This window comes from Ambystoma mexicanum, chromosome 6q (assembly GCF_040938575.1).
Source record: "Ambystoma mexicanum isolate Mex_15411 chromosome 6q, UKY_AmexF1_1, whole genome shotgun sequence".
Taxonomy (NCBI): Eukaryota; Metazoa; Chordata; class Amphibia; order Caudata; family Ambystomatidae; genus Ambystoma; species Ambystoma mexicanum.
In genome coordinates, this window is record NC_090937.1 from 1,677,257,533 (window position 1) to 1,677,329,012 (window position 71,480).

General features: G+C 49.8%; 1 protein-coding gene across 2 annotated transcripts; it reads left to right on the forward strand.

The window, feature by feature from the left end:
• The first annotated feature begins 14,072 nt into the window (after positions 1 to 14,072).
• LOC138517042 (zinc finger protein 84-like) lies at positions 14,073 to 58,460 on the forward strand. Of its 2 annotated transcripts, none has more exons than XM_069632560.1 (3): positions 14,073 to 14,263; positions 14,437 to 14,486; positions 54,294 to 58,460. In XM_069632560.1, exon 3 carries the CDS (start codon positions 54,826 to 54,828, stop codon positions 56,452 to 56,454), a length of 1,629 nt encoding a protein of 542 aa, XP_069488661.1. In that variant the 5' UTR covers positions 14,073 to 14,263; positions 14,437 to 14,486; positions 54,294 to 54,825; the 3' UTR covers positions 56,455 to 58,460. The 2 variants fall into 2 exon arrangements, with proteins under 2 accessions (XP_069488661.1, XP_069488662.1); XM_069632561.1 differs by having other exon boundaries at positions 14,073 to 14,237.
• The last annotated feature ends 13,020 nt before the right edge of the window (positions 58,461 to 71,480 follow it).

A 71,480-nucleotide genomic window follows, 5' to 3' on the forward strand; every position in this document is an offset into this window, starting at 1 on the left:
CTTCCCTGTGCATGCCTTGCAGATATGGGTCTCCTCTCTGATATGCCTTGCTGATAGGGGTCTCTTCCCTGCACGCGCCTTGCAGATAGTTGTCTCCTGTCTGACATGCCTCACTGATAGGGGTCTCTTCACTGCGCGTGCCTTGCTGATAGGGGTCTACTCTCTGACATGCCTTGCTGATAGGGGTCTCTTCCCTGCGCGTGCCTTGCAAATAGGGGTCTCCTCTCTGATGATATGCCTTGCAGATAGGGGTCTCCTCTCTGACATGCCTTGCTGATAGGGGTCTCTTCCCTGCGCATGCCTTGCAGATATGGGTCTCCTCTCTGACATGCCTTGCTGATAGGGGTCTCTTCCCTGTGCGCGCTTTGCAGATAGTTGTCTCCTGTCTGACATGCCTCGCTGATAGGGGTCTCTTCACTGCGCGTGTCTTGCTGATAGGGGTCTCCTCTCTGACATGCCTTGCAGATAGGGGTCTCCTCTCTGACAAGCCTTGCTGATAGGGGTCTCTTCCCTGTGCCTGCCTTGCAGATAGGGGTCTCCTCTATGACATGCCTTGCAGATAGGGGTCTCCTCTCTGACAAGCCTTGCTTATAGGGGTCTCTTCCCTGCGCGCACCTTGCAGATAGTTGTCTCCTGTCTGACATGCCTCACTGATAGGGGTCTCTTCACTGCGCGTGCCTTGCTGATAGGGGTCTACTCTCTGACATGTATTGCTGATAGGGGTCTCTTCCCTGCGCGTGCCTTGCAGATAGGGGTCTCCTCTCTGATATGCCTTGCAGATAGGGGTCTCCTCTCTGACATGCCTTGCTGATAGGGGTCTCTTCCCTGCGCATGCCTTGCAGATATGGGTCTCCTCTCTGACATGCCTTGCTGATAGGGGTCTCTTCCCTGTGCGCGCTTTGCAGATAGTTGTCTCCTGTCTGACATGCCTCGCTGATAGGAGTCTCTTCACTGCGTGTGCCTTGCTGATAGCGGTCTCCTCTCTGACATGCCTTGCAGATAGGGGTCTCCTCTCTGACAAGCCTTGCTGATAGGGGTCTCTTCCCTGTGCGTGCCTTGCAGATAGGGGTCTCCTCTCTGACATGCCTTGCAGATAGGGGTCTCCTCTCTGACAAGCCTTGCTTATAGGTGTCTCTTCCCTGTGCGTGCCTTGCAGATAGGGGTCTCCTCTCTGACATGCCGTGCAGATAGGGGTCTCCTCTCTGACATGCCTTGCAGATAGGGGTTTCTTCTCTATCTGCAAGGCAGATAGGGAAGAAACCCTATCTGCACATGCCTTGCAGATATGGGTCTCCTCTCTGACATGCCTTGCTGATAGGGGTCTCTTCCCTGTGCGCGCCTTTCAGATAGTTGTCTCCTGTCTGACATGCCTCACTGATAGGGGTCTCTTCACTGCGCGTGTCTTGCTGATAGGGGTCTCCTCTCTGACATGTCTTGCTGATAGGAGTCTCTTCCCTGCGTGTGCCTTGCAGATAGGGGTCTCCTCTTTGACATGCCTCGCTGATAGGGGCCTCTTCCATGCGTGTGCCTTGCAGATAGGGGTCTCCTCTCTGACATGCCTTTCTGATAGGAGTCTCTTCCCTGCGCGTGCCTTTCTGGTAGGGGTCTCCTCTCTGACATGCCTTGCAGATAGGGTTCTCATCCCTGTGTGTGCCTTGCAGATAGGGGTCTCCTCTCTGACATGCCTTGCAGATAGGGGTCTGCTCTCTGACATGCCTTGCAGATAGGGGTCTCTTCCCTGCGTGTGCCTTGCAGATAGGGGTCTCCTCTCTGATATGCCTTGCAGATAGGGGTCTCCACTCTGACTTGCCTTGCAGATAGGTGTCTCCTCTCTGCGCGTGCCTTGCAGATAGGGGTCTCTTCCCAGCACGTGCCTTGCTGATCGGGGTCTCCTCTCTGACATGCCTTGCTCACAGGGGTCTCTTCCCTGTACATGCCTTGCAGATATGGGTCTCCTCTCTGATACGCCTTGCTGATAGGGGTCTCTTCCCTGCGCACGCCTTGCAGATAGTTGTCTCCTGTCTGACATGCCTCACTGATAGGGGTCTCTTCACCTGACATGCCTTGCAGATAGGGGTCTCCTCTCTGACAAGACTTACTGATAGGGGTCTCTTCCCTGTGCATGCCTTGCAGATAGGGGTCTCCTCTCTGACATGCCTTGCAGATAGGGGTCTCCTCTCTGACATGCCTTGCAGATAGGGGTTTCTTCCCTGCACATGCCTTGCAGATATGGGTCTCCTCTCTGACATGCCTTGCTCAGAGGGGTCTCTTCCCTGTGTGCGTCTTGCAGATAGTTGTCTCCTTTCTGACATGCCTTGCTGATAGGGGTCTCCTCTCTGACATGCCTTGCTTATAGGAGTCTCTTCCCTGCGTGTGCCTTGCAGATAGGGGTCTCCTCTCTGACATGCCTCGCTGATAGGGGTCTCTTCCCTGCGCGTGCCTTGCAGATAAGGGTCTGCTCTCTGACATGCCTTGCTGATAGGAGTCTCTTCCCTGCGCGTGCCTTTCTGATAGGGGTCTCCTCTCTGACAGGCCTTGCAGATAGGGTTCTCTTCCCTGTGCGTGCCTTGCAGAAAGGGGTCGCCTCTCCGACATGCCTTGCAGATAGGGGTCTCTTCCCTGCACGTGCCTTGCTGATAGGGGTCTGCTCTCTGCACGTGCCTTGCTCATAGGGGTCTCCTCTCTGACATGCCTCGCTGATAGGGGTCTCTTCCCTGTGCGTTCCTTGCAGATAGGGGTCTCCTCTCTGACAGGCCTTGCAGATAGGGGTCTCATTCCTGCGCGTGCCTTGCAGATAGGGGTCTCCTCTCTGACATGCCTTGCAGATAGGGGTCTGCTCTCTGACATGCCTTGCAGATAGGGGTCTCTTCCCTGCGTGTGCCTTGCAGATAGGGGTCTCCTCTCTGACTTGCCTTGCAGATAGGTGTCTCCTCTCTGCGCGTGCCTTGCAGATAGGGGTCTCTTCCCAGCATGTGCCTTGCTGATCGGGGTCTCCTCTCTGATTTGCCTTGCTGACAGGGGTCTCTTCCCTGTCCATGACTTGCAGATATGGGTCTCCTCTCTGATATGCCTTGCTGATAGAGGTCTCTTCCATGCGTGCGCCTTGCAGATAGTTGTCTCCTGTCTGACATGCCTCACTGATAGGGGTCTCTTCCCTGCGTATGCCTTGCTGATAGGGGTCTACTCTCTGACATGCCTTGCTGATAGGGGTCTCTTCCCTGCGTGTGCCTTGCAGATAGGGGTCTACTCTCTGATATGCCTTGCAGATAGGGGTCTCCTCTATGACATGCCTTGCTGATAGGGGTCTCTTCCCTGTGCATGCTTTGCAGATATGGGTCTCCTCTCTGATATGCCTTGCTGATAGGGGTCTCTTCCATGCGCGCGCCTTGCAGATAGTTGTCTCCTGTCTGACATGCCTCACTGATAGGGGTCTCTTCCCTGCGTATGCCTTGCTGATAGGGGTCTACTCTCTGACATGCCTTGCTGATAGGGGTCTCTTCCCTGCGCGTGCCTTGCAGATAGGGGTCTACTCTTTGAAATGCCTTGCAGATAGGGGTCTCCTCTCTGACATGCCTTGCAGATAGGGGTCTCCTCTCTGACAAGCCTTGCTGATAGGGGTCTCTTCCCTGTGCGTGCCTTGCAGATAGGGGCCTCCTCTCTGACATGCCTTGCAGATAGGGGTCTCCTCTCTGTCAAGTCTTGCTGATAGGGGTCTCTTCCCTGTGCGTGCCTTGCAGATAGGGGTCTCCTCTCTGACATGCCTTGCAGATAGGGGTCTCCTCTCTGACATACCTTGCTGATAGGGGTCACTTCTCTGCACATGCCTTGCAGATATGGGTCTCCTCTCTGACATACCTTGCTGATAGGGGTTTCTTCCCTGCACATGCCTTGCAGATATGGGTCTCCTCTCTGACATGCCTTGCAGATAGGGGTCTCCTCTCTGTGCGTGCGTTACTGCGTGATGTTTTCTGCACATGCCTTTTCTTTGCCGGTGCCCCGATGTTGGGTTTCAGTGGTTAATGCAGTTCTCTGCACATGCGCGCGTTCCGTCTCTCAGCCCTTCGCACGCTGTTTTAGCCTTCTCGCAGCGCTGCGCATGCGTGCTTCGTTAGTCCCTGTTGTGATGTTATTACGTATATACGTGAACCATGATGTACATAGTTCTGTATCCATGACAGCATGTTCGTGTATGGTTCCAGAATGTTGATGGAACCATACACGAAGATGCGTCTGATATGAAGGCTGGCCTACATGGGGGCTCCTCCCAATAAAGCCTAAACACATACAAATCAATCACTCTGTGTATGGCTATCATTCATGAACAAATCTTAACAATTGGCGACGAGGAGTTCGTGGGAGGGAGCCCCCGAGAGCAGTGGAAAGCGCGTTGCTAACTTCACGAGTACATCCAGAGGACCGTGAAGAGACAGAACCCACAGAAAAGCTGTCCAGTTAAGGCAGGTGCAGTTAAAAGCAAGCGGCACACCGAATTCCCTAAAAGTCCATGTTGCCAAAGCATGGGCAACTCAAAATGCTGAAATGCCTCAAAGATTGTGGTAACCATTAATGAACAACATCACTCTTATTGTGCTTTAAGATCACAAATATCACACCACACACACACACAAGCAAAACATAGTGTTAGAATGATCAGAACGTTGAAACATAGTACATCCAAGTCACATTTTCTAAAAGTCCATGTCGCCATTAAACAGGCAACCTAATATGCTAAAATGCCTCAAAACGTTATGCTAAGCATAATAGGATCAACACCATTTGATTGTCCACCTCAATCAACCTCATATATGCCACTCACACACAACCCCTGTCACAACACAAATGTGGAAACCGACTTTAAATGAGACCTAAACGTCCATGTTGCCAACTCTAAAACCAACCTGCAATGCCTAAAAATGGTAACATCTAAAATAAAATGCATCTCCTATTCTCAGTGCAACATCATTCTCACTAATAATTCTCATGTTAATTCACTACTAATGCACAACAGTACTCTTCAGTCACAACCTGTCACATTGTTGCTCTATCCATTATGACATTTTACTTTTTAAATGAAACTCCAAAATTTCTTCTGCAAGCGTAAACTAATCATCCACAAAAACTACTATCATACCCAAACCCATACCTAAATGTGTTAAACATGGACAAAAATGATCTCCAAGTACCTAATATCGAGGCGACAGGATATGGCAAGACACCCATTGATATTGTAGGGTATACCTGGGTGCAATTGTACTTTGAGGGAAGGAAGACGTATTGTAAACTGTTTGTGGCGAAGGATGGCTTCTCGATAGTTGGTTGGTGGGAGCAGGCAACGCTGAGAATCAGAATACACCCTGGTGAGGATGTACCGATAATGAGCATAACGAGCAACAGTTGCGACTCTGCTGAGAATTTGGCGAAGAGCTTTCCCAAAGTGTTCAATGACAATATAGGAGCTCTGAAGGGTTTCAAGCATCGCATAATACTGAGAAGAGGTGCAAGGCCGGTAGTGCACAGAGTGAGGAATATTCCAATTGGTACAAGAGAAGCTCTACAGAAATAGTTGGAAAAGCTATGTTCTCAAGACATTATTGAGCCAATCGAGAGCTCTGAGTGGCTTTCTCCAATTGTTATTGTGAGGAAACCTGAAGGGACGATCAGAATGTGTGTAGACTTAAGAGACCTCAACAGCAATATATTGATTGATCGCCATCCACTACCCAACATTGGAGAAATGCTAACTACAATGGAACCGGCAAAGTTTTTCTCCACACTAGATTTATCGTCTGCCTATCATCAGGTTGTGTTAGAAAAGGAGTCCAGACATCTTACATCTTTTATAACACCCCTGGGGGCTTTCCGATATAAGAAGATGCCATTCGGTTTGGCATCGGCGGCCGCCGTATTTCAGAGACTTATGCAACATCTTTTCTGTTGTCTAAAAGGGGTACATTATTTACAGGATGACATTTTAGTGTCTGCCATGACTGAAGAAGACCATGATACCAAACTGTTGGGTGTATTGCAAGTAATACAACAGAAAGGTCTAACTCTCAAGATTGGGAAATGCAAGATAAAAAGTTACATATTTGGGCCACTGCATCAATGAGGATGGTATAAGACCGAAAGAGGCTCTGATAAACACCATCCTTAAAATTCCTGATCCTACAAATAAAGACCAACTTCGGAGCTTATTGGGCCTCACGGAATATTACTCTAAATTCATTGACCATTACGGAGATAGAACCAGTCATATGAGAAATCTGATGACCAAAGGCACGAAATTTGAATGGTCGGCAGAATGTAAAGAAGAATTGGACAAAATCAAGAGTTTAATTAATAAAGCACCTACTCTTAAGATGTTCAATTGTGGTGCCAAGACTCTACTATCAGTGGATGCAAGTAATGTGGGCTTAGGAGGTGTCCTAGAGCAGATCCATGATGGTTCCGTTGTTCCAATCGCCTTTGTCTCTAGGACTCTAAAGGGAGCAGAGAGAAACTACTCGACCATTGAGAAGGAGGCACTAGCTGTTAAGTGGATTTTAGAACACTTCATAGGACTGATATGGGGAATTCCTATTGAACTCAAAACGGACCACAAACCACTTGTTCATGTATTGAACCCAAAGAATTCTCACTTAACATCTCCCCGCATTAGAAGATGGACATTAATCATTATGCAGTACAATGTGGTCATAAAGTATACACCAGGCAGAACAAATAAGGTTGCTGACTGCTTTTCCCGCCTGCCATGTTCTGATGAGAATATCGAACAATTAAGTGGTGAAAGGGTAATGGAAGATCAAGATTTGGATTCCATTATTGCACAAATACGTGAGTCCTCAAGTGGGGCCATGTACATAGTTCTGTATCCATGACAGCATGTTTGTGTATGGTTCCAGAATGTTGATGGAACCATACACGAAGATGCGTCTGATATGAAGGCTGGCCTACATGGGGGCTCCTCCCAATAAAGCCTAAACACATACAAATCAATCACTCTGGGCCTCATTACGACCCAGGCGGTAATGGGTTAACGGCAGCGTTAACAGCGCCGACCCTTACCGCCTGAGTACGAGGTCCCTTAGCGCCATGGCGCTTTTAACACCTGCTTTTAGCAGGTGTTAAAATCCATGGCGCTAAGGGACCATGGAGTTAATTACGCCACCGTAATTTACGGTGGCGTAATTAACGCCTTCCCCACTCCCATTATGCCCTATGGGGCAAAAATGGGAATGGGGAATGGGGACTTACCGCCCCGCCAAGGTCGGAATGGGGCGGTAAGTCCGCCAACCACCATGGCGTAAACGTAGTTTACGCCATGGTGGTAAAGTCACGGCCCAGGCGGTAACTTACCGCCTGGGTCGTAATGAGGCCCTCTGTGTATGGCTATCATTCATGAACAAATCTTAACAATTGGCGACGAGGAGTTCGTAAGAGGGAGCCCCCCTCCTTTAATCTGTGTACAAAACTTGGGTGTGCATCACATTCTTCCTTATTTCAAAGCACGTTCCCGCAGAATGAACGTTCTTCTTGACTGAACAGCTGGGGCCGCAACTCACGTAAATCAATACACACAGTTCAGCGTACACATTATCTCCAATGATACGCGTAACGTACTCCACTAGCGTAGCTTCGCCGGTGTGATGAAGATTGCTGTATCCCCCAAAATGGCGGCACGCAACTCACGTACGTGGGTGCTAGAGCTCTTGGACAGATAAATATGCAAAACATAGCCGCTCCAGTGAAGTTTTTGGCACTACCAGGAGATCCTATGTGTCCTTGAGAATGACATTTATGGAATGATATGATATTATTTAAAGAAATGGATGTTTGTGGCAGCCCCACGATTTGCCCGTGGCAGGGGTCGAAAAAAAGGAGTCAAGAGTTCTTTGAGGGTTTGTAGATTGTGAATGGTGTGTATGCCCATGGTGGGGCCGGTTTGTGCTCGTAGTTGGCAGCTTCGAGGTTCCCTGGTGGCGGTGGGGAATGGAAGGTGATCAGTGTTTTCTGTTGGGTTGTGAGAGTACTTGAGGCGGCTGGGTCTTGTTCTCGTTTGGTTTGTCATGTTGGAGACACTTCCCCGGGTGCCCGGAACTGGACATGGTGTGCATGTTTGTGTTGCGCTTTGCCCTGTGAGTGTTGTGCATTTTAAGGAGGAGAGGTGTTGGTGTCGGTTGAAGGAAGGGAGGTGTTAGGATTGTTAGGATTTGAAGGAAGGGAGGTGTTAAGGGTGACTCTCTGTCCTCTTGGAGTATGTATGATGACATTGAACCCATCGAAAGCTCTGAGTGGTTGTCCCCCATTGTCATTGTCAAAAAACCTGATGGGTCAATCAGAATGTGTGTGCACTTGAGAGATTTGAATGCCAATATCTGGGTAGACCGTCACCCACTGCCAAACATAGGAGAAATGTTGACGATGAGGAGTGGCGGAAGAATACTTGAGAGATCAACTGGTTTTGCGTATGGCAGACCCTCGCATACAACAGCGTTTGTGGCAAGCGAAGAATCCCACGTTAGATCAAGCAATTGAAATAGCTAGGTAGATTGAACTTGGTGAAAAATGCATGAAAGAAGTTCAGAGCAAGATGGAAAATGCAGAGATAAAGTCAGTTAGAGAAACGACAGATGGACAATATGGCTGTGATGAGGATTTGATTGCCATTGTCAAGAGAATAGTTAAATCCGACGTCGATGCAGGATCTAGGCAAGAAAGAGACGGGCCATTAGACATAAAATAACAGCCTTGTATCATCCCATGGGTAACGGATTGGTGGAGAGGATGAATCGTTTTATAAAAGGTATCATTCAATTAGCTATTGTCAATAACATACCATGGAGAGAATCATTAAAGGAAGCACTCAACACGTATAAGGTTACTCCTCATTCGACAACTGAAGAAGAACCATTCACTTTGATGAGAGGAAGGATAGCTACCAACAGATTTAGACCTGCATGGCTAGTAAAAAAAAAAACAAAGAGATAAATCTGGAAGAAATAGTCAACAGAGTGAGAAGGAAACAGGAAGAATATAAAAGAGGTTTGTTGGCTACATGTAGCTTCACAGGAGTGGCGGAAGAATACTTGAGAGATCAACTGGTTTTGCGTGTGGCAGACCCTCGCACACAACAGCGTTTGTGGCAAGCGAAGAATCCCACGTTAGATCAAGCAATTGAAATAGCTAGGTCCATTGAACTTGGTGAAAAATGCATGAAAGAAGTTCAGAGCAAGATGGAAAATGCAGAGATAAAGTCAGTTAGAGAAACGACAGATGGACAATATGGCTGTGATGAGGATTTGATTGCCATTTTCAAGAGAATAGTTAAATCTGATGTCGATGCAGGATCTAGGCAAGAAAGACACGGTGCATTCAGAACGACCAACAAGTGTTTCAAATGTGGTCGGTTTAGACATGTCAATCCAGAAAAGGATTGTCCTGCTACATCAGCTGAGTGATACAAGTGTGGACTAATAGGTCATTTTGGTAATGTATGTCGCAACAACAGAGGCAATAACAGAGGCAGAGGCAGATTCAATACCCGATATACAAGGAATTATGGTTGATATGGCAGAAGTAGAGGTGCTGTCACGACGAGCATAAAAGCTTTAGAAGAAATTGGTGGTCCAAGTAGTCTGTTGGCGATCACTGATAGATTTGAAGAGGAAGTACAGATACTTGCTCTCACACCTAATGAAAGTGGTTTAGGTCCATGGGTACCAATGGAAATAAATGGGATAACTTTGCAAGTTATGGTGGACACAGGTTCGCCATACACCATGGTAGATGTGGACACATATGTGAACATACTGAAAAAGAAGAAAGAAAATTTGCAATTAACAATAATTAAAGCAACTGGATATGGCAAAACCCCTATAAAAATAATTGGGTATGACTGGGTACATTTGAACTTTGAAGGCAGGAAGACATACTGCAGACTATGGGCCTCATTACAACTCAGGCGTTAAGGGTTAACGCCGTCGTTAACCCTTAACGCCTGATTCCGATTTTAACAGCTGCTTTTAGCAGCCGTTAAAATCCATGGCGCTAACCCGCCATGATGCTAATTACGCCACCCTAATTTACGGTGGCGTAATTAGCGCCTTCCCCACTCCCATTATGCCCTATGGGGCAAAAATGGGAATGGGGAAGGGAAAATGGGGATTTACCGCCCCACTCACCTTGGAATGGGGCGGTAAATCCTCCATCCACCATGGTGTAAACGTAGTTTACACCATGGTGGTAAAGTTGGCGTAATTACCGCCTGGGTCGTAATGACCCCCAATATGTTGCTGAAAATGGATTTTCTATCGTAGGATGGTGGGAACAAGCCTCATTGAAGATTCGGATACATCCGGGCGAGAATGTGCCCATCTTGAGTATAAATCAAGATAGCTGCAGTACATCTGAAAACGTAGCCAAAAGCTTTCCCAAAGTTTTCAATGATAATATTGGACTTCTTAAAGGCTTCAAGCATCGAATCATACTCAAAAGAGGGGCGAATCCTGTTGTTCATAAAGTTAGAAATATACCCATTGGCACCAGAGAAGCGTTGAAAAGTGAACTAGAGAAATTAAGCATGCAAGACATCATTGAACCCATCGAAAGCTCTGAGTGGTTGTCCCCCATTGTCATTGTCAAAAAACCTGATGGGTCAATCAGAATGTGTGTGGACTTGAGAGATTTGAATGCCAATATCTGGGTAGACCGTCACCCACTGCCAAACATAGGAGAAATGTTGACCACGATGAAGCCAGCGAAATTCTTCACGACACTCATCCTGTCATCGGAATATCACCAAGTAGTGTTAGATGAAGGATCTAGGCATTTAACATCATTCATAACACCATTGGGTGCGTTCAGATATAAGAGGATGCCGTTTGGTTTGGCTTCTGCGGCTGCAGTATTTCAGAGATTAATGCATCATTTGTTTGATGGTTTGCAAGGAGTTCACTATTTCCAAGATGATATTTTGATATCTGCGATGTCGGAAGAAGAACATGATGCTAAATTGCTAGGTGTTCTTCAAGTAATACAGCAGAAAGGTATGACACTAAAAATTGAAAAATGTAAGATAAAGAAGAATGAGGTAACCTATTTGGGTCATCGAATAAACGCAGATGGCATAAAACCCAAAGAATCATTGGTTGACACCATTCTTAAGATACCTGATCCAGTCAATAAAGATCAACTCCATACTCCGACAGAACAGAGCAAATGAGAAGTTTGATGTGCAAGGGAGTGAGATTTGACTGGTCTGAAGGCTGCAAGAAGGAGTTTGAGACAATTAAGTCATTAATTAATAAGGCGCCTGCGCTTAAGATGTTCGATTCAAGTGCAAAAACCAGAATATCGGTGGATGCCAGCAACATGGGGCTAGGGGTGTGTTGGAGCAGATTCAAGATAGTGAAGTAGTTCCCATTGCTTTTGCATCCAGGACATTAAGAGGAGCTGAGAAGAATTACTCGACCATTGAGAAGGAGGCTTTGGGAGTAAAGTGGATTTTAGAACATTTCAAAGGCCTCATTTGGGGTATACCTGTTGAAATCAGGACTGATCACAAGCCGTTAATACATGTTTTGAATTCAAAGAATCCCCACATGACTTCTCCACGCATAAGGAGGTGGACACTAATTATCATGCAATATAATGTCCATATAAAATACACCCCTGGAAAAACTAATGTAGTGGCAGATTGTTTTTCGCGTCTATCATGTGCCAGCGACATGATTGATTGTGATGACAAAGGGGAATTGACAGATGATCAAATGTATAATAGCACATATACATCCCAGCTTTTCAAAAGAAGAATGGATAAAGGCGAGAGAACAAGACAGTGAACAGAAGTCGCTGAAAAATGCCATTGGAAATGGTTGGACAGATATTGAGGAGAACATCAGATCTTGGGAGAAGCTAAAAGATGAATTAACAAGTGACAACACATGCGTGTGTTGAGGGGACTGGATAATACCTCATGTGCAGATGAGAGAGAAAATTATGAAGATAGCACATGAAGGCCATGTAGGAAGAAATTTAACAAAAAGAGAAGTAAGAGAAGCTTACTGGTGGCCCAATATGTGGGTGAATTGGAAAATCTTGTGAGAGACTGCACAGCATGTGCAGTAAGTGATAAAAGCAAGACAACACATATCACGCCATTGCAACCTGTAGAGATTCCAAATACTGTATGGACAAAACTGGCAATTGATATAGCGGGTCCATATGAAACCTTAGGACCACAAAATGTTTATTTTATTGTACTGATAGATTAAACATCCAAATGGGTGGAATGTGGAATAGTTGAAGAATCGATTTCAGCAATGAAAGTTAAGAAGTTTTTGGAAGAAATTTTTAACAGAGAAGGAGAGCCTTTAGAAATAATATCTGACAACGGTGCTCAATTCATGTTGCAAGAAATTCAAGATTTTCTTAAAGATAGGGCCATTAGACATAAAACAACAGCTTTGTATCATCCCATGGGTAACGGATTGGTGGAGAGGATGAATCGTTTTATAAAAGGTATCATTCAATTAGCTATTGTCAATAACATACCATTAAGAGAAACATTAAAGGAAGCACTCAACACGTATAAGGTTACTCCTCATTCGACAACTGAAGAAGAACCATTCACTTTGATGAGAGGAAGGATAGCTTCCAACAGATTTAGACCTGCATGGCTAGTAAAAACATTTTAAAAAAAAAAAATACATTTGGAAGAAATAGTCAACAGAGTGAGAAGGAAACATGTGCCAGCGACATGATTGATTGTGATGACAAAGGGGAATTGACAGATGATCAAAACATGGAGTGTATAATAGCACATATACATCCCAGCTTTTCAAAAGAAGAATGGATAAAGGCGAGAGAACAAGACAGTGAACAGAAGTCGCTGAAAAAGGCCATTGAAAATGGTTGGACAGATATTGAGGAGAACATCAGATCTTGGGAGAAGCTAAAAGATGAATTAACAAGTGACAACACATGCGTGTATTGAGGGGACCGGATAATACCTCCTGTGCAGATGAGAGAGAAAATTATGGAGTTTAACTTGTTCTCTAACATCGCTAAGAAGCCAGTGTATCAAATTATGCATCTATTTCACAAGAGTATCCTTTTTCAGTAATCATCTGATAGCAATGTTTTTTTTATATATATATTTATGCTTTTTAGCTCATAACTTCCTAATGTTAAAAATGCAAAATGTATATGGTTAAGTTGTTATAGAAGGGAAGATGCTGTGATGTTATTAAGTATATGTACATAGTTCTGTATCCATGACAGCATGTTCGTGTTTTGTTCCAGAATGTTGATGGAACCATACACGAAGATGCGTCTGATATGAAGGCTGGCCTACATGGGGGCTCCTCCCAATAAAGCCTAAACACATACAAATCATTCACTCTGTGTATGGCTGTCATTCATGAACAAATCCTAACAGTCCCGCTGCACATGCGCTTTTATGTGTCTCCCAGTGCTACGCATGCGCGTATAAATTCGCTCAGCCTTGCGCATGCGTACTTTATCCGTCTCTCAGCGCTATGAATGCCTGGGTTATTAATCTCGTAGTGCTGCGCATGCGTACTCTGGTTACCTCTCGCTCTCTCTCAGTGCTGCGCATGCGTGCTCTGGTTAGTGTGCTCTCACTGATGCGCATGCGTGCTGTGGTTCCCTTCTCAGTGCTGCGCATGCGTGATCTGGTTAGCAGAATGTCAGTGCTGCGCATGCGTGCTCTGGTTTTTGCCTTGTCACTGCTGCGCATGCGTGCTCTGGTTAGTAGGGTCTCACTAAGGCGCATGCGTGCCTTGGTTCACGCTCTCAGTACTGCGCATGCGTGTTCTGGTTCGCACGATCGCAGTGCTGCACATGCGTGCTTTGGTTTGCCAACTCTCAGTGCTGCGCATGCGTGCCCCGGTTAGCACCCTGTCAGTATTGCGCATGCGTGCTATGGTTTGCCCACTCAGTGCTGCGCATGCGTATCCCGGAAAGCACTCTGTCAGTGCTGCGCATGCGTGCTCTGGTTATCAGATTGTCAGTGCTGCGCATGCGTGCTCTGGTTAGCCCCCCCCCCCCTGTCAGTGCTGCGCATACGTGCTCTGGTTACCGGGCTCTCGGTGCTGCGCATGCGTGCTCATCGGCAAGGTCCCCTGGCCCCCGAGGTTCTGCATCGCGGGGCCCCCTGGAAGGCGGGACACACGGCACTCGGGAAGCAGCAGTGATGGCGGCATAAGGCTCTGCGGGTGCGTCTCACTGGCCTCTTCTTAGGGTGCGTGGGAAATTGTTTCTGGATTTACTTTATAGTCCTCCCCCCTGAGCACCTGATGGGGGGGGGGTCCCTTCCACGTGCAGTTATTAAGCTCATCAGGAGGGCTTCTAAGCGCTTGGGGAATAGACATGATGTCATCTAATGAATGATGTCGTCACTTTTTCTGTTTACAGGCCTGAATGAAGTGTTCCTGTCTCCCAGTGAGAAGCCCAGGCTCCCAAAGGTAAGGGATGGCCGGGTCCTCTCTGGGGTGTCCTGCCCTCCCTGTCCCTCCCCGTCCCTTTCTGCCTTTCCTCTCCTCGTCCCTCTTCCTGGGAGTGGTGTACTTGCTCTCCCTGGCCTTTGTGCCTGCGTGCTTCTGTGCTGTATGCCCATGTGTGCCTGTGCCATGCGTGCTCTTGCCCTCCCTGTCCCTCCCTGTCCCTTTCTGCATTTCCTCTCCTCGTCCCTCTTCCTGGAAGTGGTGTACTTTCCCTCCCTGGCCTATGTGCCCATGTGTGCCTGTGCCATGCATGCTCTTGCCCTCCCCGTCCCTTTCTGCCTTTCCTCTCCTCGTCCCTCTTCCTGGGAGTGGTGTACTTGCCCTCCCTGGCCTATGTGCCCATGTGTGCCTGTGCCATGCGTGCTCTTGCCCTCCCTGTCCCTTTCTGCCTTTCCTCTCCTCGTCCCTCTTCCTGGGAGTGGTGTACTTGCCCTCCCTGGCCTATGTGCCCATGTGTGCCTGTGCCATGCGTGCTCTTGCCCTCCCTGTCCCTCCCTGTCCCTTTCTGCATTTCCTCTCCTCGTCCCTCTTCCTGGGAGTGGTGTACTTGCCCTCCCTGGCCTTTGTGCCTGCGTGCTTCTGTGCTGTATGCCCATGTGTGCCTGTGCCATGCATGCTCTTGCCCTCCCTGTCCCTTTCTGCCTTTCCTCTCCTCGTCCCTCTTCCTGGGAGTGGTGTACTTGCCCTCCCTGGCCTATGTGCCCATGTGTGCCTGTGCCATGCGTGCTCTTGCCCTCCCTGTCCCTTTCTGCCTTTCCTCTCCTCGTCCCTCTTCCTGGGAGTGGTGTACTTGCCCTCCCTGGCCTATTTGCCCATGTGTGCCTGTGCCATGCATGCTCTTGCCCTCCCCGTCCCTTTCTGCATTTCCTCTCCTCGTCCCTCTTCCTGGGAGTGGTGTACTTGCCCTCCCTGGCCTATGTGCCCATGTGTGCCTGTGCCATGTGTGTTCTTGCCCTCCCCGTCCCTTTCTGCATTTCCCCTCCTCGTCCCTCTTCCTGGGAGTGGTGTACTTGCCTTCCCTGGCCTATGTGCCCATGTGTGCCTGTGCCATGCGTGCTCTTGCCCTCCCTGTCCCTTTCTGCCTCTCCTCGTCCCTCCTCCTGGGAGTGGTGTACTTGCCCTCCCTGGCCTATGTGCCCATGTGTGCCTGTGCCATGCGTGCTCTTGCCCTCCCCGTCCCTTTCTGCATTTCCCCTCCTCGTCCCTCTTCCTGGGAGTGGTGTACTTGCTCTCCCTGGCCTTTGTGCCTGTGTGCTTCTGTGCTGTATGCCCATGTGTGCCTGCGCCATGCGTGTTCTTGCCCTCCCTGTCCCTTTCTGCATTTCCTCTCCTCGTCCCTCCTCCTGGGAGTGGTGTACTTGCCCTCCCTGGCCTATGTGCCCATGTGTGCCTGTGCCATGCGTGTTCTTGCCCTCCCTGTCCCTTTCTGCATTTCCTCTCCTCGTCCCTCCTCCTGGGAGTGGTGTACTTGCCCTCCCTGGCCTATGTGCCCATGTGTGCCTGTGCCATGCGTGCTCTTGCCCTCCCTGTCCCTTTCTGCATTTCCTCTCCTCGTCCCTCTTCCTGGGAGTGGTGTACTTGCCCTCCCTGGCCTATGTGCTCATGTGTGCCTGTGCCATGCGTGCTCTTGCCCTCCCCGTCCCTTTCTGCATTTCCTCTCCTCGTCCCTCTTCCTGGGAGTGGTGTACTTGCCCTCCCTGGCCTATGTGCCCATGTGTGCCTGTGCCATGCGTGCTCTTGCCCTCCCTGTCCCTCCCTGTCCCTTTCTGCCTTTCCTCTCCTCGTCCCTCTTCCTGGGAGTGGTGTACTTGCCCTCCCTGGCCTATGTGCCCATGTGTGCCTGTGCCATGCATGCTCTTGCCCTCCCCGTCCCTTTCTGCATTTCCTCTCCTCGTCCCTCTTCCTGGGAGTGGTGTACTTGCCCTCCCTGGCCTATGTGCCCATGTGTGCCTGTGCCATGCGTGCTCTTGCCCTCCCCGTCCCTTTCTGCATTTCCTCTCCTCGTCCCTCTTCCTGGGAGTGGTGTACTTGCCCTCCCTGGCCTATGTGCCCATGTGTGCCTGTGCCATGTGTGTTCTTGCCCTCCCCGTCCCTTTCTGCATTTCCCCTCCTCGTCCCTCTTCCTGGGAGTGGTGTACTTGCTCTCCCTGGCCTTTGTGCCTGTGTGCTTCTGTGCTGTATGCCCATGTGTGCCTGCGCCATGCGTGTTCTTGCCCTCCCTGTCCCTTTCTGCATTTCCTCTCCTCGTCCCTCCTCCTGGGAGTGGTGTACTTGCCCTCCCTGGCCTATGTGCCCATGTGTGCCTGTGCCATGCGTGTTCTTGCCCTCTCTGTCCCTTTCTGCATTTCCTCTCCTCGTCCCTCCTCCTGGGAGTGGTGTACTTGCCCTCCCTGGCCTATGTGCCCATGTGTGCCTGTGCCATGCGTGCTCTTGCCCTCCCTGTCCCTTTCTGCCTTTCCTCTCCTCGTCCCTCTTCCTGGAAGTGGTGTACTTGCCCTCCCTGGCCTATGTGCCCATGTGTGCCTGTGCCATGCGTGCTCTTGCCCTCCCTGTCCCTTTCTGCCTTTCCTCTCCTCGTCCCTCTTCCTGGGAGTGGTGTACTTGCCCTCCCTGGCCTATGTGCCCATGTGTGCCTGTGCCATGCGTGCTCTTGCCCTCCCCGTCCCTTTCTGCATTTCCTCTCCTCGTCCCTCTTCCTGGGAGTGGTGTACTTGCCCTCCCTGGCCTATGTGCCCATGTGTGCCTGTGCCATGCGTGCTCTTGCCCTCCCTGTCCCTCCCTGTCCCTCCCTGCATTTCCTCTCCCCGTCCCTCTTCCTGGGAGTGGTGTACTTGCTCTCCCTGGCCTATGTGCCTGCGTGCTTCTGTGCTGTATGCCCATGTGTGCCTGTGCCATGCGTGCTCCCTGTCCCTCCCTGTCCCTTTCTGCCTTTCCTCTCCTCGTCCCTCCTCCTGGGAGTGGTGTACTTGCCCTCCCTGGCCTATGTGCCCATGTGTGCCTGTGCCATGTGTGCTCTTGCCCTCCCCGTCCCTTTTCTGCATTTCCTCTCCTCGTCCCTCTTCCTGGGAGTGGTGTACTTGCCCTCCTTGGCCTATGTGCCCATGTGTGCCTGTGCCATGCGTGCTCTTGCCCTCCCCGTCCCTTTCTGCCTTTCCTCTCCTCGTCCCTCTTCCTGGGAGTGGTGTACTTGCTCTCCCTGGCCTATGTGCCTGCGTGCTTCTGTGCTGTATGCCCATTTGTGCCTGTGTCATGGGTGCTCTTGCCCTCCCTGTCCCTTTCTGCATTTCCTCTCCTCGTCCCTCTTCCTGGGAGTGGTGTACTTGCCCTCCCTGGCCTATGTGCCCATGTGTGCCTGTGCCATGCGTGCTCTTGCCCTCCCCGTCCCTTTCTGCATTTCCTCTCCTCGTCCCTCTTCCTGGGAGTGGTGTACTTGCCCTCCCTGGCCTATGTGCCCATGTGTGCCTGTGCCATGCGTGCTCTTGCCCTCCCTGTCCCTCCCTGTCCCTTTCTGCATTTCCTCTCCTCGTCCCTCTTCCTGGAAGTGGTGTACTTGCCCTCCCTGGCCTATGTGCCCATGTGTGCCTGTGCCATGCATGCTCTTGCCCTCCCCGTCCCTTTCTGCATTTCCTCTCCTCGTCCCTCTTCCTGGGAGTGGTGTACTTGCTCTCCCTGGCCTATGTGCCTGCGTGCTTCTGTGCTGTATGCCCATGTGTGCCTGTGCCATGCGTGCTCCCTGTCCCTCCCTGTCCCTTTCTGCATTTCCTCTTCTCGTCCCTCTTCCTGGGAGTGGTGTACTTGCCCTCCCTGGCCTATGTGCCCATGTGTGCCTGTGCCATGCGTGCTCTTGCCCTCCCTGTCCCTTTCTGCATTTCCTCTCCTCGTCCCTCCTCCTGGGAGTGGTGTACTTGCCCTCCCTGGCCTATGTGCCCATGTGTGCCTGTGCCATGCGTGCTCTTGCCCTCCCTGTCCCTTTCTGCATTTCCTCTCCTCGTCCCTCTTCCTGGGAGTGGTGTACTTGCCCTCCCTGGCCTATGTGCCCATGTGTGCCTGTGCCATGCGTGCTCTTGCCCTCCCTGTCCCTTTCTGCATTTCCTCTCCTCGTCCCTCTTCCTGGGAGTGGTGTACTTGCCCTCCCTGGCCTATGTGCCCATGTGTGCCTGTGCCATGCGTGCTCTTGCCCTCCCTGTCCCTTTCTGCATTTCCTCTCCTCGTCCCTCCTCCTGGGAGTGGTGTACTTGCCCTCCCTGGCCTATGTGCCCATGTGTGCCTGTGCCATGCGTGCTCTTGCCCTCCCTGTCCATTTCTGCCTTTCCTCTCCTCGTCCCTCTTCCTGGGAGTGGTGTACTTGCCCTCCCTGGCCTATGTGCCTGCGTGCTTCTGTGCTGTATGCCCATGTGCCTGTGCCATGCGTGCTCTTTCCCTCCCTGTCCCTTTCTGCCTTTCCTCTCCTCGTCCCTCTTCCTGGGAGTGGTGTACTTGCTCTCCCTGGCCTATGTGCCCATGTGTGCCTGTGCCATGCGTGCTCTTGCCCTCCCTGTCCCTCCCTGTCCCTTTCTGCCTTTCCTCTCCTCGTCCCTCTTCCTGGGAGTGGTGTACTTGCTCTCCCTGGCCTATGTGCCCATGTGTGCCTGTGCCATCCGTGCTCTTGCCCTCCCTGTCCCTTTCTGCCTTTCCTCTCCTCGTCCCTCTTCCTGGGAGTGGTGTACTTGCTCTCCCTGGCCTATGTGTCCATGTGTGCCTGTGCCATCCGTGCTCTTGCCCCCCTGTCCCTTTCTGCATTTCCTCTCCTCGTCCCTCCTCCTGGGAGTGGTGTACTTGCCCTCCCTGGCCTATGTGCCCATGTGTGTCTGTGCCATGCGTGCTCTTGCCCTCCCTGTCCATTTCTGCCTTTCCTCTCCTCGTCCCTCTTCCTGGGAGTGGTGTACTTGCCCTCCCTGGCCTATGTGCCTGCGTGCTTCTGTGCTGTATGCCCATGTGTGCTTGTGCCATGCGTGCTCTTGCCCTCCCTGTCCCTTTCTGCCTTTCCTCTCCTCGTCCCTCTTCCTGGGAGTGGTGTACTTGCTCTCCCTGGCCTATGTGCCCATGTGTGCCTGTGCCATGCGTGCTCTTGCCCTCCCTGTCCCTTTCTGCCTTTCCTCTCCTCGTCCCTCTTCCTGGGAGTGGTGTACTTGCCCTCCCTGTCCTATGTGCCTGCGTGATTCTGTGCTGTATGCCCATGTGTGCCTGTGCCATGCGTGCTCTTGCCCTCCCTGTCCCTTTCTGCCTTTCCTCTCCTCGTCCCTCTTCCTGGGAGTGGTGTACTTGCCCTCCCTGGCCTATGTGCCCATGTGTGCCTGTGCCATGCGTGCTCTTGCCCTCCCTGTCCCTTTCTGCCTTTCCTCTCCTCGTCCCTCTTCCTGGGAGTGGTGTACTTGCCCTCCCTGGCCTATGTGCCCATGTGTGCCTGTGCCATGCGTGCTCTTGCCCTCCCTGTCCCTTTCTGCCTTTCCTCTCCTCGTCCCTCTTCCTGGGAGTGGTGTACTTGCTCTCCCTGGCCTATGTGCCCATGTGTGCCTGTGCCATGCGTGCTCTTGCCCTCCCTGTCACTTTCTGCCTTTCCTCTCCTCGTCCCTCTTCCTGGGAGTGGTGTACTTCCTCTCACTGGCCTATGTGCCTGCGTGCTTCTGTGCTGTATGCCGATGTGTGCCTATGCCATGGGTGCTCTTGCCCTCCCTGTCCCTTTCTGCCTTTTCTCTCCTCGTCCCTCTTCCTGGGAGTGGTGTACTTGCCTTCCCTGGCCTATGTGCCCATGTGTGCCTGTGCCATGCGTGCTCTTGCCCTCCCTGTCCCTTTCTGCCTTTCCTCGTCCCTCTTCCTGGGAGTGGTGTACTTGCCCTCCCTGGCCTATGTGCCCATGTGTGCCTGTGCCATGCGTGCTCTTGCCCTCCCTGTCCCTTTCTGCCTTTCCTCTCCTCGTCCCTCTTCCTGGGAGTGGTGTACTTGCCCTCCCTGGCCTATGTGCCCATGTGTGCCTGTGCCATGCGTGCTCTTGCCCTCCCTGTCCCTTTCTGCATTTCCTCTCCTCGTCCCTCTTCCTGGGAGTGGTGTACTTGCCCTCCCTGGCCTATGTGCCCATGTGTGTCTGTGCCATGCGTGCTCTTGCCCTCCCTGTCCCTTTCTGCCTTTCCTCTCCTCGTCCCTCTTCCTGGGAGTGGTGTACTTGCCCTCCCTGGCCTATGTGCCCATGTGTGCCTGTGCCATGCGTGCTCTTGCCCTCCCCCTCCCTTTCTGCATTTCCTCTCCTCGTCCCTCCTCCTGGGAGTGGTGTACTTGCCCTCCCTGGCCTATGTGCCCATGTGTGTCTGTGCCATGCGTGCTCTTGCCCTCCCTGTCCCTTTCTGCCTTTCCTCTCCTCGTCCCTCTTCCTGGGAGTGGTGTACTTGCTCTTCCTGGCCTATGTGCCTGCGTGCTTCTGTGCTGTATGCCCATGTGTGCCTGTGCCATGCGTGCTCTTGCCCTCCCTGTCCCTTTCTGCCTTTCCTCTCCTCGTCCCTCTTCCTGGGAGTGGTGTACTTGCCCTCCCTGGCCTATGTGCCCATGTGTGCCTGTGCCATGCGTGCTCTTGCCCTCCCCGTCCCTTTCTGCCTCTCCTCGTCCCTCTTCCTGGGAGTGGTGTACTTGCCCTCCCTGGCCTATGTGCCCATGTGTGCCTGTGCCATGCGTGCTCTTGCCCTCCCTGTCACATTCTGCCTTTCCTCTCCTCGTCCCTCTTCCTGGGAGTGGTGTACTTGCCCTCCCTGTCCTATGTGCCCATGTGTGCCTGTGCCATGCGTGCTCTTGCCCTCCCTGTCCCTTTCTGCCTTTCCTCTCCTCGTCCCTCTTCCTGGGAGTGGTGTACTTGCCCTCCCTGGCCTATGTGCCCATGTGTGCCTGTGCCATGCGTGCTCTTGCCCTCCCTGTCTGCCTTTCCTCTCCTCGTCCCTCTTCCTGGGAGTGGTGTACTTGCCCTCCCTGGCCTATGTGCCCATGTGTGCCTGTGCCATGCGTGCTCTAGCCCTCCCCGTCCCTTTCTGCCTTTCCTCTCCTCGTCCCTCTTCCTGGGAGTGGTGTACTTGCCCTCCCTGGCCTATGTGCCCATGTGTGCCTGTGCCATGCGTGCTCTTGCCCTCCCCGTCCCTTTCTGCCTTTCCTCTCCTCGTCCCTCTTCCTGGGAGTGGTGTACTTGCCCTCCCTGGCCTATGTGCCCATGTGTGCCTGTGCCATGCGTGCTCTTGCCCTCCCTGTCCCTTTCTGCCTTTCCTCTCCTCGTCCCTCTTCCTGGGAGTGGTGTACTTGCCCTCCCTGGCCTATGTGCCCATGTGGGCCTGTGCCATGCGTGCTCTAGCCCTCCCCGTCCCTTTCTGCCTTTCCTCTCCTCGTCCCTCTTCCTGGGAGTGGTGTACTTGCCCTCCCTTGCCTATGTGCCCATGTGTGCCTGTGCCATGCGTGCTCTTGCCCTCCCCGTCCCTTTCTGCCTTTCCTCTCCTCGTCCCTCTTCCTGGGAGTGGTGTACTTGCCCTCCCTGGCCTATGTGCCCATGTGTGCCTGTGCCATGCGTGCTCTTGCCCTCCCTGTCACTTTCTGCCTTTCCTCTCCTCGTCCCTCTTCCTGGGAGTGGTGTACTTGCCCTCCCTGTCCTATGTGCCCATGTGTGCCTGCGCCATGCGTGCTCTTGCCCTCCCTGTCCCTCCCTGTCCCTTTCTGCCTTTCCTCTCCTCGTCCCTCTTCCTGGGAGTGGTGTACTTGCCCTCCCTGGCCTATGTGCCCATGTGTGCCTGTGCCATGCGTGCTCTTGCCCTCCCTGTCCCTCCCTGTCCCTTTCTGCCTTTCCTCTCCTCGTCCCTCTTCCTGGGAGTGGTGTACTTGCCCTCCCTGGCCTATGTGCCCATGTGTGCCTGTGCCATGTGTGCTCTTGCCCTCCCCGTCCCTTTTCTGCATTTCCTCTCCTCGTCCCTCTTCCTGGGAGTGGTGTACTTGCCCTCCTTGGCCTATGTGCCCATGTGTGCCTGTGCCATGCGTGCTCTTGCCCTCCCCGTCCCTTTCTGCATTTCCTCTCCTCGTCCCTCTTCCTGGGAGTGGTGTACTTGCCCTCCCTGGCCTATGTGCCCATGTGTGCCTGCGCCATGCGTGTTCTTGCCCTCCCTGTCCCTTTCTGCATTTCCTCTCCTCGTCCCTCCTCCTGGGAGTGGTGTACTTGCCCTCCCTGGCCTATGTGCCCATGTGTGCCTGTGCCGTGCGTGTTCTTGCCCTCCCTGTCCCTTTCTGCATTTCCTCTCCTCGTCCCTCCTCCTGGGAGTGGTGTACTTGCCCTCCCTGGCCTATGTGCCCATGTGTGCCTGTGCCATGCGTGCTCTTGCCCTCCCTGTCCCTTTCTGCCTTTCCTCTCCTCGTCCCTCTTCCTGGGAGTGGTGTACTTGCCCTCCCTGGCCTATGTGCCCATGTGTGCCTGTGCCATGTGTGCTCTTGCCCTCCCTGTCCGTTTCTGCATTTCCTCTCCTCGTCCCTCTTCCTGGAGTGGTGTACTTGCTCTCCCTGGCCTATGTGCCTGCGTGCTTCTGTGCTGTATGCCCATGTGTGCCTGTGCCATGGGTGCTCTTGCCTTCCCTGTCCCTTTCTGCCTTTCCTCTCCTCGTCCCTCTTCCTGGGAGTGGTGTACTTGCCCTCCCTGGCCTATGTGCCCATGTGTGCCTGTGCCATGCGTGCTCTTGCCCTCCCTGTCACTTTCTGCCTTTCCTCTCCTCGTCCCTCTTCCTGGGAGTGGTGTACTTGCCCTCCCTGTCCTATGTGCCCATGTGTGCCTGTGCCATGTGTGCTCTTGCCCTCCCCGTCCCTTTTCTGCATTTCCTCTCCTCGTCCCTCTTCCTGGGAGTGGTGTACTTGCCCTCCTTGGCCTATGTGCCCATGTGTGCCTGTGCCATGCGTGCTCTTGCCCTCCCTGTCCCTTTCTGCCTTTCCTCTCCTCGTCCCTCTTCCTGGGAGTGGTGTACTTGCCCTCCCTGGCCTATGTGCCCATGTGTGCTCGTGCCATGTGTGCTCTTGCCCTCCCTGTCCGTTTCTGCATTTCCTCTCCTCGTCCCTCTTCCTGGAGTGGTGTACTTGCTCTCCCTGGCCTATGTGCCTGCGTGCTTCTGTGCTGTATGCCCATGTGTGCCTGTGCCATGGGTGCTCTTGCCTTCCCTGTCCCTTTCTGCCTTTCCTCTCCTCGTCCCTCTTCCTGGGAGTGGTGTACTTGCCCTCCCTGGCCTATGTGCCCATGTGTGCCTGTGCCATGCGTGCTCTTGCCCTCCCTGTCACTTTCTGCCTTTCCTCTCCTCGTCCCTCTTCCTGGGAGTGGTGTACTTGCCCTCCCTGTCCTATGTGCCCATGTGTGCCTGTGCCATGTGTGCTCTTGCCCTCCCCGTCCCCTTTCTGCATTTCCTCTCCTCGTCCCTCTTCCTGGGAGTGGTGTACTTGCCCTCCTTGGCCTATGTGCCCATGTGTGCCTGTGCCATGCGTGCTCTTGCCCTCCCCGTCCCTTTCTGCCTTTCCTCTCCTCGTCCCTCTTCCTGGGAGTGGTGTACTTGCTCTCCCTGGCCTATGTGCCTGCGTGCTTCTGTGCTGTATGCCCATTTGTGCCTGTGTCATGGGTGCTCTTGCCCTCCCTGTCCCTTTCTGCATTTCCTCTCCTCGTCCCTCTTCCTGGGAGTGGTGTACTTGCCCTCCCTGGCCTATGTGCCCATGTGTGCCTGTGCCATGCGTGCTCTTGCCCTCCCCGTCCCTTTCTGCATTTCCTCTCCTCGTCCCTCTTCCTGGGAGTGGTGTACTTGCCCTCCCTGGCCTATGTGCCCATGTGTGCCTGTGCCATGCGTGCTCTTGCCCTCCCTGTCCCTCCCTGTCCCTTTCTGCATTTCCTCTCCTCGTCCCTCTTCCTGGAAGTGGTGTACTTGCCCTCCCTGGCCTATGTGCCCATGTGTGCCTGTGCCATGCATGCTCTTGCCCTCCCCGTCCCTTTCTGCATTTCCTCTCCTCGTCCCTCTTCCTGGGAGTGGTGTACTTGCTCTCCCTGGCCTATGTGCCTGCGTGCTTCTGTGCTGTATGCCCATGTGTGCCTGTGCCATGCGTGCTCTTGCCCTCCCTGTCCCTTTCTGCATTTCCTCTCCTCGTCCCTCTTCCTGGGAGTGGTGTACTTGCCCTCCCTGGCCTATGTGGTCATGTGTGCCTGTGCCATGCGTGCTCTTGCCTTCCCCGTCCCTTTCTGCATTTCCTCTCCTCGTCCCTCTTCCTGGGAGTGGTGTACTTGCCCTCCCTGGCCTATGTGCCCATGTGTGCCTGTGCCATGCGTGCTCTTGCCCTCCCTGTCCCTCCCTGTCCCTTTCTGCATTTCCTCTCCTCGTCCCTCTTCCTGGAAGTGGTGTACTTGCCCTCCCTGGCCTATGTGCCCATGTGTGCCTGTGCCATGCATGCTCTTGCCCTCCCCGTCCCTTTCTGCATTTCCTCTCCTCGTCCCTCTTCCTGGGAGTGGTGTACTTGCCCTCCCTGGCCTATGTGCCCATGTGTGCCTGTGCCATGCGTGCTCTTGCCCTCCCCGTCCCTTTCTGCATTTCCTCTCCTCGTCCCTCTTCCTGGGAGTGGTGTACTTGCCCTCCCTAGCCTATGTGCCCATGTGTGCCTGTGCCATGTGTGTTCTTGCCCTCCCCGTCCCTTTCTAAATTTCCTCTCCTCGTCCCTCTTCCTGGGAGTGGTGTACTTGCTCTCCCTGGCCTTTGTGCCTGTGTGCTTCTGTGCTGTATGCCCATGTGTGCCTGCGCCATGCGTGTTCTTGCCCTCCCTGTCCCTTTCTGCATTTCCTCTCCTCGTCCCTCCTCCTGGGAGTGGTGTACTTGCCCTCCCTGGCCTATGTGCCCATGTGTGCCTGTGCCATGCGTGTTCTTGCCCTCCCTGTCCCTTTCTGCATTTCCTCTCCTCGTCCCTCCTCCTGTGAGTGGTGTACTTGCCCTCCCTGGCCTATGTGCCCATGTGTGCCTGTGCCATGCGTGCTCTTGCCCTCCCTGTCCCTTTCTGCCTTTCCTCTCCTCGTCCCTCTTCCTGGGAGTGGTGTACTTGCCCTCCCTGGCCTATGTGCCCATGTGTGCTCGTGCCATGTGTGCTCTTGCCCTCCCTGTCCGTTTCTGCATTTCCTCTCCTCGTCCCACTTCCTGGAGTGGTGTACTTGCTCTCCCTGGCCTATGTGCCTGCGTGCTTCTGTGCTGTATGCCCATGTGTGCCTGTGCCATGGGTGCTCTTGCCCTCCCTGTCCCTTTCTGCCTTTCCTCTCCTCGTCCCTCTTCCTGGGAGTGGTGTACTTGCCCTCCCTGGCCTATGTGCCCATGTGTGCCTGTGCCATGCGTGCTCTTGCCCTCCCTGTCACTTTCTGCCTTTCCTCTCCTCGTCCCTCTTCCTGGGAGTGGTGTACTTGCCCTCCCTGTCCTATGTGCCCATGTGTGCCTGTGCCATGCGTGCTCTTGCCCTCCCTGTCCCTCCCCGTCCCTTTCTGCCTTTCCTCTCCTCGTCCCTCTTCCTGGGAGTGGTGTACTTGCCCTCCCTGGCCTATGTGCCCATGTGTGCCTGTGCCATGCGTGCTCTTGCCCTCCCTGTCCCTCCCTGTCCCTTTCTGCCTTTCCTCTCCTCGTCCCTCTTCCTGGGAGTGGTGTACTTGCCCTCCCTGGCCTATGTGCCCATGTGTGCCTGTGCCATGTGTGCTCTTGCCCTCCCCGTCCCTTTTCTGCATTTCCTCTCCTCGTCCCTCTTCCTGGGAGTGGTGTACTTGCCCTCCTTGGCCTATGTGCCCATGTGTGCCTGTGCCATGCGTGCTCTTGCCCTCCCCGTCCCTTTCTGCCTTTCCCCTCCTCGTCCCTCTTCCTGGGAGTGGTGTACTTGCTCTCCCTGGCCTATGTGCCTGCGTGCTTCTGTGCTGTATGCCCATTTGTGCCTGTGTCATGGGTGCTCTTGCCCTCCCTGTCCCTTTCTGCATTTCCTCTCCTCGTCCCTCTTCCTGGGAGTGGTGTACTTGCCCTCCCTGGCCTATGTGCCCATGTGTGCCTGTGCCATGCGTGCTCTTGCCCTCCCCGTCCCTTTCTGCATTTCCTCTCCTCGTTCCTCTTCCTGGGAGTGGTGTACTTGCCCTCCCTGGCCTATGTGCCCATGTGTGCCTGTGCCATGCGTGCTCTTGCCCTCCCTGTCCCTCCCTGTCCCTTTCTGCATTTCCTCTCCTCGTCCCTCTTCCTGGAAGTGGTGTACTTGCCCTCCCTGGCCTATGTGCCCATGTGTGCCTGTGCCATGCATGCTCTTGCCCTCCCCGTCCCTTTCTGCATTTCCTCTCCTCGTCCCTCTTCCTGGGAGTGGTGTACTTGCTCTCCCTGGCCTATGTGCCTGCGTGCTTCTGTGCTGTATGCCCATGTGTGCCTGTGCCATGCGTGCTCTTGCCCTCCCTGTCCCTTTCTGCCTTTCCTCTCCTCGTCCCTCTTCCTGGGAGTGGTGTACTTGCCCTCCCTGGCCTATGTGCCCATGTGTGCTCGTGCCATGTGTGCTCTTGCCCTCCCTGTCCGTTTCTGCATTTCCTCTCCTCGTCCCACTTCCTGGAGTGGTGTACTTGCTCTCCCTGGCCTATGTGCCTGCGTGCTTCTGTGCTGTATGCCCATGTGTGCCTGTGCCATGGGTGCTCTTGCCCTCCCTGTCCCTTTCTGCCTTTCCTCTCCTCGTCCCTCTTCCTGGGAGTGGTGTACTTGCCCTCCCTGGCCTATGTGCCCATGTGTGCCTGTGCCATGCGTGCTCTTGCCCTCCCTGTCACTTTCTGCCTTTCCTCTCCTCGTCCCTCTTCCTGGGAGTGGTGTACTTGCCCTCCCTGTCCTATGTGCCCATGTGTGCCTGTGCCATGCGTGCTCTTGCCCTCCCTGTCCCTCCCCGTCCCTTTCTGCCTTTCCTCTCCTCGTCCCTCTTCCTGGGAGTGGTGTACTTGCCCTCCCTGGCCTATGTGCCCATGTGTGCCTGTGCCATGCGTGCTCTTGCCCTCCCTGTCCCTCCCTGTCCCTTTCTGCCTTTCCTCTCCTCGTCCCTCTTCCTGGGAGTGGTGTACTTGCCCTCCCTGGCCTATGTGCCCATGTGTGCCTGTGCCATGTGTGCTCTTGCCCTCCCCGTCCCTTTTCTGCATTTCCTCTCCTCGTCCCTCTTCCTGGGAGTGGTGTACTTGCCCTCCTTGGCCTATGTGCCCATGTGTGCCTGTGCCATGCGTGCTCTTGCCCTCCCCGTCCCTTTCTGCCTTTCCCCTCCTCGTCCCTCTTCCTGGGAGTGGTGTACTTGCTCTCCCTGGCCTATGTGCCTGCGTGCTTCTGTGCTGTATGCCCATTTGTGCCTGTGTCATGGGTGCTCTTGCCCTCCCTGTCCCTTTCTGCATTTCCTCTCCTCGTCCCTCTTCCTGGGAGTGGTGTACTTGCCCTCCCTGGCCTATGTGCCCATGTGTGCCTGTGCCATGCGTGCTCTTGCCCTCCCCGTCCCTTTCTGCATTTCCTCTCCTCGTTCCTCTTCCTGGGAGTGGTGTACTTGCCCTCCCTGGCCTATGTGCCCATGTGTGCCTGTGCCATGCGTGCTCTTGCCCTCCCTGTCCCTCCCTGTCCCTTTCTGCATTTCCTCTCCTCGTCCCTCTTCCTGGAAGTGGTGTACTTGCCCTCCCTGGCCTATGTGCCCATGTGTGCCTGTGCCATGCATGCTCTTGCCCTCCCCGTCCCTTTCTGCATTTCCTCTCCTCGTCCCTCTTCCTGGGAGTGGTGTACTTGCTCTCCCTGGCCTATGTGCCTGCGTGCTTCTGTGCTGTATGCCCATGTGTGCCTGTGCCATGCGTGCTCTTGCCCTCCCTGTCCCTTTCTGCATTTCCTCTCCTCGTCCCTCTTCCTGGGAGTGGTGTACTTGCCCTCCCTGGCCTATGTGCCCATGTGTGCCTGTGCCATGCGTGCTCTTGCCCTCCCTGTCCCTCCCTGTCCCTTTCTGCATTTCCTCTCCTCGTCCCTCTTCCTGGAAGTGGTGTACTTGCCCTCCCTGGCCTATGTGCCCATGTGTGCCTGTGCCATGCATGCTCTTGCCCTCCCCGTCCCTTTCTGCATTTTCTCTCCTCGTCCCTCTTCCTGGGAGTGGTGTACTTGCCCTCCCTGGCCTATGTGCCCATGTGTGCCTGTGCCATGCGTGCTCTTGCCCTCCCCGTCCCTTTCTGCATTTCCTCTCCTCGTCCCTCTTCCTGGGAGTGGTGTACTTGCCCTCCCTGGCCTATGTGCCCATGTGTGCCTGTGCCATGTGTGTTCGCGCCCTCCCCGTCCCTTTCTGCATTTCCTCTCCTCGTCCCTCTTCCTGGGAGTGGTGTACTTGCTCTCCCTGGCCTTTGTGCCTGTGTGCTTCTGTGCTGTATGCCCATGTGTGCCTGCGCCATGCGTGTTCTTGCCCTCCCTGTCCCTTTCTGCATTTCCTCTCCTCGTCCCTCCTCCTGGGAGTGGTGTACTTGCCCTCCCTGGCCTATGTGCCCATGTGTGCCTGTGCCATGCGTGTTCTTGCCCTCCCTGTCCCTTTCTGCATTTCCTCTCCTCGTCCCTCCTCCTGGGAGTGGTATACTTGCCCTCCCTGGCCTATGTGCCCATGTGTGCCTGTGCCATGCGTGCTCTTGCCCTCCCTGTCCCTTTCTGCCTTTCCTCTCCTCGTCCCTCTTCCTGGGAGTGGTGTACTTGCCCTCCCTGGCCTATGTGCCCATGTGTGCTCTTGCCCTCCCTGTCCGTTTCTGCATTTCCTCTCCTCGTCCCTCTTCCTGGAGTGGTGTACTTGCTCTCCCTGGCCTATGTGCCTGCGTGCTTCTGTGCTGTATGCCCATGTGTGCCTGTGCCATGGGTGCTCTTGCCCTCCCTGTCCCTTTCTGCCTTTCCTCTCCTCGTCCCTCTTCCTGGAAGTGGTGTACTTGCCCTCCCTGGCCTATGTGCCCATGTGTGCCTGTGCCATGCGTGCTCTTGCCCTCCCTGTCCCTTTCTGCCTTTCCTCTCCTCGTCCCTCTTCATGGGAGTGGTGTACTTGCCCTCCCTGGCCTATGTGCCCATGTGTGCCTGTGCAATGCATGCTCTTGCCCTCCCCGTCCATTTCTGCCTTTCCTCTCCTCGTCCCTCTTCCTGGGAGTGGTGTACTTGCCCTCCCTGGCCTATGTGCCCATGTGTGCCTGTGCCATGCGTGCTCTTGCCCTCCCCGTCCCTTCCTGCCTTTCCTCTCCTCGTCCCTCTTCCTGGGAGTGGTGTACTTGCCCTCCCTGGCCTTTGTGCCTGCGTGCTTCTGTGCTGTATGCCCATGTGTGCCTGCGCCATGCGTGTTCTTGCCCTCCCTGTCCCTTTCTGCATTTCCTCTCCTCGTCCCTCTTCCTGGGAGTGGTGTACTTGCCCTCCCTGGCCTATGTGCCCATGTGTGTCTGTGCCATGCGTGTTCTTGCCCTCCCTGTCCCTTTCTGCATTTCCTCTCCTCGTCCCTCTTCCTGGGAGTGGTGTACTTGCCCTCCCTGGCCTATGTGCCCATGTGTGCCTGTGCCATGCGTGCTCTTGCCCTCCCTGTCCCTTTCTGCCTTTCCTCTCCTCGTCCCTCTTCCTGGGAGTGGTGTACTTGCCCTCCCTGGCCTATGTGCCCATGTGTGCCTGTGCCATGCGTGCTCTTGCCCTCCCTGTCCCTTTCTGCCTTTCCTCTCCTCGTCCCTCTTCCTGGGTGTGGTGTACTTGCCCTCCCTGGCCTGTGTGCCCATGTGTGCCTGTGCCATGTGTGCTCGTGCCCTCCCTGTCCCTTTCTGCATTTCCTCTCCTCGTCCCTCTTCCTGGGAGTGGTGTACTTGCTCTCCCTGGCCTATGTGCCTGCGTGCTTCTGTGCTGTATGCCCATGTGTGCCTGTGCCATGGGTGCTCTTGCCCTCCCTGTCCCTTTCTGCCTTTCCTCTCCTCGTCCCTCTTCCTGGAAGTGGTGTACTTGCCCTCCCTGGCCTATGTGCCCACGTGTGCCTGTGCCATGCGATGCGTGCTCTTGCCCTCCCTGTCCCTTTCTGCCTTTCCTCTCCTCGTCCCTCTTCCTGGGAGTGGTGTACTTGCCCTCCCTGGCCTATGTTCCCATGTGTGCCTGTGCCATGCGTGCTCTTGCCCTTCCTGTCCCTTTCTGCCTTTCCTCTCCTCGTCCCTCTTCCTGGGAGTGGTGTACTTGCCCTCCCTGGCCTATGTGCCCATGTGTGCCTGTGCCATGCGTGCTCTTGCCCTCCCTGTCCCTTCCTGCCTTTCCTCTCCTCATCCCTCTTCCTCGGAGTGGTGTACTTGCCCTCCCTGGCCTATGTGCCCATGTGCGCCTGTGCCATGCGTGCTCTTGCCCTCCCCGTCCCTTTCTGCCTTTCCTCTCCTCGTCCCTCTTCCTGGGAGTGGTGTACTTGCCCTCCCTGGCCTATGTGCCCATGTGTGCCTGTGCCATGCGTGCTCTTGCCCTCCCTGTCCCTTTCTGCATTTCCTCTCCTCGTCCCTCTTCCTGGGAGTGGTGTACCTCCTCTCACTGGCCTATGTGCCTGCGTGCTTCTGTGCTGTATGCCGATGTGTGCCTATGCCATGGGTGCTCTTGCCCTCCCTGTCCCTTTCTGCCTTTCCTCTCCTCGTCCCTCTTCCTGGGAGTGGTGTACTTGCCTTCCCTGGCCTATGTGCCCATGTGTGCCTGTGCCATGCGTGCTCTTGCCCTCCCTGTCCCTTTCTGCCTTTCCTCGTCCCTCTTCCTGGGAGTGGTGTACTTGCCCTCCCTGGCCTATGTGCCCATGTGTGCCTGTGCCATGCGTGCTCTTGCCCTCCCTGTCCCTTTCTGCCTTTCCTCTCCTCATCCCTCTTCCTGGGAGTGGTGTACTTGCCCTCCCTGGCCTATGTGCCTGCGTGCTTCTGTGCTGTATGCCCGTGCTCTTGCCCTCCCTGTCCCTTTCTGCCTTTCCTCTCCTCGTCCCTCTTCCTGGTAGACAATGGGGTAGACCTCTGTATGAGATTAGCTGGGATTCTGCCCCCAGCCCCCACCACTGCCTGATAAAGACATGCCGAATACCTTACCCTGCCTCGATGCACCCTTCCCTCGCTGGGCAAAAGTACCAGCAGATCACCAGTCATGGCACCTGAGCATGTTCGATTAAGGCCTGCTGACCAACATACTAAGGAATGTTAAATGGGCGACAGCAGTCCTTAAGTTTTAATCTGCGTGTCCACCGAACCTTGAGTTCTTGCTTCCCATAAGCCTCAGCAGGTTATGGACATTTCTGAGTTTCCCACCAGTACTTTCCCTTGTTCCGTTCCTTACGGGGTAAAATGTATCTATTTGGGTCAGAGAAAGAGAGCGATTATTGTATGGCTTTGGGGCTATAAATACAAAGATCCAGCCACTCAATAAAAGAACCCTTTGTTTAGCAGTCAGCCAATGCAGTGTGGGCAAGCGCAAGAGACATCCTCATATTTCATAACTCCAAGCAGTATCCGAACAGACAATTTTCTTTACATGAGTTGTTTGAGAATAGGGCAAAAAAGTCCTAGCAAAAGAGACAACCACATCAATGATCATGACTTTATGTTTGAAGGGTCAGAATATCAAAGGATCTGACTTTATGTTTGAAGGGTCAAAATATCAAAGGATCTGAATTAAAGTGTAATTTCAAAAGTATGCGCCCTGTACATAAATCTGTCCACGGAAATCATGTTACTCCACCACCTGCACAATTACGCGGCCCGTGAGGTCACAGAACAGCTTTACCTGAATTATTCCTACATTTCAAAAAATCCAGGATTAGTGTCTGGACAAGCGGCACGGGTCATAAATAGTGACTTGACAAGGAAGGAGCCTTCTCTAGTATGGCAGAACTAAGAGCTAACTCTTCAAGCACTGCTCTCTGTGCTGCCCCTCCCCCACTGATGCCCGGTAGCTCACCTTCTACTTCACTAATAATTCACTCTTTGCCTTCGAAGTATGTTGCTTGCTACATCTACTCCAATCCCATGTCTACGTCGAAGGATGCAACTTCTCAGTCGTGTGTGTGATGCTAGCACCCCCCCTTCACCTCCCATCACTTTAAGGGTATAGTCAGCTGAAATCTACCTAAACTCTTAATTTTAATATGCTATATTTTAAAACTGTGTGATCTGATTTTAAACTGTTTAGTTTCAATCCGTTTTAATTTCCACGCTTTTGCCTGTCACACAGCTGTGCTCAGCTGCCTTGGTGTAATTGTAGCTTGATTGTAAGCACAGGGCAGCCCTGCACCGTTCAGTAATTGTAAGGTTCTCAGAATCCATGCGAGTTAAATCACTCTGTGATTGGACGTCTGCACGCACGCTCCGAACTACAACTCCCAAGGAGATTGTAGTACAGAAGGGTTTTTCCTATGAAACCCAGCGCGAATGCACCGGCGCGGACGAGTTCGGGTTAGTCTGCGGCAGTCCGCAGCTTAACGCGGCTCTGTCTTGGTTTCCCTGTGCCACCTGGTCACTGCTGAAACACAACTCAAACAAAGACCGTTTTCAGGTGAGATTCCTATCTTGGGAAGTGCCACAGCATTGGCCAAAATCAAAAAACAGGCATTAGTGCCAAACAGAGGTTAAGAGATAGGTCCTTTGAAGGAAAGAAAGCTCAAAGTCGCCCATAGCAACATTCACGAAACAAGGGAGCAGTTGGGGACCCAGGTGGTAACGTTCATCAAGCCAGGATCACAGCCGTCAGACCGTAGGGTTCTTATTACACTGGGTACTTCTGACAAGAATGGCACCACAGTGAAGACTAATCAACAACAGCAGGTCTTAAGGACCCTAAAAGTGTGTCTTTTAAACACACAGTCTCTCAGTAAACACTCAGAGAACATCCATGATCTCATCAGGGAGGAAGAGCTGGATATGCTTTTACTGACAGAAATCTGGCTCAAGGAACCAGTTGAACCCGTTTGTAACAAAGTGGTCCCAGAAGGATACACTATCACCAGAATAGGGACAAAGGGGCAGGAGGGGGGGCTAGCCATAATAGCAAGAGAGACTTTTCTCCTATTCGCCACTGACTTGCACAGGTTTTGAAACCCTCCACCTCAAATACTCCCCAACCTCTAGAGAATGTGTCCATTTTATTGTGATAATATATTATAGGCCTCCATCCCTCGTTTCAGACTTCAGCTGCGAGATCATCCAGTAGCTGAATGTATTGAAATCTACCCACTCCTCTTCAATTCTGGTGGGCGATCTTAACAGGTGGTGTAGAAACCCCCTAGACAAAGAAGCAATCAGCCATGAAAACTCGCTAAAAAACATTGACTACATAATTCAAAACAATGAACCCACCACAATGAAAGGCAACCAGTTGGACCGGTTTGTAACTCCAAATATCACCATTCAGAACATAATCCAGTGCTGCATCTGGTCTGACCATTTCAAAGTTACGTTTTAAATATGTCTGCAAGACGCTCCCAAACCTAAACACAGTCCCCACATCAGGACTCAGAGTAGAAATTTTAAAGGCATAGGTGTCATGATCTCTGCTTCCAAAAGATCAGGACTTGCCCGACTCCCTTGGAAGCAGACCCATACCCCCGGTTCCGAGTGCCAGCCAGTCCCAATTGGGACCTTTTGGACCCTGTCCTGGTGCCAGTGGCACCAGGCTCATAAAGATGCCCAGTGCCAGCGCTGGAAACGCCGGGCTCATAATGCTTGGGTGGACTTCCCTGCAGCAGACCATGCTGCTTACTTACCTGCCAGTTGAACCCCTGATCCTCTTCTGTTTGGGACTACTTTTCCTGTTGGGTGGGGCAGGAGCCACTCCCTAGGTTCAGAACACTGGAACTCTTCTGGAAAGCAGGAACTCTTTTCTTACCTAGGCGTGGCTGTGGAAGGAGACACCTAAGCACTACAGGAGGCTATTTAAACCACACCCGATGGATGAATCTTGCTTTGCGTTATTCTGCATTCTCTGCAGCAGAACGCTCATCGTGTCTTCTGCTTCTGATCCTGGGCCTAAGGGAACAAAGGCTTACCATCCTGGAATCCAGTCTTCAGCAGCACCTGTAAAGACAAAGAAAGAACAGGTTAGCACTACGGTCTTCAGTGGCAGCGCATCTCTTACCTGGTCCATCGGCTGTCACCAACGCCTCGCGCTGCATTCCGGCATCTGAAAGACAAAGGCTTACCTACTCTTCGCATGCTCCGGAGGGCTTCGCACTGCATTCCGGCATCTGAAAGACAAAAGCTTACCAGCTCTTCACACGCTCCGGAGGCCTTCGGCGCTGCATCCCGCATCTGAAAGACAAAAGAAGGTGCGTTTAAAGACATTGGGCAACTTTATTACTCACGTGCCATTACTCCTTCCCACGCCGAATCCAGTGGGTATTCCAGCACCCTTCAGCTTCTCTAAAGCTCCGAACTTGTACCTGCAAGATAAAAGGGACAGTCAGTGCGCATCGTGAAGCAGGCTACAAGCGCTTACTTACGTGCTTCCAGGCGCTTCTATTCTTCACGCGGGTTCGATCCTCAACTCTCATCAGCCCGCCATCCGCCATCGCCGGAACCCTGCAAAACAAGAGACATCATTACAAAAGACTTTTAAGACATTTGAAGTGCCCAGAACTTACCGTTCGTGCAGTTAACGACGGACAGCAGTCCTCTGAGGTCAAGAGGCCTGCAACCTTATCCAGTGAAGAAACTGGTTACGGCACCCTGCCCCGAGGCAGATGGAGAGCTCGGCGTTCACTTACCTAAGGTGAGGGCGTTAACCTTTGGGGTTCTACAGGAGAAGAGAAAGGGAAGAGGAGAGAGGCACCCAATAACCCCAGTTCATTAATCCCATATTTTCTATCTGCAGACATCTTACTCTTCGAGTCAGACATAGAGTGCACAGAGGTCCAGCCCAAAGAGCCAACCGTGTGTTACACATCACCTTTGAAGATACGGCATTCCCCCAGTCAAGACCGGCGCCTCTGCGGGAATCAGGTGAGCGTTACAATAGGTCCAGAACAACTGGAAGCTGAGATGGTGAAGGTGCTAGCCAAGATGAAACCGTCCTCCTGTGCCGAAAATGTAATTTCTCCTAAATCAATGCCTCCTTTCATGATGGCATGTTTCCTCAAGCCATAAAGAAGGTGACTATCACGCCATTGCTAAAAAACCGGGTTTGGATCCTAAGGATCCCGGCAATATGCGCCGATCACCAACACTCATTCCATCCTGTAAATGATGGATAAAATTGCCACAGAACAACTGCAGGCACATATTGAAGCCACAACATTTTGCATGAGCAGCAGTCGCGTTTCCGTGCTGCACACAGCACGGAAACCGCAATGCTAGACTTGCAATCACGAATGCTTTCTATAGTGGACAAGGGCAAGACAGGGATATTAATGCTTTTGGATTTAAGTGCCGCTTTTGATCTTGTTGATCACCCATTACTACAGCAGGTACTGGAGAAAACAGTAGGATGCTCTCAAGCGGCCCTGGCCTGGCTGGCATCTTTTCTCACAGATCGAGTAGCCAGAGAACACTGGGAATAGAGGTTCTCAACTCCAACCCCTATAAGCGTAGGGGTCCCTCAAGGAGCTAGTATATCCCCGCTTCTTTTCAACCTCTTTATGAAATATCTGTGTGTCCTTCTAGAATACATTGGCGTATATTTTACCAACTATGCTGATGACCACAGTTAGTGTTAGAACTGGAGGGTGACTACCAAATGGGCAAGAATAAGATCATGACTTTATATGATCTGATTGACAAATGGATGGAAGATAATTGGATGTGCTTAAATAGCAAAAAAACTGAGCTAATGATTTTCGGCTCCAGCCAAGCCAAGGACAAGCTCGGAACAGAATTTGAGGAGTTTGTGATTAAAGACTCGCGTAGTAGTCGACCATGTAAAAATGCTCGGGATGATGATGGAATCCACCCTGGGGACAGAGGCTCAGACAAACTACCTCCACAAAAACAACGCTTACTATATAAGGCTCCTGAGGGCCATCCTCCCGCTCCTCAACGAGAATAACGTGGCTACGATAGCCAGGGCCATTACACTGGCGTGTCTTGATTACGGCAACTCACTATTGCTGGGAGGTTCAAAAAAAGGCATCAAGAAATGTCAAATAATGCAAAATAACGCGGTCCGGGTCGTAAAAGGGATCAAAAGAAGAGACCACGTGATGGAGAGCAGAAGAGCTCTTCATTGGCTCAGGGTCGAGGAGAGAATCCTCTTCAAATCCATGACGCTGGTGCATAGATGCTTATATGGAGCAGCACTGTCGTACCTCAGATCCAAGTTCACCCGATACATCCCCAACAGGGTCCTGAGATCACAAGCACTAGGCAAGCTACTGGTACCATCGGCAAACCACCGAGCCCTGGGTGCCGGGAAATCTTTCCCAGTCCAGGCAGCCCGGAAATGGAATAACCTCCCAGTGACAATGCGAGAAGAACCAAATCACAAAATCTTCAGGAAAAACCTGAAGACGCATCTTTTCAAGCGAAACCTCGACATACCAGTATTCCTACCTACACCTGACTGTCTACCCAACTTTGGTTTTGTCTCTCTTTGCCCTGATGCCCGCGGGCTGTCGGCGCATTACAAATACAAATAGAAATACAAATACACCATACCCTACATTTGCTGCCACCAGTATATATTTACCTGCCCCATTCCATGCAGTGGATGTTGCTTCCCTGTCATGTGTGATGATAGCACTCCCCCATCACCTCCTCTCCACCCTACATTTGCTGCCACCAGTATATACATACATGCCCTGTTCCATGCAGTGGATGCTGCTTCCCTGTCATGTGTGATGCTAGCACTCCCCCTTCACCTCCCCCGCCCTTCATTTTCTGCCACCAGTCACGTGTGATGCTAGCACTCCCCCTTCACCTCCCAGCCCCACCCATCATTTGCTGCCACCAGTATATACATACATGCCCCATTCTATGCGGTGGGTGCTGCTTCCAGTCATGTGTGAGGCTAGCACTCCCCCACCCTTCATTTGTTGCCACCAGTATATACATATATGCCCCATTCCATGCAGTGGATGTTGCTTCCCAGTCACGTGTGATGCTAGCACTCCCCCTTCACCTCCCACCCCGCCCTTCATTTGCTGCCACCAGTATATACATACATGCCCCATTTCATGCAGAGGATGTTGCTTCCCAGTCATGTGTGATGCTAGCACTCCCCCTTCACCTCCCACCCCACCCTTCATTTGCTGACACCAGTATATACATACATGCCCCATTCCATTCAGTGGCTGCTGCTTCCCTGTCACGTATGATGCTAGCCCTCCCCCTTCACCTCCTCTACACCCTACATTTTCTGCCTCCAGCATATACATACAATCCCCATTCCATGCAGTGGATGCTGCATCCCATTCATGTGCGATGCTAGCACTACCTGACATAAGTTGGTACATGGGTGGCAGCCCCTGTGACGCTGTCTATACCTGACATAAGTTGGTACATGGATGGCAGCCCCTGTGACGCTGTCTATACCTGACATAAGTTGGTACATGGGTGGCAGCCCCTGTGACGCTGTCTATACCTGACATAAGTTGGTAGATGGATGGCAGCCCCTGTGACGCTGTCTATACCTGACATAAGTTGGTACATGGATGGCAGCCCCTGTGACGCTGTCTATACCTGACATAAGTTGGTACATGGATGGCAGCCCCTGTGACGCTGTCTATACCTGACATAAGTTGGTACATGGATGGCAGCCCCTGTGACGCTATCTATACCCGACATATGTTGGTACGTGGATGGCAGCGCGTGTGACGCTATCTATACCTGTCATATGTTGTTACATGGTTGGCAGACATGGATGTGAGCCCCTGTGACGCTATCGGTACCTGGCATATGTTGGTACATGGATGGCAGCCCCTGTGACGCTATCTATACCCGACATATGTTGGTGCATGGATGGCAGCCCCTGTGACGCTATCTATACCCGACATATGTTGGTACATGGATGGCAGTCCCTGTGACACTATCTATACCCGACATATGTTGGTACATGGATGGCAGACATGGATGGCAGCCCCTGTGACTCTATCGATACCTGGCATATGTTGGTACATGGATGGCAGCACCTGTGACACTGTCTATACCTGGCATATGTTGGTACATGGATGGCAGCGCCTGTGACGCTGTCTATACCCGACATATGTTGGTACATGGATGGCAGCCCCTGTGACGCTATCTATACCTGACATATATTGGTACATGGATGGCAGCCCCTGTGACGCTATCTATACCCGACATATGTTGGTGCATGGATGGCAGCGCCTGTGACGCCATCTATACCTGTCATATGTTGTTACATGGTTGGCAGACATGGATGTGAGCCCCTGTGACGCTATCGGTACCTGGCATATGTTGGTACAAGGATGGCAGCGCCTGTGACGCTGTCTATACCCGACATATGTTGGTACATGGATGGCAGCCCCTGTGACGCTGTCTATGCCTGGCATATGTTGGTACATGGATGGCAGCGCCTGTGACGCTGTCTATACCCGACATATGTTGGTACATGGATGGCAGCCCCTGTGACGCTATCTATTCCCGACATATGTTGGTACATGGTTGGCAGACATGGATGTGAGCTCCTGTGACGCTATCGATACCTGGCATATGTTGGTACATGGATGGCAGCCCCTGTGACGCTGTCTATACCTGGCATATGTTGGTACATGGATGGCAGCGCCTGTGACGCTGTCTATACCCGACACATGTTGGTACATGGATGGCAGCCCCTGTGACGCTATCTATACCCGACATATGTTGGTACATGGATGGCAGCCCCTGTGACGCTGTCTATACCCGACATATGTTGGTACATGGATGGCAGCCCCTGTGACACTATCTATACCCGACATATGTTGGTACATGGATGGCAGCCCCTGTGACGCTATCTATACCCGACATATGTTGGTACATGGATGGCCCACCTGTCACAATGTGATCGCTTTAAAAAGGGGGCCCAATATACTACTCACACCGTCCAGTACAAAGCAATCTTCAGGTAATTTTGAGAACAAGTAATCCATAATTTTTTGCATGCATATTATTTGTGTGTTGTTCCAGGTTCGTTGCATCGAGACCTCCCAAGTTAGGCACCTTAACAACTCTTTTTGTTGATGGGGTCAAGGCTTAACCCTGCCTCATGACCCTAGTGATCTTGAAAGAACTAGTTCTCTAACCCATGCCTTCCTATCACTGTACAATGCATGCTGGGATATCCCTGTGTATCTTCATTTCATCAAGTATTTTCCATAACATTTTCCAATTGAACAGGTCAAAAGCCGTACTAAGATCTGAAATAGCTAGATATGGTTGCTCTGTTTTAATATCTTTACTCCTCGTGGAGGTTAAAAGGTGATGGGTCAGACACTGATCAATAGTACTTGTTGTTTCTTGAAAGCCTATTTGGCAGAGGTGGTGGTATGGGATGTAAGAGGAGCAGGACATATAGTACGTGGTTCAGAAAGGTGAGTGTGATGTGTGGCAAAGCAGAAGAAGGTGTCGGAATTAAGGATGCTATGTCAAGGTTTTTTATTAAACTAAAATAGAAAATGCCTATCTCTCCTAACAGCTAAGAGGCATTTCCCAACCTAAAATACTAACCTACGGTGCTCATCAGTCATCAACCTGTTTGCTTTCTGGCCCTACCACTGTGCTGTGCCAAATATCACTTGAGCCAGACCACTCCTTCTTTGATAGTAACACTGAAAGGGATATATCGTAACCAGTTAATTTGGATGTGATTAATTGAAAAACATTTTTTTATTGATTTGGCTGAAACATTCAACCTGTCAACATCATACAAAATGTTAACAATTAAAACTTAATTTATCTACCAAATAAAGGAAGAAAAGGAAACATTAACATGATAAAACAAATAAAAATCTAACCACAATTATTCCACAGGTCGCATTGGAAATATTGTTTTAACAACTGGTGTCTGATCACAATAATATAATTCAATGAACAGTTCATGTTTCTCCAGTTTCTTCATTGTCTAATTTCAGTTCATGCAAATGATTCACTGTTGCATATCCTATTGATTTAGAGTATCTATGTAATATGTATTTCCATAGGTCCTTTGCGTCTATATAAGATGAAAACTCAATTGGTTTTTTAAAATACTTGATTCGCAAATTTAACAGTGTGTCACATTTAGTAACGATGTGCTCTAAGGTCTCAACCGTGGTTTCACAAAAACGACAAGTATTATTTGCTTGATGTTGGGGATGCCACCTGACTGTGATTTCTCTGGTTTTACATACATTGAATCTTACGTGCAGGAGTCCTGCACGATGCTGGGAGTTAGGTGACTTCATGAGATAAGGTTCAGGCATTCCAAAACGTTTGGATGCAAAAGGATCTTTCTTAAAGACCTTATATTTACCACATTGTTCTCTATGAATACAATAATTTTGCCAAATGTTTTCCTTAGCTCTATCAAGATTTTGAAGGAGCAATTCCTCAGTTATGTCTGCATCGTGCAAAAACTCCTGCACCTTCAATCTCCAACATTTAATAAAAGCAACATCAGAGTTTTGTACATAGTTTGACAGCATCACAACTAAACCATTTCTGTAGCTATCTGCGATACATTTCCTATATAACATACGCATTTTCCATTTATATGGTATGTATAAGGAAATTAGCCCTATTTCATGTCTGATCAGGGCTATAGGCACAGATGACGGCAGTTTTAACAAAGCTCTCCAAAATGTACTTTCCATCCTATTCCAAAAGATAGTGGGTCTGCATTCTTTCGTTTCGGATCCATATAGTAAAATCGGTAGGACTTTTTGTTAATAATATACAACAAGAGGTTGGATGGGGAATGTTAGGCAGAAACCTGTGCAGTTCCCTTAGGGACCACTGCAAAAGGCTTAGGACTACAGGTGTTGGCAGTAAACCCAATTGGTAGCAGTCTGTACCACCCAGATTTACCTGGTAGCTGTGGCTGAGTAGCCAGACTTCTCTCAAGAAGAGTTAGACAGTATATAGAGTATACAAAATAGGTACCAGGATACAGTAGCACAAGCAAACACTGACCAGAGCTTGGGTATAAAAGTATATAATGATTTATTTAAAAACACACTTGTAAGATACACTAACACTAATATGGCAAGCAAGTTCAAACACAGTCACTATCAATATATATACATCCCTGATTACTTATTGAACAAGTCTTAGTTCAAACACCACTCATTTGCAGACAGAGGTGAGCGCTTAACCTAAGATGGCAATCCAATAAGTTAATTAAAACGGGAGGGAAAAGGCAGAATTAGGAAAGTACACAATACCAACACTTTTTAAAGAACCACAGCAAGTCAGGAAAGGCAGAGTCTACTGTAGAGCAAGAAAGTTCATAGGCCCAGCCCACTCTTGGAGAGAGCAAGGCGGAATATGTCCAAGATCACACAGTTGAATTATACTTTAAAGGTCTTTGCAGATAGTTCAAAAAGAGTTGGATCAGTTCAGAGAAAGTTAGTTAACAGGTCCCAGGTCACCCCAGGATAGAGAGTCAAGGATTTACGGGACACCTTGAACAGTCTGTTGCAAGGGAGACCAGGCGGGACACAGTACCTGAAATGGTGAGAAAGCTTCAGCGGGGGCAGTTGTTCCTGGCAGCGGGTGCAAGTCGGTGCTTCGTCCAGGGGAAGAGAAGATCTTGACGTGGAGGAAAGCTGGAGGTCGTTGCACTGCCAGGGAAGAAACCAGCTGCCGAGTTTCCCAGTTAAAAGGTACTACCCTTTTATTCGCGGTAGTGGTGAAGCGTGGCTTTCCGGCTGCCGGGGTGCTTGGCACGGGCGATTCGACCACGTGACGATCCAGGAAGGCGAAAAGAGGGTGAACTGGTTATTCCCACCAGTTCAGAGGAAGAAGACTCTCTGGGATGAAGATCTTCTCTGTCGTCGGGAAGTGGTGAGGCGGATCAGCAGGGCTCCACCAGTGGTGTCGTCGTTGCAAGTCGGCTCAGCTTCTCCCTCTTCGGATTCTTTGGTCCTGTGGCGACTTCTGAAGTTCCAGTCCCCAAAGCCCCAAAAGCCCTGCTTTTATGCAGAAAACCCCCATTCATCAGTCCTAGCTGTCACTCAAACATGCTAAGCGGTGAGCCAGGCGGCTCACCACTGGGCCAATCACACAAGAGTACGACTTCAGTTGCCATGGCAACTCAGTCCAGGGTGCCTAAACCCCCCCCTCCCACACATCCTGTAGACCCAGACAGAGTGGCACCACTTTTGGTGGCTTCTGTGCAGAAGTCCGCCAAAAGTGGAACAAAGGGCTCGACTTGGGTTGGAGTTACAGAGGCGAACACAAACGCCATTTTAAAACTGAGTCCTGGCAAAAAGACCGAACCGGGGAATAAGTATTAAATAAATAACCCGGCGGTATCTTTAACATTGCACCAAAAAAGTGGTGCGTTTAAAATGAATGGGAAAATCCCATAGGAAATATTCTGGTGGAATATTTCGCATGGTGACCACTGCCACCAGCCAGAAACTTGACGAGGGGGGACTGCACAGTGCCTCCTCGAAAAACAGACCCAGGGGCAATCTAATTACCCCTACCAGTACTTCCACAATATGATGGTTTGTACTGGTTCTGTTCACATTTTAAGACTAGTAAAGTCAATGGTGACTTTACATGCCCTGGGAGACAGTAGTCAGTCCCAGGGTATGGAGTCTACGTTTGGGGGTCACTATGACACCCCTGTGTTACTGCACTGAGAGTGCTGTGTAACACACTTACCAAAAATACATGAAACCCTATGGAGTAAAAGACCCCATAGCCCATAAAACACATTGCAAAGTCAATGATATCTGAAATCATGTCTAAGAGTGGGAGAAAAAGAGTCTCACTCTTAGCAGGAGTAAAAAAATAAACCCCAAAAATCCAGCAAAGCTGCTGGGGGACTCCCTAGGTTTGGGAAATTAGCCTATGCAGAGAATTCTCCCTAACAGAGAATTTGCAATATCGACCATTTATAATCCGTGCTTGCGATAACAAATTATTTAATTTCAATTTTATACTTATTTCATATGGCAAATCCTTTGGGTGGTTGTTAACATTTACACCAAGATAGATGTAATTTGATACCACTTGTAACCTTTCCTTTTCTAGTAACCAAATATTTGCAGAATTGCACTGATTCACGTTGCCAAATTGGATTATCTGTGTCTTGTTTGCATGTATTGTAATGTTGTTGTCCCAGGCATATGTTGTCAGGACTAGAAGCATATTTCGTAAGCCCATAGGGGATTTAGAGATTAACAAAAGGTCATCCGCATTAACCACATGTCCTTCTAGTATGGGCGAATCAGTTGTACTGCTTCCAAAACCCAGTCCCATATCTGAAGTTAAAGAGGGCTGAAGCAAGTATGCAACCTTGCTTCAGCGCCCTTGATGTGGGAATTGGGTATGATAGTAAACCGTTGCTATTCAGTCTTATCTGTATTGTTGTTTCATTATGGAATTCCATCAGCCACTTTAGAATATGCCACGGACATCAATAGCAGCTCCCTCGGTACAGAGTCGAAGGTAGATCTAAAGTTGGCGAATGCTATATACAGTGGTTGCTTTATGTGGTAATGTTTGGCTATAAATGCATTTAGAGTAAGTAATTTAATACCCGTTACCAGCCCTGCAAGAAAGTTTGAAATGGGTCTCTTAAATTCTCTTTGGTTAGCCAACAATTAAAGTCTCTTAAAACCAAACGTGCAAACATTTTCCATGGCAGTCTAGTAGGGCTATGGGCCTATACAAGCTTGGGTCTAATCAATTTCCTTTCTTGAAGAGTGGAATTAACAGAGACTTCTTCCATGATGGTGGTAACTCTCCTGATTTCATTACTTGATAAAAATATTTTTTGAGACTGGAAGCCCATGTTTCTGGATGATCTTTTAACACTCTATTGTGGAGGCCATCGGGCTCAAGTGCACGCATCATGCTCAATTTTGAAATGTAGTAAAGCAAGTCATCATGGTCAAACTGTATTTTGTGATTCCAGCTTTCACCATTGAAAAAAATATGAGAGTCTGGTAAGGGGGTTTGATAAACATCCTGAAAGTAGTTGCATCATGTTTTTTTCAGAAATTGAATTTATTTGCACTGAGGCCTGGTATTTAAAGGTGGCTTCATTTATTAGCCCCCATATCTCGGCTGATGATTTTAAAGCCATTTTCTTCAGCATATGCTCACTATCATGCTGGTAGCATATGGATTTCCCCCCAATGCCAATTCTTATAGACCGACTTTAGATGATTTTATTTTAGACAACCTCTCGTGCAATGGTAAATGGTTCAGTTCGGCTTATTTGTCTTTTACATCTGAATCGACATCGCAGACCGAATAAGTTGGCTCCTCGATATTATGGGCCTTTTCCTATAAAAGAAGTCATTAACCCAATCGAACGAGTGGGTATGTTTATAATTGTAACCTTGTATAGCTGATTTCACCTATATATATTTCTGCATTGAGGATAGGTAACATTTTCCCTGCCCATCTGCTAGTGCATTATCAAAGTCAGCTAATGTTTTTTTCAGACCACCTTACACGATTTCTACCATTATTTACTGACACTTGTCCTTTATATCTGTCTTTTGCTTTCAAGTTCTGTGATAGCTTCCAATCCCAAGTGAAAAACAATTGACTATGATTACCCTTGTCACTCGATTTTACCTCTTAAGACTTGACTATAGTCATGAACACACGGTTAGTAAAAATGTAGTCAATCGTGGCCCTTAGTGTGCCTTTGTGCCTTGTATAACCTGCAGGGGTGTCCCCCTCAATTCGACTTAAACTACCAGATTCCTGGAAGAAAATTCATCCAGTTTTTCACAAATCTCTGTTGAAGCCTTACATCCAAACCACCCGGACTAATCTTAGACCCAGTCCTGTGATTGTCAATGACCAGCTAGAATATGAAGTGTCTCGAATATGTGACTCCAGATATAGGCGAGGACAACTTCAATACCTGGTGGAATGGAAGGGCTACCCACCCAGTGAACGTACCTGGGAACCAGTCTGAAACCTAAACTCCCCCAGATTGCTCAGAAGGTTCCATCTAATACATCCAGGCTAGCCCGGTGGAACGGGTTTTAGAAGGGGGCATACTGTCATCATCCATTGATCACGCCCCTTTTGGTCCTCCTGGTCCCTGGCACGTTGGGGGTTACTCGCTGGAGTACACCCAACATGGCCATATTCGCAGGACATGGTCTATCGACCTTTACGTACCATGCGGCACGTTCCATAAATTAACCACTCCCCTGCGGCTCTGCGCGGCTCAACGCTATCGTTAGCTGAGGCTAGACGTGCGTCGCAGTTCGTGCTCCTGGAACAGAGTTGCTGCTGTATTCCCGGACCCCTTCCTTCTCCTTCTCCCTTCCCTCTCCTTGTACCTGTATTCATCCGCGTTCCGCATAGACCGCCCCCCGTGTGCGGCCTTCCTTCCTGGTCTTCATGGAGTTTCCTTGATCCCGGACGAAGAAGCTGAACGAATCCTGGAATCCAACGACGGCCGAGCGGGCTTATACAAGACACGAACAGCATGGAAGTAAACCCCGGCGAAGGATCCTGCAAGGCAGCTTAAGCAGGTGATAAAAAAGGAAACCTGTGACAGATTGAGACGCCACCTGATTGAATTCGACACAGACATGGAAGCGGCCATCCAGGACCTTATGCGTGGCATGCAAGAGCTGACGACTGAAGTGCAAAATTTAAAGGCAGAGAACGCCACCTTAAAGCAATTGGTGTTGTCTCATGAATCCGCTACGAAAGAGAGTGTAATACTGGGCAGCGTTGTTGATAAATATGATGGTTCCGCAAAGAGCCTTCGTGGATTCCTTGACTCATGTTTGGTCCACTTCACTTTCAAGCCTTATTATTTTTCTACGCCCAGGGCTAAGGTGGGCTTTATTATTTCGCATCTTTCCGGCAATGCCTTGACCTGGGCCACCCCACTGGTTAACTCTGGGGATTCTCTCCTGGATGATTGCGATGGCTTCATACAGGCCCTTAAGACCATGTTTGACCGCCCAGAGCAGGTCTACAGTGCCCAGGAACGTCTACTCGACTTTCAACAAGGTACCCAGGATATGCTTACGTATGTCACATGCTTCAAACAGCTGGCTAAAGAAGCGGATTGGTCCTCTGAAGCTTGTTTTACCCTATTTCGAAGAGGGCTAAACAAAGACATCAAGGATGAACCCAGAGTGGCACGCCCGAGTTCTTATCAGGCCCTAATGGATCTTGCCCTGCAGATTGACTTTCGCATTCAGGAGAGAAAGGCAGAGAAAAAGAAAAGCAAGTTACCACTCCAGAAGAACCCCATTGGGAAACCCTCGAACCCCGAAGGTATTTCCACTTCGAGTAACGAGCCTGAACCTATGCAGCTAGGGGCATTTCGTGGACCCATATCCTCCCAAGAAAGAATGCGTAGGATCCATACCGGGTTGTGTATGTATTGTGCATCAGACAAACATTTAGTGAGAGAGTGCCCAATAGCCCCCCCACGGCGCTCGGGAAACACCAGCTCCCGATCCTAAATGGAGCACAGGTTCGGGAGAGAGATGTCTGCTCCACATCTATTCCATCCTTGAACTCTCCTGGACAAAATTCCTTGGTGATTTTACAGGCCTTCCTATCGCCTTCCAAGAAGGAAACCTATCCCATCCTGGCACTGGTGGACTGTGGAGCTATGGGGGTGTTCATAGACCAAAAATGGGTTCTTAAACACCATATTCCTTACGAATCTATCATGCAACCTGTAGAAGCAATTGATGGAAGACCCCTTTCTTCAGGACCCATAACCCTTCAGACCAAGGACGTCGAGCTTGCCATAAATCACCATCGAGAAAGGATAAAATTTGACATCATCAAGTCGGCCCATTACCCAATGCTTTTGGGAATGCCCTGGCTCCAAAAACACAATCCGTACATCAATTGGGCAGCGGGTTCCTTGTTCCTGGGCTCAGAATTTTGTATGTCCCACTGCATAATGTCAGACCTTGCTCCGACACCATCAGAAGGACTTCCTACGAATCATCAAGGTACAATCTCAGTCTCAAACATTATCCGGGTTCCGGAGATATACCAGGAATATTCTGATGTTTTCTCTTCTGCCATTGTCCAGGCGTTACCTCCCCATAGACCAGAAGACTGTGCTATAGAAACGGAGCCTTCCGCTGTGATTCCCTTTGGACGGATGTTCATCTTATCCGAACCTGAAAAGAAAGCTCTTCGAGAATACCTGGTTACAAATCTTGCAAATGGCACCATACGACCCTCTAAATCCCCAGCGGGGGCCTCGCTGTTTTTTGTTCCCAAGAAAGACACCAAGGAACTCAGACCGTGTCTGGACTATCGAGGTCTAAATCAATGCACCCTTAAGGATCGCTATCCGTTACCCTTGATCTCGGACATCCTGGAGGCAGTAAGGGGCGCAGTGGTTTTCACCAAGTTGGATCTCAGGGGTGCCTACCATCTGATTCGTATTAGGGCAGGAGACGAGTGGAAAACAGCCTTTAGAACACCCTTTGGTCATTATGAATACTTGGTCATGCCTTTTGGACTTGCTAATGCCCCAGTGGTCTTCCAACGCTTCATGGATAGAGTGTTCTCAGACATGCTATTTCTTTTCGTGATTGTCTATCTGGACGATATCCTAATATTCTCAAAGGACCTTTCCAAGCACGAAGAACATGTTAAGGCAGTGTTACAACGACTACGCGAAAACAAACTCCTGGCAAAGCCCGAGAAATGTATCTTCCATGCTTCTACTGTACACTACCTTGGATTTGTCCTTAGTCCAGAAGGCATTGGTATGGATCAATCCAAGGTTAAGGTTATATTATCCTGGCCAAGTCCCACCTCTGTGAAACAAATCCAGTCTTTCCTGGGCTTAGCTAATTTTTACAGGAAATTCATACCTTCCTTTTCTGAGATAGTCCAACCAATCATTGCCCTGTTAAAGAAAGACATTCCCTTCCTTTGGACCACAGCTCAAGAGGAAGCCTTCAAACGGTTGAAGACTGAGTTTACACAAGCCCCCATCCTGGCTCAACCTGATGTCAACCGACCATTCATAGTGGAGACAGATGCCTCCAGCTACGCTATTGGAGCCATTCTAAAACAGCTATTCGGGGACAGGATGGAGCACCCCATCGCTTACCTTTCACGGACATTAACTCCCAGTGAAACATAAAATCTATGAAATATAATCTCTTCGTTACTAGCTGAATTGCGACAAGTTCATAAAATTGAGTGCTTCATCATCAACCTGTCCAGTGATATGTAATGCTTGCTATGCTTCTCTTAACTTATGTTGCGCCTCCACTGTACATACCAGAGGCGGACTAGCACTTGTATGCTGCGAAGCCTCACTTGTCAGCAGAACTGCTAAATCACAGCGCTTGCTTTCAATTTCCATTGTAATGTCAGAAAGCACACTGCTAGGCTTTCCTGCTGTTACAACCTCAGATGAGCTGTCTTTCATAACAGCAATTTCGACATTAATTTGAGTGTTCAATTTGGTTAATTTATTTTTGTTCCGAATTTGCCTCGCTTAATTGTTGCACATGTGATACGTATGTCATTATCATTTGACGTGCGTAGACGGCTTTTGTTCAATATTTTTTTTTTATCAGCCATGCAACTAGGCACTCTTTTTTTTTAATGGGTGTGTGCAAGTTCGATGGGAGAGATTTCACTACCATGTTTGATTGTGTGCAGTCATGCATTGAACTGTTTGGCAGCATGCTAAATTTCAAAGTAAACTGATTTACAGACATTATTACAATGCAGTCTCTCGCTAGGTTCATCCAGAAACTAGTGGTTGCTTAGAAAATCAATCAAGGCTATTAGGTTTCTTTGCAGTGCAATATGTATGGTTGTCGGTAACTTTTTGCCCACGCGAAATCGAGAAATCATGTAAAAACCTAAAACCTTGCAAGTGTTAGACAAGACAAGGCGTCTTAAGCAACTGATGTAATGTTCACACAGCTACTGGCCATGCAATATATCTAAAATACAATAAACAAGGAAAAAATAAAAAGAGAAAAGAGAAGATAAAAAACAGACAATTCTATATTAAATACACATGAATAACGATGCAAACTAATAATAACACTAACAGATTTCAATAAAAGCAACAATGAATTCCTAGCAGAATGAAAACAGTTATTTCCAAAGGACTTACCAACTCCCTTCCAATCCCGCCCAAGACAGCCTCAGACAGCCCTTCGTCTCACAGGGCTTTGCGAAACCACGCACGTGCACCAGCACGAGCACGCTAATAGATAAGGCCTTCTGGGATTGCAGTGAGTGCTTAGTCACTTAGAAACTTTTTCAAGAAAAAAAGCAAACGCCTTAATGAGTCAGCTGGTATTCATGCGACTGGGTCTTCAGAGTAACCTATTAAAGGTTAATTACTACGTTGCACGGTTAACTGATCCTCCTAGCTGGAGCACCATGCAATTGGTGTGATTAAAGCAGTTCATAGGAGAGAAATTATTTATTTATTGTGCATTTGTAAGGCACTGCTACAGCAAGTAAATTGTATTTCTAAGCACCCACAGGGCAAAGGGAAGGGAACAAAGGAAGCAGCAAGTCAATGGAAATAGGAAAAAAATAGAAAAAGAGCAGTCCTGCTAGGCCTTATGAACATTTGGATCGAGCAAGTGCAGGGAGAGAGAAGTGTCTGGGGAGTGGGGAACTGTTAGAGGATCTTACGATCCACAGAGGGGTGAAGTGCCAGGGAGACTGTTGCAAGGCAACAGGTTATTGTAAGAGCCGGTTGCGAAGGCCACGGGTAAGTGCCAGGCAGTGACCACATGAAGAAAGAGGGGTCACCAGCCCATACAATAAGTGCAGACCTATGTGGCAGCATAGGCCAAAGTGCCCAAAGGCAGGGGGAGGGCGGATGCTGCAGGTGATCAGGAAGAAGACAGCTCCCCGAAGCACACATAAGGGCCCAAGCCACCAATCACAGCTATTGTGGGGTTTAGCACGGGAGGGAGTGAGGGAAGGAGGAGAATAGGAAAGTCTTGAGGTGTTTGCGAAACTTGACGAGATCTGGCTCAAGACGGAGAGAAAAGGGTAAAAGCTGTTCCAGAGGAAGGAGCCAGCCGAGGAAAGAGAACAGCCTCCCCACTCTCTGCTTAGAGAAGCACTTGACAAGCAGAGATTCAGAGCCAGATGAACGGAGAGATCTGGAGCAGAGTATTTGGTGAGAGCCAGTTGTAGATGGCGTGGTCCCCGGCCCCAGGCAGCCTTCTGGATGATGCAGAGGGATTTAAATCGATCCTTGCAGCAAATGTGGGCCAGTGGAGAGAGTTTAGGGCTGTAGAGATGCGGTTCCTGGGCTTGAGGCCAAGGATAAGTCTTGCAGACCTATTCTGGATTAGCTTGAGGGCGCGGAAAGAAGAAGGTAGATTAAAGAAGAGGCTGTTGCAGCAGTCCAGCCTAGAGAGTACCGGAGCTCTGGAGACATTGAGCTTCTGGGGGAAGGTGAGGCGAACTTACTGGGTCAATGGGCTTTCCGAAGCTGAAAATGGGTCCCAACTATCAAAAATAGAACTTGATTTTGCCCGTTGCTTATCTACAAAAGTGATTGCATCCATCTGAAAACTATGCTGCAATATTTTCAAAAGGCAAATACAATTGGTCATCCCTTAGGCAATTAGCTTTGGGATACCTCAGTAGTGCATTTGCATCAAATTAGGCAGGCAGATGGGAGGATAGGTAAAGACTCACCTCGACTCTGCCTCACCTCGACTCTGCCTCATCTCGACTCTGCCTCATCTCTGGCAGGTGGGAGGATAATAGGTGAAGACTCACCTCGACTCTGCCTCATCTCTGGCAGGTGGGAGGATAATAGGTGAAGACTCACCTCGACTCTGCCTCATCTCTGGCAGGTGGGAGGATAATAGGTGAAGACTCACCTCGACTCTGCCTCATCTCTGGCAGGTGGGAGGATAATAGGTGAAGACTCACCTGGACACTGCCTCATCTCTGGCAGGTGGGAGGATAATAGGTGAATACTTACCTAGACTCTGCCTCATCTCTGGCAGGTGGGAGGATAATAGGTGAAGACTCACCTCGACTCTGCCTCATCTTTGGCAGGTGGGAGGATAATAGGTGAAGACTCACCTCGACTCTGCCTCATCTCTGGCAGGTGGGAGCATAATAGGCGAAGACTCACCTAGACTCTGCCTCATCTCTGGCAGGTGGGAGGATATGATATGACAGTTTATTTAAATGGCGCCTATGCACAATGTGTTTCAAAGCGCTTCAAGGCAAGGGAGGGAACAAGGGAAAGTACAATGACATTCTTACAGGCCATGAACGGTAAGGAAGTGAAATTAACTATCGTACTCAGCCGGATGACATTTCAGATAGTGCAAGAGCTAAGACATAGATAAGGAAGGGAGGGGGAAGGAAATGGAAACAGACAGGCGACTACCGTACTAGGCCTGACGACATTTCTGGTAGAGCCGGAGAAAAACAAAAGGTGAGGGAGAGGGGTGCAGAAAGGGAGAGGAGGAACAAAGCTATCGTACTATGCCTGACAATGTTTCAGATAGTGCTGGAGGGAGGGGGCGTGAACAGTAAGGGAATGGGGGATCGACAGGCGAGGTTGCTATCATACTAGGTCCAGGGACAATTCTGATAGAGTAAGTGCATAGAAGAAAGTAAGGGGAGGAGATAGGAAAAGGAAGAGACAAGGGGAGGAGAGAACAGAGAGTAAGCAGTCAAAAAGAGTGGAGAAGCAAGAGGGGAGAGTGAATACAATTGCAAAAGTCAGTAGTAACGCATAATGTTGCAAGCCAGGATACAAGATCAAGATGGGAACAGCATGATTCAGGGCCACCATGAGTACAAGATGCAAAGAAAGTCCAGCATGAGAGTTGAGAAAGGGTGGCGCACCGTGAATCAATGAAGTCCATAAAAGTAAAATCCAGCATTGGCCACAAGACGGTGATGGTGAAACTAGAATGTATCAGGACAGACTCCAGTGTGCGGGAAGGGGGGGCACAAGGGAACTACACAAGGGGACCAGAGAGGGTGCGGATGGCCTGTGGGGACAGAGGGTGTAAACACATGTTGGTGCATGCTTACCTGCTGTCTTAGCAAGGGGTCGGACCCTGGATCATCCTGGTCCGAACAGGTCCAAACATGAATTACCCTTTTCTTTGTCTGCCCTTCGTTTTGGACGCCTGGGCGAGAGACGCCCTTGATCTAAGGGTTAAGAGCAGGCAGGAAGAGGCAGGGTCTAAAAGGTGGGTGGTGCTTAGGCCAGGTGACCTAGATCCACTTGCACCTTCTCCCCAGCTGCAAAGGAAAAGAGGCTGGAGGGCTCCTTAAATAAGGAAAAGAGCGGCAAGCAGGAAGGCACCAGGTTGGCGGGGCTTGCTAAGCGGTGAGAAAGAGCTGCAACCAGGAAGGCACTAGGTGGGCGGGGCTTAGGCCAGGTGACCTACATCCACTTATACCTGCTCCCCAGCTGCCTGGATAATAGGTGAAGACTCACATAGACTGCCTCAACTCTGGCAGGTGGGAGGATAATTGTTGAAGACTCACCTAGGCTCTGCCTCATCTCTGGCAGGTGGGAGGATAATCAGTGAAGACTCACCTAGACTCAGCCTCATCTCTGGCAGGTGGGAGGATAATCGTTGAAGACTCACCTAGGCTCTGCCTCATCTCTGGCAGGTGGGAGGATAATCGTTGAAGACTCACCTAGGCTCTGCCTCATCTCTGGCAGGTGGGAGGATAATCGTTGAAGACTCACCTAGACTCTGCCTCATCTCTGGCAGGTGGGAGGATAATAGGTGAAGCCTCACCTAGACTCTGCCTCATCTCTAGCATGTGGGAGGATAATCAGTGAAACTCTGCCTCATCTCTGGCAGGTGGGAGGCTAATCGTTGAAGACTCACCTAGACTCTGCCTCATCTCTGGCAGGTGGGAGGATAATAGGTGAAGCCTCACCTAGGCTCTGCCTCATCTCTGGCAGGTGGGAGGATAATCGGTGAAGACTCACCTAGACTCTGCCTCATCTCTGGCAGGTGGGAGGATAATCGGTGAAGACTCACCTAGACTCTGCCTCATCTCTGGCAGGTGGGAGGATAATAGGTGAAGACTCACCTAGACTCTGCCTCATCTCTGGCAGGTGGGAGGATAATAGGTGAAGCCTCACCTAGGCTCTGCCTCATCTCTAGCAGGTGGGAGGATAATCGGTGAAGACTCACCTAGACTCTGCCTCATCTCTGACCTGTGCTAGTACTTCCCAGCAATTGTTCAGGGGAGTGATGTGTTTGCAGCTGCCCCTGGGTTTACAGTGAAGGTGTGAGTATGAGTCATTACTACTGTTACTATTCTAATAGTGGAAAGATACTGGTGCTCCTGCAGTAATGTCTGTTTTTATGTTTGCGTGACAGGGACAATGTACATTTGCAAATAGTGATTGGTGACAAACCCGAAACCTAGTGTGAAGCCTCTGCTTTAAAACAGATTGTATCGGGAAACATGGAGCTTCTGTGTGCTAGGTTTGGCTGCCCTGAATAAATAGGATTTAAATGCATGGTTTTGATAAGTAATTATTCACGTAAAATGTTTTTGCATGAAAGTATTTAACTAGCACACTGCAGCACTACTGCTGAGGCCCATTCTGCCTCTTCAATGTCGTACATAGTAATAAAGCGAATCTCCTTTTATTTCAACAGGTGATTGATGCCCAGGAAAAAGTAGCCACTGTAATGTTAAATCCGCTGATGGATTAATACAGTGCAAATCTTCATTGATGGAAGACATCATTTCTACGCATCTTAGTAGCCCCCAAGGCTAGGAACTTGTTGCCTTTTCAGAATAATATGGTACTAGGATGTGAGATGCCTAATGCATTCTAGAGGGTTTTCAGTCAATCACCTGCGTGGTAACAACCAGCATTTTACAACATAGAGATACAATAAATATATAGAATGGTAGGCTAATCATAGGATCTTGCTGTATTATGTTCTTTTTGAAATGTTTATACTAATAGTTGTGATTGAATGCCTGTAACATAATATATGTATTCTGTATACAAGTTTCACTTATTAATAGTATTTTCTGAACAAGCTTTGAAAACAAATGGACAAGCACTGAGTATGATAATAAGTTGAGTAGAAACAAAAGTCTTGTTTGTCACCAGAGAAGGCCTGCAATGTGAAATTGTTTCTGTGCTTTAAATGAAGAGGAAGGTTCAATTAACTTATAATGCATCAGGCAAAGCATTCAAGTAAGACACCTCATCAGTGCTCTGATTGCAGGAAACACTTCATTCAGAAGGGAAGTCTTATTAGGCACCTGTTAACACATACAGGGAGGAAACCCCATCAGTGCGCTGAATGTGGCAAATGCTTCATTCAGAAGGGAAGTCTTATTAGGCACCTGCTAACACATACAGGGAGGAAACCCCATCAGTGCACCGAATGCGGGAAATGCTTCATTGAGAAGGCAAAACTGATTTCCCACATGAGAACACATACAGGAGAGAAACCTTATCAATGCACTGAATGTGTAAAATGCTTCACTGTGAAGGGAGGACTTATTAGGCACATGAGAAGCCATACAGGGGAGGAACATCAGTGCACTGAATGTGGAAAATGCTTCATTGAGAAGGCAAAACTGATTGATCACCTGAGAACACATACAGGGGAGAAACCTCATCAGTGCACTGAATGTGGACAATGCTTCATTAGGAAGGGAGGACTTATTCGGCACCTGAGAACCCATACAGGAGAGAAACCTCAGTGCACTGAATGTGGGAAATGCTTTATTGAGAAGGGCAGTCTTATTCGGCACCTGAAAATCCATACAGGGGAGAAACCTCATCAGTGCACTGCATGTGGGAAATGCTTCATTGAGAAGAGAAATCTGATTGACCACCTGAGAACACATACAAGAGAGAAACCTCATCACTGCACTGAATGTGGAAAGCAATATAGAGTGAAGGGATCTCTTATTGCACACCTGAGAACCCATACAGGAGAGAAACCGTATCCATGCACTGAGTGTGAGAAACATTTCAATTTGAAGAGTACTCTTAATTCACACCTGCGAACACATACAGGTGAGAAACCCTTCCAGTGCACTGAATGTGGAAAACAATACGGAGTGAAGAGGTCTCTTATTGAACACCTGAGAACACATACAGGAGAGAAACCGTATGAGTGCACTGAATGTGGGAAACATTTCAGCTTGAAGACCACTCTTAATTCACATCTGAGAATACATACAGGTGAGAAACCCTTTCAGTGCTCAGAGTGCAGGAAACCCTTCACTCAAAAAGCAGGTCTTATTTACCACCAGGCAACACATTCATGTGAGAGACCTCATCAGTGCACTGAATGTTCGGTACACTGCATTCATAAGACTAATCTAACTCACAACCAGAGAGCACGGTCAAGTGTGAAACCCCTATACACAAAATGTGGTTCCCTCGTGATTGATAAAGGACAAACTGTTGACCACATAGGAGCACATACAGGTGAGAAACTCTTACAGTCCTCTCGATGGGGAAAAAGCTTCAGTCAAAAAGCAGGTCTTATTTACCACTGGACAACACATGCATGCGCGAAAACGCATCAGTGCACTGAATGTGGGAAATGCTTCCCTATTAAGAACAATCTTACCCGCCACAAGAGAATACATTCAGGTGATAAACCTCATGTGTGCATTGAATGTGGGAAGCGCTTCATTGTGAAGCAATCTCTTAATTCACACCTGAGAACACATACAGGTGAGAAGCCCTTTCAATGCTCTGAATGTGGGAAAAGCTTCAGTCAAAAAGTAGGTCTTATTTACCACCAGACGACACATGCAGCTGAGAAACCTCATCGGTAATAAGGAATGTCTATATCTGGCATGAGGCAAATCATACAGTCGAGGCAGTTCATTGGCAACTAAAGCCCTGTGTATGGCACAGAGGGCCTTTAACACAAAACACTGATTACAAATGAAAGACATATGTGTGCTTGATATGCACTCCTCATAAAATATTAGACTGGGAGACGTGCCTTCTGTGTTATGTAACCCATCCTATAAAACTCTGCTTGAGGGTTCAAGCCCCATTAATAACAACCAAACCCTGTAAATGACGATCGGAATGGATTTGAACTCAATAGCCATAAACCAACTGTCATAAGAACTTAGCACAAAGCAGCCACTTTTCACTTAATTTGCCATCACTCATTTATTTTTGGCCAGCAAACATATACAGTGGAGAAACCTCATTACTGCAGAGAATGTGGGAGAAGCTTTGAAGTGATTTGAAGCCACCTTTGACCATCGGGCCCTTCTACATAAGCTAAGAGGCAGACATTGGGGATACAGCCTACAGTTCTCCCTGGTTGATAGAACATACACAGTTATGATGCCTGCTTTTGCATCAAACCCTTTCCGCTCTGACCTCTGTATCCATGCCACCATCCGAGTTATTGGCCCTCATTACGATACTGGTGCTAAACCATGGCGCTATTAGCACCATGGTTGGTGCCGGTATCGTAACGAGTCTGCCAATGTTCAATGGGGAATTACCACCCCATTCCAAGGTTGGCGGGGCGGTAATTCCCCATTGAACATTGGCCCTTCCCCATTCCCATTTTTGCCCCATAGGGCTCAATGGGACTGGGGAAGGCAGTAAATACGGTACCGCAAATTGCGGTACTGTACTTACCTTGAGAGTCCCTTTGCGGGTCCCTACTTTATCAGCTGGTCTAGAACAGCCGTTCAGGTCGGGTCCCGCAAAGGGACCTCGTAGTAAGGCGCTAAGTGGTTAACGGCGCCGCAGCCTTTTACGGCGCCGTTAACCCGTTAGCGCCTGGGTCGTAATGAGGCCTATTAACATTGGCAGCAAGCTCTCAATTAGCCATCAGGTAAATGCAGTTGTTGGCAGCTGCTTTCTGTTCCTTGGGGTGTTACATGAAAAGCCTCCCTTTCCTATGCCTCCCATTACTGAGACACTATTGGTTGTAGGCCAGATGTGTCGCTGGCTCAACTACTGGATGCCATTCATCTTGGTTGTCTGATTTGGGTCACTAAACCTCTTAAGGCAGAGCCCACCATGGCTGCCCTGCTTTCAGGCCAATGGACATGTGACCACGTCACTGCAGTTCATCACTGTTTGGGCAAGTTGCTTTGGTGGTCAAAGCCTCAGTTTCTGCAGCCCAAACTTCAACCCTATGCCCTTCCTGTGCTTTTAGATCAAGCTCCTCATGCCAGATTAGTGATTTCACGTTTCAGAAGGTGTTTCTTTGGCGGGTGCAATTCAGTGGGCCTCATTAGGAAGCTGGCAGTATTCGTGCCTTTAATACTGGCACGGCTGTCGCTGGTCGTTTCTTTTTTCCGGCGCCCAGGAATGGGCAATTACCGGGTCATTATGATCTTGCTGGACCCGATATTTGCCCATTCCTGGGCGCCGAAAATAATTCTTCCCCATAGGGCTCAATGGGAATGGGAAGCCGGATGCACCGGCACTCTTATAAACAGCGCTGGTGCATGCAACGTGCTATGCTCACAGGAGCCGCTCTGCCCGCCAGGTCAGCCATGGCGGGCAGAAAGGCACCCGCGAGCACAACTCATTGTTTGCCGGTCCAGGAACTACGGTACCGGCAAGCTTACTGGTACCGTAGTTCCCGGATTGGCAAACTTATAATGAGGCCCAGTGTATCTAAAATGACCTCCCTCTGAGACTACACATTATAACCGACCAGGAGGTCACATGCTTGTTGAAGACCCATCTGTTCTCATTTGCCTTTCCTTTGCTTAATGGTTTCTTGTATATTTTCATGTCCATCTGCTGTTTGCACTAAGAAACCTTTGGGTGAACAAAGAGAGCGCTTAACACCATTTCACAGAGAGGAGGCACACAAGCTATACTAGAGTTACCAAAGTTACCAGCACTGCAGTACCAGAGCTACCAGCACTGCAGCACCAGAGCTACCAGCACTGCAGCACCAGAGTTACCAGCACTGCAGCATCACAGCTACCAGCACTGCAGCACCGGAGTTACCAGAACTGCAGCACCAGAGCTACCAGCACTGCAGCACCAGAGCTACCAGCACTGCAGAACCACAGCTACCAGCACTGCAGCACCAGAGTTACCCGCACTGCAGCACCACAGCTACCAGCACTGCAGCACCTGAGTTACCAGCACTGCAGCACCAGAGCTACCAGCACTGCAGCACCAGAGCTACCAGCACTGCAGCACCAGAACTACCAGCACTGCAGCACCAGGGCTACCAGCACTGCAGCACCACAGCTACCAGCACTGCAGCACCAGAGTTACCAGCACTGCAGCACCACAGCTACCAGCACTGCAGCACCACAGCTACCAGCACTTAAGCACCACAGCTACCAGAGCTACCAGCACCGCAGCACCACAGCTACCAGCACCGCAGCACCTCAGCTACCAGCACCGCAACACCACAACTACCTGCACCGCAGCACCACAGCTACCAGCACTGCAACACCAGAGCTACCAGCACTACAGCACCAGAGCTACCACCTCTGCAGCACCAGAGCTACCAGCACTGCAGCACCAGAGCTACCAGCACTGCAGCACTAGAGCTACCAGCACTGCAGCACCAGGGTTACCAGCACTGCGGCACCAGAGTTACCAGCTCTGCGGCACCAGAGTTACCAGCTCTGCGGCACCAGAGTTACCAGCTCTGCAGCACCAGAGCTACTAGCACTGCAGCACCAGAGCTACCAGCACTGCAGCACCAGAGCTACCAGCACTGCAGCACCAGAGCTACCAGCACTGCAACACCAGATTTACCAGCACTGCAGCACCAGAGTTACCAGGTTCTGCAGCACCAGAGTTACCAGGTTCTGCAGCACCAGAGTTACCAGCACTGCGACACCAGATTTACCAGCACTGCAGTAGTAGAGGAAGGAGTTATACAATTGTCATTGTCTGATCTGAAGAGGATCTTTGAGATGAAAATGCTGCATTTAGCGTTCTTACATTTTAAGATACAAAGAATCATTGGTTTACTCCCCAAAATAATTTTGCTCCCAAATACTTCAGCTTCAAAAATAAAATTCTGGGACCCTCTTTAATAACATTGGAGAAAGTTGCAAAAAGGCAAGGGGCCTCATTACACGGAAGGCGGTAATCCAGGGTGCTATTAGCACCCTGGACCATGCCGGTAAATTACCGGCACCGCCTTGGCGGAAAGGGGATTTACCGCCCCATTCCAAGGTTGGAGGGGCGGTAAATCCCCCTTCCGCCATTGCCCTTCCCCATTCCCATTTCTGTCCCATAGGGCTCTATGGGAATGGGGAAGGCGCTAATTACGGCATCGCAATTTTGCGGTGCCGTAATTAGCTCCGAGGTCCCTTAGCGGGTTGGTACTTAACGCCTGCAAGAAGCAGGCGTTGATTCCTCCAACCCGCAAAGGGACCTCGTAGTACGGCGGTAAGGGTTAACGGTCACCGTTGCCATTAACGGTGACCGTTAACCCTTACCGCCGTACTAACGGTCACCGTTGCCATTAACGGTGACCGTTAACCCTTACCGCCGTCCGTGTAATGAGGCCCAATGTGTATCGAGGAAAAAAGGATGTACTGGGTGTTTCATAAAACTGGAACCTTCAACACTGCCGCAGAAGTAAAACACTGCCCTCAGAAATTCCAAGGAATATGGAATGCCTTTTTAACTTGTACATTTGCCAGTACTTTTTTCAACTCTATATTCCTTTTCTATTGGGAACACTAAAACTGTCTAGCGCTCCTGCCTTCCGCTATTGGAGCACTTGAGATAAGCAGATTGTTTCCTGGATTTGGATCAGCTTATAGGGTGCAATGTCCACCCTTTAGGCCCTGTATGATAAGAAAATATTTGGTGCCATGAGCTGAACATGTCAATGATTTGTTATTACATAATATGAAATATCTTTAAAATACCTTTAAAAAAAATACCCTTTGCGAATATGTTAGGATTAGAGGATGGAAATGAAATATTCCCTATGCTCAGAGGAAATATGACTGCTGCAAATCCATAAATCAAACGGTGTCCTTTCTTGGTAAATTAAAACATCATTATGGTTCCATATTCATTCAAAAAATAAATGGTGGACAAATATGTTTTGCCAAAGGAAATCTGACTGCAGCTAAACCGACTAACCAGCATCCATCGGGGTTCATAAACTGAATTAAATGTGTAATATGCTGTCGCAAATAATGTTGAAATGCATTGTCTGTTTAACATTAAAAATCATAACTGACCAACATCATAATGAACTACTGCCTCCTTTTTATTGTTCTATCCCTGTTGTCTGCTGGCTTGTCTTATGTGCAAACTGCTTCCTGGTACAGAAGCGTGCCTTATGCTTTAATTAGTTAGGCGGACCTCAGTATTGTTATGGGTTGGGTGCGGCATGTGTCTTCATTATTGAGCTCTTGAGGGGATGCTGACATAGTCTCCTCGCTAGTTTCAATGTATAAGTTCACCCTATAAGGGCAATGATTTCCTCAGGACTGAATGGCCTCATTTGGAAAAAAAAATTAAAAAAATGTATAAAGTCATATCGATGCAAGATGGTTATGCAACATGGGATCTGAAAACGAATGACTTAAAAGTGATCAGGTACTCATGACCAAAGTCGATGTAAGTGAATCCGAGACCCTCAAGACCACTTCTGCTCAAGGCGATCTGCAAAATATGTAGAAAGGGCGACCTTAATCTACCTGATCCCAAAACTGCACCCAGTGCTGAATAATGAGTGGTCTAGTTTTCAGATAACACACTTTGGTGGACTTCTGCAAGGAGTAATGTTCCACCTGAATATCTTCATTCTGATAAACAAGGTAGCTGGAATGACATCAACGGGACACCACTGTAAGCAAAGTGGGAAAGCCATGAACCCCTGGCCACATACATATGTAGACATAAATATGATGTGCTGTCGTACCTTATTCCTCTTTCTCAAATTCAAATTCCCACTTGACATCTTTAGAAATTGAATTCTTCTTGAAACTGGTACATACATGTGAAGTCGACCATAATAATTGTGTGAGAATTGGTTCCTTTGTGGATCCTTGACAAACTGTCCACTGCTTCCTCATAAAAAAAACCTGTAACCTGAACCACCCAGTGTGCTGACATACGCTGTGTGAATGAAGCTCCAGCGTCCCGTTACAGGCTGATCATGTGATCACTTTGGGATACAGAAGTGAAAAGAAATGACCCAGCAACAAGACCGCTCAGTAAAGAAAATCCCGGGAACAGTATGTCAGCCCATATATGTAATAGACTGATCATGCATTGACACGTGAATAGAACATTTTTAAAAAAATGGATCCCTCACAAGATAGTTATCAGTGTAAACTTGGGAAAAACAGGATGACTAAAAAATCCAAACATGGGTAATAGCAACCACAACACAGGGAAAAACCTTTAAGGTTAGCATATCAGCAAGTATCAATATAGACTTGAGCAAATATATGCTCCCACATCCGTTAATAAGTGTCTGCCTTCTATAATCCTGAAGTTGCAATTAAATGCATCCCTCTGGGTGCCATTCTTACTTGTGATTTAGACCTTCTTCAATGCTCTGCAGTCTATACATCCAATGCTGTTCCCTGGGGGCTCATTTTGCCTGAATTGACTGGTGGTCAGCACTCTTATCTTATCAATAACCCACCAAATCAGCTGATCTTAATAGTGTCACATTGAGATCAAATATTCCACCAATGGTGCTGTAGCAGAGTTTGTTCTAATTCTCGACCTGTGTTCTGAAATACGGGTCCTCGCCTGTCTAGTGGTTGCTCATATGTAAATATTAGCACATTATAAACCACATTGCAGCTTTTGCAAGTGCTGTGAAATCTAAGTTGCCATTCCTTATCATTCACTGTGACGCTGTGTTGAACAGTTGTACATTTGCAAGCTGTGCAATTGCCGCACGGGAAATGCCCTGTTACTGGTGGCAAGCCTAGGTGAGATCTGAAATTCTGAATGGGTGTCTGGGTTTTCCTGTCTGCAATAATCAGATGCTGTTCTAGATTTGTACCTTTTCTAGAGGCAAACAAAGATGGTTGAAGCTCTGGCTTCTAAGGTTGCAAAATGTGCCAATTCTTATGATCTGTTTTTTTTTATGGCATTGCTGTGAGGACAGAAAGTACTGACACAACGACAGGGTTCTTTTTTGAATCTGCTTTCGCTAAAAGAGTGGCTCTGTTCTGGGTTTTCAGTCTTTTTCTAGCTTGTCATAACACATGTTTGGGATACCCTCTTTTAGGAAAACGGCCCATCAGTGAGTCAGGTTCAGTCTGAAAATCTTGAAGTGAAGTTCAATTTCTTCTGATTCTCAGAAATGTGTCAGAACGCACATTTTATCTCGTTGCTTTTGGATGGAAACTCTGAAAATGAAGGATAGTGTTTCTATCCATGGTTTTTCAAAACATGCTTGCCCCTAATATCCTGTCACAAACCTTAATACTTAGGTCCAAGAATGGAGTGGCAGAATGATCTTATTATCTTTGGAGGCAGTGAATGTCAAATGGGGATTCAGAGAATTAACTCAAATGAAAATATCCTCCCCTGCTTGGTGTCCCAAATTTTAAAAATATCATGAATATATCATTTGAACATCTGTATCGCTGGGAAAAAAGCTATTAGCCCTGGTCAAAATATAAAGCTCTTCAAATTTGGGTGTGTACAGATTAGCTAAATTGGGGTAGAAGCTTGCCCCCATTGCCATACCTTTTTACCTGTAAAAAAATATGTTTTTAAAACTTAAATAATTCCTACTCGATTGAGCCTCTTCATGAGTAGGGTGTTATCCCAGCGGTAATTCTTCAGCAGAATTACAGTTACTGCCCTGGCATGCGGCAGATTTAGCACCGTATCACAATGAGTCGTGAATGTGCATACCCCTCCGACGGTAACTAGGCAACCTGGCTGTAAATCCACCAAAACACTCTGGATCATGCTCAACATGAAAGGGATCAAGGGAGTTGGCAGAGCGGAGGCGCGTACCAGCAGCCAAGAGGCGAGTAGTGATCCCCCAACCCCCCATGTACAGTGCAAAAGTGTCCCTTATCCCCAATTTGCCCAATAGACATGGAGAGATGTCAGCAAGGCCAGGATCAGGCCTCGGCAGTCGGGGTGACCAACTGGAGTGCCACATTAGCCCCTTGCAATGCCAGTCCGGGGGGAGACATCCAAGTGCACCCCTGAGCTGGTGAGGAGTGTGAAGGTGTGGCTAGCACCCTAGCGAAGTGTAATGCACCCCACTCCACTCACCTGATGATGCTGGGCATGCCAGCAGGAGTGTGAGATGCAATTAATCACAATACAGCTAGCCTGCCTATCAAAAAAGCATGTCCCAGCCTACGTAAGGCTGCCCCATACTTGTATGGCAGCCGAGCGGTATGGCAGTGTAGGACTCCCTTCACTTACATGGCACCAGTGAGTAAATCACGAAACTGAGCCCCGTTGCTGTCTCTGCAGCACCCCAAAGAGTCATGGCAGTGCCCTGGATGATGCATACAAATCTGCTCCCCACAGGTTTGTGTTGCCAGGGGAGGGGGAGGGCTAGATCACATATGATCACCCCATGCGCAGTGAAGGCCAGGACTGGATGCCAGCACATGGCCATAAGAGTACGCCACAAGATCCAAGTCCATGCAGAGCCACTTGAAAGCATGGGTGTCACTGCCAGCTGCACCTGCATAGAGCACCTGGCCGTGGGTCAGACACACTCAGCTGCGTACATACCCGCCCTGCTGTGATCACAGGCAATGGCCCATTCACAACCAACACCTGCATAGAGCACCTGGCCATGGGTCAGACACGCTGAGCTGCGTACATACCCGCCCTGCTGTGATCACAGGCAATGGCCCATTCACAACCAGCACCTGCATAGAGCACCTGGCCTTGGGTCAGGCACACTCAGCTGCGTACATACCGCCCTGCCGTGATCACAGGCAATGGTCCATTCACAACCAGCACCTGCATAGAGCACCTGGCCTTGGGTCAGACGCACTCAGCTGCGTACATACCTGCCCTGCTGTGATCACAGGCAATGGCCCATTCACAACCAGCACCTGCATAGAGCACCTGGCCATGGGTCTGACACACTCAGCTGCGTACATAACCGCCCTGCTGTGATCACAGGCAATGGCCCATTTACAACCATACCTTTCTGGCCACTTGTGTGGTGTTTCCGTCTGATAAAGAGCATGTGTGACTTGCAAGCCAACGCACAGGGACACACAATGCCTAACTGCATGTAATGGGTCCCCCCTGCAGGCTCTCAGCCGGCTCAGGATGAGGCAGAAGAGAATGAGGGTGAGGGCCCATTGAGGACCCGGGCCTCCAGAGCGTCATCATCCACTGCAACCATCTGATGGAATGCCAGTGTGGAACAACCCACCGGACAGGCAGAGGGCGCCCACGCATCACCTGGCCATGACAACATACACCCTGGCCAGCAGGCCCAGTCATCAGAGGGAGACTCGGTCACTCCCTTCTATAGGTCGCCATGTTTCAGCCCGAGCTCTCCCCATAGTCCACAACCCATTCCCCAGCCAACACCTGACCACACCATCATGCTGAGGCTGGACGCTATGGAAAGGCGCAAGGTGGAAATGGAGGCAATTGAGAATACACACTCCCTTTACCTCCAGGCCACCCGGCACTGCAACCCGGTTGCCACTAGCCAGATTGTGACGTGCATGGAGCGTGACTGGGCACAAGCATCTGCTACAACTGCCGCATTGACAGTCTACAGGCAATGTGTAAGGACACTAATGGAAGGCATTGCTGCCTGTGCAGAGGTCATGCAGCAAAACATGGAACTATCTATGCAACAAATCTGGTGGCCGGGGTCAGTTCCATCAAGTTTGGCAACACCAACAGAGGGTTACTTGCCAAGTACCCCAAAGTCTAATTGGTAGATGGTGTTGACAACATTTGATTTCTGAATACAGCAGACAGGTACTCATTGTGGTATCATTGTGGATATCAATAGTATTTCTGTGAATATGCCTCCTTCATACACCTGCAGTTTGGGTATTTCCCCTCCAACAGGCAGCACACACCCGAGGACAAGGAATGGAGAGACTGAGCAAGCAAAGGAGAAAGAGGAGCACATATAATCGAGGGGCCGTATAGATGGTGAATAGAAAGGAAAGATGAGGGATAAAGAGGGCTAAGAAAGAGAGGGAGGCTTGGAGACTGTGCCTGGGAGTGGGGGGTGTCACTAAGGGGCTGAGAAAGAGAGGGAGGCTTGGAGACTGTGCCTGGGAGTGGGGGGTGTCACTAAGGGGCTGAGAAAGAGAGAGGGGCTTGGAGACTGTGCCTGGGAGTGGGGGGTGTCACTAAGGGGCTGAGAAAGAGAGAGGGGCTTGGAGACTGTGCCTGGGAGTGGGGGGTGCCACTAAGGGGCTGAGAAAGAGAGGGGGGCTTGGAGACAGTGTCTGGGAGAGGGAGGTCTGACTAAGGGGCTGAGAAAGAAAGGGGGGCTTGTTGACTGTGCCTGGGAGAGGGAGGTCTGACTAAGGGGCTGAGAAAGAGAGGGAGGCTTGGAGACTGTGCCTGGGAGAGGGAGGTCTGACTAAGGGGCTGAGAAAGAGAGGGAGGCTTGGAGACTGTGCCTGGGAGAGTGAGGTCTGACTAAGGGGCTGAGACAGAGAGGGAGGCTTGGAGACTGTGCCTGGGAGAGGGAGGTGTCCCTAAGGGCCTGAGAAAGAGAGAGAGGCTTGGAGACTGTGCATGGAAGAGGGAGGTGTCACTAAGGGACTGAGAAAGAGAGGGAGGCTTGGAGACTGTGCCTGGCAGAGGGAGGTCTGACTAAAACTAGAAGAAAGGACTATGGTGATGAAGGACAAAGACATATAATGGAGAAGGACAAGTGAGAAGCACTGTGACAAAGGACAATTGGTAAAAGGGATAGTATAATGGATGGTGTTCTATTGTCATGGTTTTATACTTTAACCCTCCCAATGTACTAGTCTTGCAACAGCCAGGCTTGCCCAGGTAGCGGGACATTGTTCCCCCCTTGGCCGAAGGAAGGAAACAAAAGGGAAAGGGGGTGAGGTTAAGGGAGCAGAGAAGCAGGAGTAGGATAGCAACAGACATCAAACTTCTGCTTCCACATTCATTCCATTTTAAGGGGGTTCTGTTGTCTCCTTTCAGGGACCCCTAAACCTTTTCCTTTTTCACCGGGTTGGTTATTATCTCTGACCTTTTTGTGGTCACAGGGAGTGTGGTTTGGACTCGTGTAGTCTGTGCAGAAGAGGTTATTAGGTAAAGTTTGTATGCAGTACCCTCAGGGACCAGTACACACAACTAGGACTACAGGTGTAAGCAAAATCAACCTTCGGTATAAGTCTGAACCACACAGTTATTGGTAGCGAGCTGAGCAGCCAGGCTTATCTCAAGAGGGAATATGAGATTGTAAGGGTGTTACACAGAAGTCTATAATTACAAGTATTCAGATAGACACTTATACTCAATGTTTCTTGGTAAAACACTTCTTAATTTATTACACAGTCAGTTATAAAACATTCACTAGAAGGAGGTTATCAATATCACACGGAAATATACCACAGTACTTTACACTATCAGGTTCTGAGACATTTAAACTACTATGAAGTAGGAGCAAAATGGCATTCAGAGAATTTGAAGTAGGAGCAAAAAGGCATAAGTTAATAAAACAAATAACGGAGTTACTCTTCAACAGTGCAAATAGTTTGAGTTCACCAGAGCAGTTGATTCAATGCAATAGGTAGGCAAAAGTCAATGGACCAGGGTCTTTTATAGGTAAAAACGGTTCTGGTATTTAAACAGAAAGGTCTTTTCCTCGGTTCTCGGAAGTAGTTCACAGAAGAAAGGTTCATATGTCGGGTCACAAACTGACTAGGCCTGCAATTTTCCAAAGTTGTATGCACTTTCGCAGTGAGAGGTAAGTTCTCTCAGTCTGGTTTTCACAGTACCTTGTATAGAAGAAAAAGATGCAGCTCAAGCCTTCTGTTCCTGGCAGTTCCCGCAGATCTCGCTGTTCCTGAGCCTTAGTCGTGGGGACAAGAGGAAGGACGTCGGGGGACTCCTGCACTGCATGGGGACTGGTCACAAAGCTGGCAAACTGGCAAATCATCGATTCCGGTAGCTGTCTTAAAGCGCACAAATTGGTGTCCTTCTCCCTGGCTATTCGGTTTCCTGCAGCACTCTGAGGAAACTACAACCAGCTCCAAGAATGGTGTCCAGGTGTCTTACGAGTTGATTGGTCCTACCAACTCAAAGGAAGAAGTCGTCCTTGAAGGGCTTCTCTGTCAAGGTGAACATGGCGATTTGGACCTGCAGCAGGGAACCGTCCTCTTCCAGCTCGTCTTCGGTTCTTTCGTTCCAGTGGTCGACTCTGCCTTTCAGTCCAAGAGACTCGCCTTTGAAACAGTTTTATCCCATTCATTCCAGCCTAGCTGCCACTCACCCAGCAGAGTGGCTGTCCTTGCCGGACATTCAGCCAGCCAATCACGCCAGAGTGCATTTGGGTCTCCTAGGAGACTAAGCACAGGCAGTGTCGGGCACCTCCCTCACTTCCTGCCTACCCAAGAAACTCGGACGCCAGAGGCGGTCTTCAGTCCTGATGCCCGCCAAAGGCGTAGAAACAAAGGGTTACAATGAGAGTTTGCTTTTCTTTTGTTCAACTAAAACCTTCACAAGGCTAAGCTCCACTAGAAAAGCAATTGTAACATGCCAGATATGGATAACTTCAGGCAGGAAGCCCTGATAATTTTAACAGTAGAACAACTAAAATAAATGTGTAAAGTCAGGAATCTCCATGTTAAAGGAAAGAAAAATGTACTAATTGCAAGATTGTTGAATAATCAAAGTCTGAGTAGTAGGCCGGTCACAGCTACTAACCCAGGAAATGTGGAAATTGATCATGAGGATGTTAATTCAGAGTCTAGCTCTAACATTGTTGAAGAGTCAGAAGAGTTAGAGGGAGCTCAGGAAGAGAGCCCCTCTTTACCTCAACAGGCCCTTATGCCTCAACTTTTAGCCACAGGGACCCTACCAGGTCCAGTAGTGAGTCCAGAATGTGTCTCTCTTGAAAAAATGAGACTGGAGTTAGAATTCAAAAGATTAAAAGTCCAAGCTGAAAACAAACATCAGGACATCAAACTAAGGGAAATAGAATTACAACATGCTCTTGAAATGAAGGCCTCATTACGGCTTTGGCGGTAGTCATGCCGCTATTGGCGGCATGGCTGCCACCAAACCCGGGTCCGGGTTCCCTGAATGGGGAATTACCGGGCCATTCTGAGTTTGGAGGGCCCGGTAATTCCCCCTACAGGGAACCCGGGCCCGGACCTTCCCCATTCCCATTTGAGCCCCCATAGGGCTCAATTGGAATGGGTGCAGGGAGCTAACAACGGGCCGATTACGACCGGCCCGTTGTTAGCTCCCTGGTCCTCTCGCGGGACCCGGTAACGATGCCTGGTTTTACCAGGCGTCCTTACCGGGTCGTGAGGGGACCTCGTAATCAGGTGGAATGGGTTTAACGGGTCCGCATCCATTTGCGGCACCCGTTAACTCATTCCGCCAAGGTTATAATGAGGCCCATTGTCTCTTGAGAATGGTTCTATCCCAGAGTCTTTTAGGTCTTCCAGTCCAAAGAGGCCACACACGCCTAAAGAAGCAGTGAATGTGTTTGATGTCAAACTTGATATTTTGGATTGGTTGGGTGCTTTTGAATAGAACTATGGGATTCAGGATTTCACAGGGAATCAGTTGATTCCTTGGCTTTTGTCTAGGCTCCCCCAGGTTACAACTGATGCTGTAATGGAGGTGGGGGAACTTGAAAGATTGGTGTATGAAAATGTGAGACTAGGTTTGATAGCTATATTTGGAAAAACTTCTTCCGAGTACCTTAAAAGGTTTAGGACCCTCAAAAAGACTGATGGTACCCCTCGGGCTACCTGGGTGTGTGAGTGTTTGAGAAACTTAGATGGTTGGGTTAAGGGTTACAGAGTGAACTCTTTTGAAGGAATGAGAAATCTGTTTTTGTTGGAATCTATTTTTGATGCCTGCTCTCCTGAGCTGAGACAGCATTTGGCGGACTCTAAAGAGATTGATCCCAAGAAGCTGGCAAAAGCTGCTGTCTTGTGGGTTGCCAACAGGGCTACTCACATGGATTCTGGGGCCACTCATAAAAAGGATGAGGGAACCAGCACAAGAAAGATGACAAAGAGAATCCTAAAACCTCCCATACAAAAGAGGGCCACAAACATAAGAAGGGTAACCCCCATGGGAAACCAGGCCAGTCTGGTGAAACCTCTGGTGCCAGACCAGTGGGAGGTCAGCAGAAGCCCCCATTTGTCAAAACATTTGGTAAATGTTATGCTTGTGGGTCAACTGACCATGTGAAAGGGGATCCCGAATGCAAGGGTGAACCTTCAGGGGTCCACACTGCCTCCTTATCTTTCATCCCTGAGGGAGAAGTACATATGGCAAGTGGAAACTTTCAACTATTGGCTGAAGACCCCATTGGAGTCTCTGTCAGTGTTTCCTAAGTGTCCCAGGGTCTCTGGGAACAGCAGAATTTATACGTGTATAACTCTATACCAGATAACACAAATACTACAGTGACCCCTGCCATTAGAGACACTGGGGCACCATCACAGTGATGGATGAAGCTTTTTCCAAACCTGAGGATGTTGCTAAGGAACCCAAAGGCCCCACTAAGCTTGCTGGAGGCCCTATCCAGATGGTCCCAATACTACCATCTCTCATCCAGTGCAACAATGTCACTGTAAGAATACCTGTCAGTGTACAAAGTGAGGTTCCTGGGAGAGTCCTGCTGGGGAATGACTTAAAACTCTTGGAGTTGTACCAAGCACCCCTAGGCTTCCCAGTAGAACGAAGCAGGAGCAAACTAAGAAGGCCAGAGAGCTCTCAGTGGGTCGTTACAGAAGAAGCTATAATACCCAGTCCACAGAAAGAGCCCACTTCTATTTCCAAGAAAAAAGAGACAAAGGGGAAACCCAAGGTCGCAGGAAACAAGAAAGATAGCACTCCTGTGCATCAAACCAGGACATCCCCGAGAGAACAGTCCAAAGTCACACCTGTGACTACTCCACCATCTGAGTGTGAGATCCAACCAGTAGAGGTTGAGTCAGCTACTGGTGACACAGTGCTGGAAGAAGACCTTCCCCCTGTTGAGGATCTGGATCCTAAACACCATCCCGAGCTGCAGTCTTTACTGGAAGAAGGTGGCCCCTTGTAGGGCCGACTTCAGCAGAGCGCAAAGAGAGTGTTCTACTCTTGAAGGACTTTGCCAACAGGCAGCTTCCCAGCTGGAAGGGCAAGAGCTAGGGAAGCACAGGTTATACTGGGAGGATGGGCTCCTCTACAGTGAACCTATTGAGTCTACCCCAAGAGACTACAGAAGATTTGTAGTGCTGCAGGAGGTGAGACACCAGTTTCTACAGTTAGCCCATGAGATTCCTTTGGCTGGTCACTTACGTTTTAAGGAGACCAAGGAAAGGCTTTTTCTTTATTTCTACTGGCCTAAGTTGGGGTCTGATGTAGATAGATTCTGTTGAAGCTGTCACACTTGTCAGACATCTGGCAACAGTGGAGCCAAGAATGTGGCACCTTTGGCGCCTCTCCCTATGGTGGGAGTCCCTTATGAGAGGGTAGGAATCAACATTGTTGGTCCCTTAGACCCTCCAACTTGGTTTTGGTAGACCATGCTACCAGGTATCTTGAAGCAATACCTATGAGGACCGACACAGCTCAGGCCGTGTCTAAGGCCCAACTTGGTATTTTTAGCAGTGTAGGTTTTCCTAAGGAGGTTATCTCTGACAGGGGATCAAACTTTATGTCCCACTACATGCAGACCATGTGGTAAAAC

Bases quoted from the DNA above. Each gene is read 5' to 3' on its own strand.
- LOC138517042 (XM_069632560.1), top strand. From the start codon at position 54,826: ATGCATCAGGCAAAGCATTCAAGTAAGACACCTCATCAGTGCTCTGAT.